The sequence below is a fragment of the Salmo trutta genome, chromosome 32 (genome assembly GCF_901001165.1).
Source record: "Salmo trutta chromosome 32, fSalTru1.1, whole genome shotgun sequence".
NCBI lineage: Eukaryota > Metazoa > Chordata > Actinopteri > Salmoniformes > Salmonidae > Salmo > Salmo trutta.
The window spans coordinates 20,253,957-20,322,810 of record NC_042988.1 but is presented as its reverse complement, the minus strand read 5'-3'; the positions used below and the strand labels follow the sequence as shown (position 1 = coordinate 20,322,810).

At 43.4% G+C, this 68,854-nt stretch overlaps 7 protein-coding genes and 2 pseudogenes across 12 annotated transcripts; 8 read left to right on the top strand and 1 right to left on the bottom strand.

Annotated features, from left to right (window-relative positions):
* LOC115170685 (uncharacterized protein C16orf45 homolog) overlaps positions 1-4,761 on the top strand; it is a 10,944-nt pseudogene extending 6,183 nt beyond the window's left edge.
* A 6,362-nt stretch (positions 4,762-11,123) lies between these two features.
* LOC115171369 (target of Myb protein 1) lies at positions 11,124-18,008 on the top strand. Of its 5 annotated transcripts, none has more exons than XR_003871176.1 (16): positions 11,124-11,280; positions 12,703-12,787; positions 12,893-12,971; positions 13,083-13,232; positions 13,348-13,482; positions 13,638-13,769; positions 14,030-14,146; positions 14,305-14,438; positions 14,522-14,549; positions 14,658-14,781; positions 14,871-14,928; positions 15,391-15,460; positions 15,807-15,869; positions 16,489-16,606; positions 16,858-16,897; positions 17,071-17,096. XR_003871176.1 is itself a non-coding variant. In XM_029728109.1 (16 exons), exons 1-16 carry the CDS (start codon positions 11,229-11,231, stop codon positions 17,166-17,168), a joined length of 1,425 nt encoding a protein of 474 aa, XP_029583969.1. In that variant the 5' UTR covers positions 11,125-11,228; the 3' UTR covers positions 17,169-18,008. The 5 variants fall into 5 exon arrangements, 3 of the variants coding, with proteins under 3 accessions (XP_029583971.1, XP_029583969.1, XP_029583970.1); XM_029728109.1 differs by having other exon boundaries at positions 11,125-11,280; positions 16,547-16,606; positions 17,071-18,008; XR_003871177.1 differs by lacking the exon at positions 15,807-15,869.
* A 3,375-nt stretch (positions 18,009-21,383) lies between these two features.
* On the top strand, positions 21,384-27,865 carry LOC115171367 (2-amino-3-ketobutyrate coenzyme A ligase, mitochondrial-like; annotated as a pseudogene).
* A 366-nt stretch (positions 27,866-28,231) lies between these two features.
* On the top strand, positions 28,232-33,094 carry LOC115171366 (DNA replication licensing factor mcm5). Its single transcript, XM_029728107.1, has 14 exons — positions 28,232-28,549; positions 28,864-28,990; positions 29,146-29,274; positions 29,416-29,588; positions 29,731-29,886; positions 30,025-30,194; positions 30,290-30,461; positions 30,564-30,675; positions 30,965-31,108; positions 31,200-31,442; positions 31,595-31,707; positions 31,868-31,996; positions 32,093-32,363; positions 32,565-33,094. The coding sequence occupies exons 1-14, from the start codon at positions 28,380-28,382 to the stop codon at positions 32,664-32,666; spliced, it is 2,211 nt and encodes a 736-aa protein (XP_029583967.1). The 5' UTR covers positions 28,232-28,379; the 3' UTR covers positions 32,667-33,094.
* Positions 33,093-36,012, bottom strand: LOC115171368 (heme oxygenase-like). The gene is made up of 7 exons (XM_029728108.1): positions 35,806-36,012; positions 35,648-35,699; positions 35,340-35,451; positions 34,952-35,167; positions 34,585-34,857; positions 33,553-33,601; positions 33,093-33,440 (listed from the first exon to the last, which is right to left on the bottom strand). Exons 2-7 carry the CDS (start codon positions 35,695-35,697, stop codon positions 33,325-33,327), a joined length of 816 nt encoding a protein of 271 aa, XP_029583968.1. The 5' UTR covers positions 35,698-35,699; positions 35,806-36,012; the 3' UTR covers positions 33,093-33,324.
* A 2,281-nt stretch (positions 36,013-38,293) lies between these two features.
* On the top strand, positions 38,294-42,804 carry foxred2 (FAD-dependent oxidoreductase domain containing 2). The gene is made up of 10 exons (XM_029728106.1): positions 38,294-38,423; positions 38,849-39,066; positions 39,271-39,582; positions 39,695-39,946; positions 40,121-40,456; positions 40,635-40,801; positions 40,987-41,152; positions 41,500-41,726; positions 41,941-42,111; positions 42,388-42,804. The coding sequence occupies exons 2-10, from the start codon at positions 38,852-38,854 to the stop codon at positions 42,618-42,620; spliced, it is 2,079 nt and encodes a 692-aa protein (XP_029583966.1). The 5' UTR covers positions 38,294-38,423; positions 38,849-38,851; the 3' UTR covers positions 42,621-42,804.
* A 1,495-nt stretch (positions 42,805-44,299) lies between these two features.
* Positions 44,300-46,852, top strand: LOC115171364 (ankyrin repeat domain-containing protein 54). Its single transcript, XM_029728105.1, has 8 exons — positions 44,300-44,952; positions 45,254-45,301; positions 45,415-45,513; positions 45,642-45,713; positions 45,892-45,939; positions 46,027-46,151; positions 46,244-46,351; positions 46,512-46,852. The coding sequence occupies exons 1-8, from the start codon at positions 44,577-44,579 to the stop codon at positions 46,584-46,586; spliced, it is 951 nt and encodes a 316-aa protein (XP_029583965.1). The 5' UTR covers positions 44,300-44,576; the 3' UTR covers positions 46,587-46,852.
* Positions 46,853-47,079: 227 nt separating this feature from the next.
* On the top strand, positions 47,080-54,623 carry LOC115171363 (HMG box-containing protein 4). The gene is made up of 13 exons (XM_029728103.1): positions 47,080-47,159; positions 47,884-47,965; positions 48,116-48,252; positions 48,340-48,415; positions 48,531-49,121; positions 49,258-49,461; positions 49,594-49,796; positions 51,580-51,661; positions 51,761-51,825; positions 51,970-52,069; positions 52,817-52,992; positions 53,169-53,291; positions 53,466-54,623. Exons 2-13 carry the CDS (start codon positions 47,929-47,931, stop codon positions 53,508-53,510), a joined length of 1,839 nt encoding a protein of 612 aa, XP_029583963.1. The 5' UTR covers positions 47,080-47,159; positions 47,884-47,928; the 3' UTR covers positions 53,511-54,623.
* A 1,498-nt stretch (positions 54,624-56,121) lies between these two features.
* Positions 56,122-58,758, top strand: LOC115171362 (GTPase IMAP family member 7-like). 2 transcript variants are annotated; one of them, XM_029728101.1, is made up of 3 exons: positions 56,122-56,289; positions 56,920-57,107; positions 57,214-58,758. In XM_029728101.1, exons 1-3 carry the CDS (start codon positions 56,265-56,267, stop codon positions 58,090-58,092), a joined length of 1,092 nt encoding a protein of 363 aa, XP_029583961.1. In that variant the 5' UTR covers positions 56,122-56,264; the 3' UTR covers positions 58,093-58,758. The 2 variants fall into 2 exon arrangements, with proteins under 2 accessions (XP_029583961.1, XP_029583962.1); XM_029728102.1 differs by having other exon boundaries at positions 56,123-56,289; positions 56,953-57,107.
* Positions 58,759-68,854: the final 10,096 nt, after the last annotated feature.

The window sequence follows — 68,854 nt, the reverse complement described above, 5'->3', positions numbered from 1 at the left end:
AAATCAGCTAATAAACCCTCAGCCAACAATCATTTCAGTCCACCTGAGAAGAGGAGAAAGCTAATTTAGTTTACCATTTCCACTGAAGTGGTTTCTGTCTGTAGGATTGGCTAATATGGTTATTATCATGTCTATGTTTACCAAGCTGAAATGGGAAATCGCTTAAATTCTATAGCGTTACATTCTACTATGTATTTGGCCATTTTAAATGGACTGTGTTCGAATCGCTTGTTGAGTCACAAAATGTTATTTTTAAATAAAAGTCATTATCTTTACACTCATGTAGAGTATCTGTCCTAGCTCTGCCTGCCTGTCAGACAATTTATTTCACTCAGCAGCAATTATTTTTTCATTGCTATAATTCGCTGTCGTTATATTGACCACGCTCTAATAGAGGAGTTATTGCAGAAGCTGAGAGCTTGAGGAAAGTTATGCCTCAGTAGACGGGACACCTGCAGGGTTGTCTGGCACATTGTGGTCCCAGGGGAAGGGTGATCACATCAGAAGGTCCTCTGTCACAACCCTTATTACTTCCCAGCAGGATCTGTCTGACTAGTGACTCTGTCCTTAAGTGTTAACCCTGGGTTGGGGTTAGACATGCAAGCCACAGTGTCTTCAGAGAGACATTTTTTTACATTACTCAACACTGGAGCCAGCATGATTGTATCTTTTAAGACTACAATCTCTCTATCCTCTATATGGAAGCATTCTGTATGGGATTCAGTTGTTCTGTCAATAAGATCAATTAGGCTTGATTCCTGAGTGTCAGACTAAGTGTGGTACAGGGAGAAGAACAGCCACTGTACTGACAGTCGATACGTGACAGGATCTGATTCTCACCTCGTCCTGGGTTCTCTTCCCCTGGGTCATACTAAACGGCTGTGAAGATAGATTGCCTTTGAAGTATATCAATGTGGTTTATGATTGAGAATGAAATAGATTCCTCAATTATTTTCCCTCAGGATGGACGACATTCAGCTTTGCAAGGAAATCACACGGCTGAAAAAAGAACTTCAGAAGCTGGTGTCTGTTTCAGGTAGGCTACCATACACTCTTAGAAAAAAAGGGTTCCAAAAGGGTTCTTCGGCAGTCCTCATAGGAGAACCCTTTTTGGTTCCATGGAGAACCCTTTTGAGTTCCATGTAGAACCCTCTGTGGAAAGGGTTCTACATGGAACCCAAAAGGGTTCTTCAAAGGGTTCTCCTATGGGGACAGCCAAAGAACCCTTTTGGTTTCTAGATGGCATCTTTTTTGTATGAGGTGACTCTCTGTGTGAGGTGTTCAATTCACATTATAGAGCACACACACTCGCTGTGCCAGAAAATGAGGGAATATCTGCATAAAAAGGGCTTATGGTCCAGGTAGTGCTCTAGGAAAGCCAATAATAAAAGATTTGCAGGACAGACAAGCAGAAGATTTGGAGCACAACGTCCTCATTATCTCAGCCCCAGCCTCTCTCTGAATTATCTCACATTTGGTAGGTTAGATCCAGTGGTAATGCTATCCACGCCACCTTCTCAGTATTATAACAGGAACACCATGCACAGTCTTCTGGTGGTTACAGATCCATCAGCCTAAGATTAATTTGCCTGGTTCTTAATCTTGAACTGGAGCTGTATGAATGCTTAATGATTCCTAACATCTATGATTACTATATGAACTTTCTGTGACTGCTGTATGACCACTCCATACTTCCCTGTGGCTCAGTTGGTAGAGCATGGTGTTTGCAACGCCAGCATGGTGTGCAACGCCAGGGTTGTGGGTTCGATTCCCACGGGGGGCCAGTACCAAAAAATAAATAAATAAATAAAAATGTATGAAATGTATGCATTCACTACTGTAAGTCGCTCTGGATAAGAGCGTCTGCTAAATGACTAAAATGTAAATGATGTAAAATGTATGACTCCAGACACAGACAAATCCGACGAGGACCGGAGGAGGAGGAGCTGCTGCAGCAGATCCACAAGCTGGTGGAGACCAGGGACTTTCTGGTGGATGACGTGGAGTTTGAGAGTCTCAGGTGAGTGCTGCCATGATCTTAAAGGCAAGGAGGGTTGGGCCATCATGTTCTTAAAGGCAAGGGCTACCGTAACTATCCATGTTGCCGAAGTAGCATCTAGTGACCATTCATTTTCGTGACTCAGTTGAGTAATACTGTATCTGAGCCAGTTGGGGAACATTCTTCCATGTCAATGTGAATTAAACCCATGCGATCAATCTGTTGAGGTGGATTTAAAAGGGTATTTTTCACTTCTGTGGTTTGAGTATTGTATTCTCTCTAGAGGCTGGGCTGAGAGTTGTGTGTTGCTCAGTGTATATTTAGTGTAAATGACAGTGAGTCACACAGAGGAAGCAAGCCCCTTCCTCATTGCATTTGTTTACAGCGCTAAATTAGCTCTCTTGCATGTCAGGCATCCCTGCTTCTCTGACTACAAGTCTGAGTGACACTTTTGACAGCTCTCAGAAAGGTGGGTGATACGTGGGAAGCAGATACTTAATAATTTACAGTAAAGTGATGTTGACAGTAGAAAATCATGAAGAGAAAATGATATATTGTTAAAGTGAATTCACACCATCCACACATATGAACAAATGTCGGAGGAGTTTGTGTATGCCTCTGTCTCTATCCGGTTGGTTGGTTATTTATTTATTTTGTGTGTGTATGACTGTTTTATGGCAACAGTGGCTGTGAAAGATATAAAGATTTTACCTTTTGTTAACTGTGCTCATACCACTAAATCTCCTTCAACAGGGAGAGAAAGGAGGACAAAGAAGGATGATTTCTTGCCGTCTAAATTCCCCAAGACCTCGAAAGAAAAAAAAAAGGTATATGCAAATGTCTTACCATAGTGCTGTTAGTCAAGGCTCTAATATGAAGCTTCCTTTTGTGCAGTTAGTCCAAGACTCATTGAATGAACCAAGTTAAAATATGATAACACCATTAACAATGCTGATGAGGATGATAATGATGTCTCTTTTTTTCCCAGATGTCACAGAGGACCGAAGGGTGACCTCCAAAGCCCAGCAGACTTCGTCCGCTCCCTTCGTCACCAAAACCGTTCTCACCCTCCTGAAGGAGTGCTGCGGCTTCACATGCTCTGTCATGTAGACTCCCTGCCCTGTGGAGAGACAGAGACACTTTGTTGGTTTCTGGATGGGGTTATTTGTGTTGAGCGGGCAGACAGCGCTCTCATACTTCAACTATAACCCTAAACATATGTACAGTGACGGTTGGGACTGTGTTCCCATCAATGAATCTATTGCTGGGTCATTGCACCAATTTAGTGCATTTTGAGAAGTGTAACTTGGTAAAAAGAAAAATGTAGATTTCAACAAATTTTTGCATTCTGTCATGAAACGAGAGTTCAGTTCACGTAACAGGGTTGACCTTAAAATGAGGTCGACTCTGGGATTCAATCTAGCAACCTTTCGGTTACTGGCCCAACGCTCTAACCACTAGGCTACCTGCCGCCCCATAAATCTTCAAAGAAGTCACAGATTGTGCACTGTGCTAAACAATGTCAAAGTGCAGATTTTTTTTTTGCACTTTACTAAGTCTTTATTTATATAACAAATCTTAATTTGGGACTTTTGTTTAGCACATGGCACTTCATTTGATATAACAGGCTTTTAAAATTCAACATTGGTGAACAATTTCTACTTATATCAAAGGGTTGCAAAAGGCACTCTTTTCATGGAACGACCCTGCTGATCATTTCCTGATAAAGTGTATATAGCCTACTTGACTCAGCCAAGTCCATAAATCAACAGTTTCTTCATCACCATGGTCAAAATAAGTATTCTGGTCTGTAGCTATATTTCAATTAACAGAGGTACTATCCTTTGGACAGAGTGAAAATGACAACAGAACATTTCCATTCTGATACATTATTTATATCTGTAGCAAATTTGGGTCAGCTCCTGGAAATGACTACCTTGCTAAAGGCCACTGCTTGCTTGGCTTCCATGCCAAGTGAAAAAAGGAGCTAAAATAGATCCTCCTCTCTCTGTCATTTGGCTCCTTTGTATCTCCCCTCTGGACTAGCTGCTTTACTGTGGTAGCTACCCTGTTATTAGCTGTGTCTGATTCCTGGAAAGTCACCAGAATTACATTCAGCTCTCTGCTTTCACAATTGTAATATTGTTTCAATTTCAGTTTCAAATGCCATGTTTTGCTTTTTTTGTTCCCCATTACCTTCAATTACGCTGATTGGTCTGACGGGAATTGCTGTTGCCAATTTGCGATACTTGTAATTCTTTGTGACAATAGAGGTAAATGTGTGATAGTGAAAACCATGTACTGTGAACGTGGCTTTGAAAAATATCTCAGAGTATCAAGGACAACTTTCCAAGAATAATGGAGATCAGAATTTCTCCCCTTTGAATGAGATAATATGCCTTGAAATCAACTGTCTGCTGCTTATTCTATTACAAAACACTCTTTAACCTGACACCTATCAATGAGCACAGTCTGCTCAATGTAACAGCTCATTCACAATGCTCTGTATGTTTAATTCTCTACAATGGTTTAATCCAAACTGACTGGTAGTAGCACATTATCTGGGTGGAAAACTGAACATGTATTTTCACATTTATGATCCTAATGGCCATGGGAGTTGATTGTGATTAGGCTACTTATTATGTTTTGTGGCTTAGAATGTCAGAACTTCTGATTGTAAATATTGTATCGGTTTAGCATGCTTGTCTAATTAAAGAGTTGTAAATGTAGGTTTATTCTCCATTATTAAACCATTATTATTAAATAACTGTTTAAATCTGGACTGTATTACCACCAAGCCAGGTAAAAGCTTGTGCAAGGATATTGTAAGCTGGTTATAAGGAGCAAAATTGATTTATTTCAAGATCATGTAATTGAATCTTGTGCTTTCTGTACTCTCATCTCTATGAATCACTACGCTAACAAATGCTTTGTGTTATCAAGTGAGTGTGATAATTAGGCTGTTTTTTTCCTTCTCTTCCACGCTCACATCTCAGAGACATGGGTGGGTGTGGAGAGCATGGGAAACAGACACAGGAGCCAGTGGAGGCTGCTGAGGGGAGAACGGCTCATAATAATGGTCAAATGGAGCAAATGGAATGGCATCAAACACTTGGAAACCATGTATTTGATATATTTGATACGATTCCACTGATTCAGCTCCAGTTATTACCACGAGCCCGTCCTCCCCAGTTAAGGTTCCACCAACCTCCTGTGACAGGAGCGTTACTGAACTGTCACCACAAAGCAAATGTAATGCGTGAGGTTTGGGCTTTAACATCTAGCCTATTACCAAGAGCATTCTACCACATGCGTGTGCAACTGTCATGACAACAGCCCATGATGGGAGCGATGGTGTTGCTCTACACTAGTGAGAACCAAGTGTTTGTATTTTCGCCCCAGAGCGCGTTCCTCCTCACCTCAGCCCCCCTGCGCTGTGCACACAGATGACTCATCCAAGGGACTCGGGGAGATGGATTGTGATCCACTGGCTTTTTCTTTCTCTGAAATCCTTCACTCCATAGCAAGTCCACCACTGGGGGACCATCTGCAAAGGAAAGCTGATCCTAACAAATAATAATACACACTGCTTCAGAATGGAAAACTGTCAATTGACAATACAGTAGCCTATACGCTGTTCAAGAGTTTGGTTTACTGGACCTAATGATATGGGTGTTTTAGATGTAATTATTGTTTTGCGAGATATTGTTGTGGATTGAAGATACTTGAAGACTCAATCAATTCTGTGGCATTTACCTGACAGCTGAGAGAGAGGCTCAGCCGGTTGCAAATTACTAGGCTCTGCGTCAGTGAAGACACCTCACTGCATTTCATTTACAGGCCAAAAAAGCATACAATCAAACAGCTGCACAGAGAGAATTCAGACACATTACTTCCAACCCACCCTAATTGGAAGCTGAAGATAACAGAAGATAATACGCCTCACCAATTAGGGACCATTTCTAGCAAACACATTTTTCTCTTTTTCTTTCTTCCTCCTGCCCTCCTCTCCCCACCTGGACTTCCCCCCTGGTTGTGAGTTGTTATGACCGAAAAGCTCAAAGCAGGTCCAGACAAATCAATTCCTTGTAAATACAACCCCATAGTCAGGGCTGTATGCTCCCCTGCTGTATGTAATTTGTTCCCTTGACAAAGGATTTTGACATTTACACCAGTGAAACTAAGTAAGAGATCTCAGTGTGCATGTCAGATATGGAGAGAGGTGGCACATTGGGAGGGATCAGGAGGCTGCCCACTGGAAGCTGTTGGTGGAGTGGAGGAATATCTCAGGCCTCTCACAAAGGGCCAGAAGAATAACCCAGCATGCCCTAATAACATGCGTCCTGCTCCAACTGAATGCAGTCACTCGTCACAGTTTTGTTCCCTAGCAACATGTCACCTTGCCTTTCAATGTAATGTTGTTGTTATTGACAAATGTAGAAATGAAAGCTGTGAGATTATTATGTTTATAATTGAAAGCATGGCGTTAGAGATAGCATGCTGAGGTGAGGTGGTTTAAGTTAACAATAGATGTGTTAGAATCTAAGTCAACATCTTATTCAATTCATATGCTTTACAACATTAATCCAGTAATAACTTAAGCACTGTGTGTTTAGTGACATTAAAGAAATTAAGTATAGGTTCATAATGGCATCTCAATTATATATGAAGGGCATTTGAATCATGTGGTTTTGCAAATTTGCCTAGGAAGCATAGGTGAACACAAGTTGCAAGAGATGGCCTTTCCAACCTTGCATGTTGCTGCCTGTCTTTCTACTGTATCTCCATTGACCTGTGCCCTGTGACTGTGACTGGTCTAATTGAATTCATTAGTGGAGGATTAGAAAACTGTTGAAGTGTGACAATGAGAGATTGAATCAATACTGGTTGATAGAGCTGTAAAAGAAAACTTCTATGGAATTGTGTTATCTGACTCAGGTTTGAGGAAGAGTTGATGAGAGTTGAGACCCTTTCCTCCATCACATTCTATGCATTTCTGCAACCTTTTCTTGATCAACTTGAACAGTATTTATATTCTGAAAAGAATCTCAACCTGGATGATCTAGTGTACAACAGCTAAATAATGATCTTCAATGTATCAAGTTACTGTCGATTATGTCTCAGTTCCCAGTTCAATATGTGATGTGCAAGATCTTATAAACCGTTGGCTCAATAACCGGAGAAAGGAGAAATTACATTGGCCAGACATTGACTTGCTTCCAAATTGCATGGAATCTGTTTATATTTTCTATTCAGCTTTATCACATTGACAGTGATGATGCGACATATTTTTATGTGACATTTCTGTCTATTGGCTCAGAGTTGGGCTCAGTATTGGTGACCACTGGCATTTTGCAGTCCCTGTATTGAACCCATGAGCTTCCTCTGAGAGAAGAAATCATGCTGTGAGAGCGACTGTCTTTCTGCTGTGGATTGGACAGGCCCATGTAGGCTGGCTATTGGTTCACTCCAGTGGTCACCAAGACTTTGCATTGGAACACACTGGTACCCTTCCTTAAAAGAAAGACCATTTCTCACACCCATTGTTCAACATAAGATAGCATGGGCCACCATGATTCAAGGGCTTATCACTCCCTAAACATTTTTATATCAACATGTCCTAATAAGAATTACCCATTGCATTATGATTATGGTATACATAGGCCATAATGGTTAATTCTCTCTGTAATCATCCAGATAGTTTTTGTTAGTGTTAATTTCATGGGTACAGTTCAGTGGAGGCTGCTGAGGGGAGGACGGCTCATAATAATGGCTGGACAGCAAATGGAATGGCATCAAACACTTGGAAACCACGTATTTAATATATGTGATACCATTCCACTCATTCCACTCAAGTCCTTACCATGAGCGTGTCTGCCTCAATTAAGGTGCCACCAACCTCCTTTGGTACAGTTGAAAAACACTTGGAATCAGATAGACAAATGAATGCCATTGAAATACACATACTGTATGTGGAGCAAAATGTCACAGTGAATGGCCAGTGTCTTTTCAGTCTCTGTGCTGTGGAACCCAGTGATGTCAGAAAGCCCCTGGGTGTGACAGGCCAGCAGCAGAGAAGAGCACAGTGATGGTTACCCTGATTCTCTCTTTACTCCCAGACTCATGAGACCATTAATAAGCAAAACAACTATTCCAGGTGCAACACACCAACTCACATCTGATGACCACAGACAGTGACCATCTCTCAAACACTATCTTCTGCATGTTCAATATTCACACTCACACATACAGTGACCATCTCTCAAACACTATCTTCTGCACGTTCAATATTCACACTCACACATGCAGTTACCATCTCTGAAACACTCTCGCAACCTCAAAGCACCTGCAACTAAATCAGTCACACACAGGAAGATACTACATTTTTATTAGTGATATTATGGCATCATATCTGTGAGGTACAGAACAGTAAAGGCAGAGACGGTGAGAGTAACACCTCTAAAGTGTTTTCATTTTTGTTTGACATGAGTCATTCTGAGTCACTCCTAGCAACTTTGCGGCATAACAAGTCAATTATTGGGCTTTTCTCCTGCATATCTCACCCTCTTTGAGGAAGAAAACAACATTTAAGTGTCATAAGCGTCGTTGTAGGGAGTGGACCAAAACACAGCGGGTATATGAATCATCTTCTTTTATTGAAGGAAAAACAAAACACTTACACAAAACAACCGACGAAAACCAGTCCTGTAAGGTGCTCAGACTATACACGGAAACAACCACCCACAAACACAAGTGAAAACACACACAACTAAATATGGCCTCTAATCAGAGAATACAAGAAACAGCTGCTTCTGATTAGAGGTCATTGACAAAACTAACATAGATATAGAAAAACTAGAAAAAACACATAGAAATAGAAAACATAGAACACAAACCAAAAACCCCGAAACACACAAAACAAACACTCCCTGCCACGCCCTGACCAAACTACAATAACAAACAACCCCTTTTACTGGTCAGGACGTGACATTAAGGAATGTAATTTGCAGGTTATTTACTTTAAATGCACAAACTATTCAATATTTTAGGAATTTTGCAATAAATACATGCTATTACAATGTCATAGCATCCACAGTACATATTATTTGTTCTTTTGTTGCACACATTGTCATTACGATCTAAAAATACTGGAATAAAATAATATAGACGTGTCTATAACTCCTTATAGTGCACAGTAAATGAAGTGAAATACCCTATGTGAAATAGAAACCATACCATAACATAACTAGTGACTGACTGACTAGTAAATCTAACATCTCTGCCATAACCCTAACATGTACATGATCTATAATGAAACAGTGCGACCCGGTGGCAGAAAGCTGAATTAGTTGAAATTGCTGTAAAGCACAGAGCCGACAATATTGTTACTTTAAAGTTTACATGACTCAATAAAACAATAACACAATTAGTGGATTCGGATATTTCAGCCACACCCGTTGCTGACAGGTGTATAAAATTGAGCACACGGCCATGCAATCTCCATACACAAACATTGGCAGTAGAATGGCCTTACTGAAGAGCTCAGTGACTTTCAACATGGCACCGTCAAAGGATGCCACCTTTCCAACAAGTCAGTTTGTTAAATTTCTGCCCTGCTAGAGCTGCCCCGGTCAACTGTAAGTGCTGTTATTGTGAAATGGAAATGTCTAGGAGCAACAACGGCTCAGCCGCGAAATGGTAGGACACACAAGCTCACAGAACAGGACCGCAGAGTGTTGAAGCGCGTAACGTGTAAAAATTGTTTGTTCTCGGTTGCAACACTCACTACATAGTTCCAAACTGCCTCTGGAAGCAATGTCAGCACAAGAACTGTTCGTCAGGAGCTTCATGAAATAGGTTTACATGGCCAAGCAGCAGCACATAAGCCTAAGATCATCATGCGCAATGCCAAGCGTTGCCGCCAATGGACTCAGGAGAAGTCGAAACGCGTTCTCTGGAGTGATGAATCACGCTTCACCATCTGGCAGTCCGACGAACGAATCTGGGTTTGGCCAGTAGAACATTACCTGCCCCAATGCATAGTGCCAATTGTAAAGTTTGGTGGAGGAGGAATAATGGTCTGATGCTGTTTTTCATGGTTCAGGCTAGGCCCCTTAGTTCCAGTGAAGGGAAATCTTAACGCTACAGGATACAATGACATCCTGGACAATTCTGTGCTTACAACTTTCACTAGCAGTTCTGGGGGGGGGGGGGGGCAGTGCTCCTGTGACAACAATTTTGGACCCCCTTGTGGCCCCCCTAAATGTGGAGTATGAAATCATTTTTACATAACTCATTTTTGCTATCGTTCTTTTTTTACATGCGTTATTAGACAGTGGCAACGCGGAACATGGTATTTTGCCTGCTAATGCCTGCAATGCAGTGAAGAAAACAATATGACAACAATAACATCTAATGTAACTGGCCCCTCTAACAGTACATCTGGCCCCAGCTTGCCCCCCCCCCAGTTGAAATGGTCTAGAACCGCCACTGCCAACTTTGTGGCAACAATTTGAGGAAGCCCTTTCCTGTTTCAGCATGACAATGCCCCCGTGCACAAAGCGAGGCCCATACAGAAATGGTTTGTCAAGGTCAATGTGGAAGAACTTGACTGGCCTGCACAGAGCCCTGACCTCAACCCCATCAAATACCTTTGGAATGAATTGCCAGGCCTAATTGCCCAACATCAGCGCCTGACCTCACTAATGCTCTTGTGCCTGAATGGAAGCAAGTCCCAGCAGCAATGTTCCAACATCTGGTGGAAAGCCAACCCAGAAGAGTGGAGGCTGTTATAGCAGCAAAGGGGGGACCAACTCCATATTAATGCCCATGATTTTGGAATGAAATGTTCGACGAGCAGGTGTCCACATACTTTTGGTCATGTGTGTAGCTTCATAGTCCACGTATTTTAATGGCTGGGGTAGAATGTGAAGATGGTTTATCGTTTAGCTAAATAGTGTTTATTTTGTTCCTCTCTGTGCAAATGTTCTGGTGGCCATATTGTAGGCTACCCTATCATTCTGCATGTATTAATATGGTCTCATTTTATGCAATGTATAAATTCCCAATTAGTAGACAATAATGTTCAGTGAATGTAACTTTCACTTTAACAGATGACGTAAACTAATTTAATTCAATCTGTGCTGCTTGAGTTTTTTGCGAGAACTCCTCTGTTGTGGAAACGACGGAAGCGCAGTTCTGGATTTTGGTTTGACTGGCAGAAAGAAGGATGGAGTTTTTGACAGGAAACCCGTTTTCTACACCGGTGGGCCAGCGAATAGGTAATTGTTACATTTTAACTAATAAAGTAGGTTTGTAGATAGTTTACATTGTTGCATCGGACATGACAGGCTACAAGACATTGGTAGGCTGTTGTTGGAAAACAGACACTATCACTCCATAAAACGACACTAGATAATCCGTAGGCTATGGAAAGGGAAATTGGCGTTATTGGTTACGTATTTAATAAGAAACTAAACTGACAATTGCTTGTTTATAGTTAGTTAATTGATCAAGATTGACAGTGCACGAAGAGATTAGATTACGCTATTACTTGACTGACACTTGCACCGCACAATAATACCCTAGAGGCGGGTTTACAGTGTTTTAATCCTCAGTTTCATTGGCCAGTTTGGGTATTGTTGCTGGTCTATAGACCAATTGTTTGGCAAGCTCTGGGTGGGGTGGTGAAAAGTTGTTCCCTTCCTTCGTGACCTAATTTTAAGAAAGGGGAATTTATTAAAGTTCCAATGCAGCCATTTTTATCTCCGATATCAAATCATTTCCGTGTAACAATGAAGTACTTTACTGTGAATGTTTTAAATTAAAATGGTCAAAAATAAACAAAATGTACTTCTTAGCAAAGAGCAATTTCTCAAGCAATAATTTTGCTAAGACTGTGAGTGGGAGAGGAAAACTGAAAACTAGCTGTTATTTGCAGAGGTTTGGAACACTTTCTTATTGATATATTAACTAATTTACCAGGTAGGCCAAAACTCCATCCCACCAAAACAGGCAACAATTTCAGGTAGACTTTTCCAACATCTCTTACACTAAAAGGACATTATCATTTTCACAATTTCACAGTATTATTTCCACCTAATAGTGTGAAAATATATATCAAACACAGGAAAATCACATTTTTGACTGCACTGGGCCTTTAAGAAATAATGGACTAACATATATACTGTAGATGTTTCAGAGTGAGTAACGTTGCTGATTAATAATTAATCTGCTTGCCAACTTGATTTTATGTAGACTACAAGTGGCCTATTTTATCTTATAAGCTTGAAAACTCCCCCTGTGACGTAATTATAGATGGAAAAACAATCTGCCTATTTTAATGTATATGACCACAATGAGACAGTAAGAGAGGTTGTTCTACTTTCTCAACTGAGCTAAATCCTGTTTCTATCCCCTCCCTTTCAGAGGAATGAAGACAGAACATTTAATTTGCTTAAATAAACGTCTGCCAAGGAACCTAATGCTGGTCACATGAACCAGTCAGTTAGATGGAGAAAGAATGAGTTTGACAAACAAATAGGGATTTAACTTGTATACATGAGTTGAGGCATCATCAAAGTTGGTTAATTAACAACTATTGAGAGTTGTGTTATGAGGCAGAGACCATTTCACATTGACTATGTCTTCCAGATAATTTTATGCAAAATAAAGTGCAATGTCTCGATTGTTTTTGTTCTCAGAATATGCAACCAGCTCCAGTCTGCAGTCGGAGGACTGGGCCCTCAACATGGACATCTGTGACATCGTCAACGAGACAGAGGAGGGGTGTGTATCCTCTGTTGACATAATGGACTGTTTTTTTTCCTTTGACAGCTTACCGTATTGTGCTCTTGTTGTTTGAAGTTGATCGTTTACCTACAATGATTACAGGCCTAGAGATGCATACAAAGCAATAAAGAAGAGGATTGTTGGAAACAAGAACTTCAGAGAGGTCATGCTGGCATTGACTGTGAGTGTCATATTTACCTCTTTCATTCACAATACTTTTTCCTTTTCTTCATGAACTTGTAAGCTAACTTTCTTTCTCTCTCCATCTCTCTTATGTCATGTTGGTTTTCAGGTACTGGAAGCGTGTGTGAAGAACTGTGGCCACAGGTTCCATGTGCTAGTCTCAACCAGGGAGTTTGTTGAGGGGGTTCTGGTCAGGTCCATCTTACCCAAAAACAATCCCCCTCTGGTCCTGCATGACAGAGTGCTCAGCCTTATACAGGTGAGAGATGGCATACGGACTCATACCTTCAGTAAGTCATAGAGCTGTGTTGGAGTTGACAGCTAGGTATTGTCGGGTGTGTGCTGTTTATGATGTGTTTTTGTCTATTGTTCAGGCATGGGCAGACGCATTCCGCAGCTTGCCAGCTCTGACGGGCGTGGTCTCTGTGTACGAGGACCTGAGACGGAAAGGACTGGAGTTTCCCATGACTGAACTGGACGGATACTCCCCCATTCACACTCCAAATAGGGTATACCTTCAAACAATGACTGGTGAAAATGCATGCATTTCCTCACTGACAAATACAGAGTACAACTTTCTGCCTAACCTCTCTAAAGCTGTTTTAACTCCCTACTCCTTAACACTATTCTCTAACTCAATTGGTCCCTGTGCTCTGCCCACCAGACTGTGCCTGATAACGGGCCTACTGTCACTGTATCTGCTGCACCCTCATCCCCCAGGCCTGTCACCCTATCACCACAGCTTCCTGCATCCCAACAGAGCGAGCAGGGACCCCTCACCTTCACACCTTATCAGGTGATTGGAATGCTCCCGTCATACAGGGGCCTCTAAAACGGCATGGCTTTTATTTTAGTAACACAACAATCTTTTGCATGCAGGCTAAATTCACTCCAGGGCATTACTGTAAAATCCAATTACCTTGTGCACTGTGGATGTTTCAGTTACTTGTTTCACAATCAGAATGTATAATAAAAGTTGATGCTTTACAGTATTTTGCCAACCCCACCCCACACAATTTAGCATATGAGTGCTGATGCCATTGACTCCTATTCCAGGTTAAAAAGTTGAAGACCGACCTCGGAGTGGTTCGAGGTAACCTGACAGTGATGTCAGATATGATGTCTCAACTGGATCCAGCAACAGCCAAGCATTCAGACACCGAGCTGCTTCAGGTTAGTTGGTTCGCTCGCTGGGCTCTCTCTATGGCTGTCCATCCATGGCTGTGACACGTCATCTGTTTGTATCCATCTCTCTTTTGTCCATGGCTGTCTTTTCGCTGACTCTCTATATCTCCTTCTCTCTCTCTCTCTCTCTCTCTCTCTGTCAGTAGGAGTTGTATGCAGCATGTAAAGACATGCAGGATAAGATAATGGAGCTGGTCCCAAGACTCAGTGAGGAGAAACTGACAGAGGAGCTGCTGGTTGCCAATGACGAAATCAATGCCACGTTTACTCGCTACCAGAGGTATTGTCCTAAATGATCAACATGAGATGCAGTCAATAATTCCTGCTATGATAGCAGTATGATTTTCATTATTTCCTTTCCAGGTTTCAGAGACAAAGAGCTACACAGCAGGTAAGTGTTTTTTCTTAAGGATCTGTGGTCCTTTACCCATATCACAAATGCATGTTTGGATGAGAAATATGTACTGTTCAACTTCTTCACATTTTCTCAATCGCCTAGAGCCCGACCTACGTCAACCTTATTGACCTCAGTGCAGCAATCAAGCCTGTTGTTACAGCTCCCACCCACAGCCATCTCAGCCGATCAACAGTGGACACAGTGTCTAGTCAGATGACAGGACTCAGTAAGTAACTACAGTGTTCCTCGATCTGATAGAGGTTCTCAATGTGTCTCTATGGTACAATTCATTCTCTTACCCTGTTTTCCACATAGGTATGAGGGAATTCGATGAATTTGCACAGAACAGGAACATCTCACAGACACGACCGAGGTAATAGACAGCTCCAACAAAAGTCCAGGTTTTGCTTTCATGGTAGAATGGATTATTCAGACTCATAGTGAGAGGGAGCTTACAAAAGGAGGTCTCAAGACTTTCTCCTGGCTTAGTACTGTATAACAAATGGACTAGTGCTGTGGTTGTCTTGTTACTCCCTGGCTTGTTTAGGTTATAACAGTCCTGCTCCAGCTAAGGTGGTGCACTAGTCTAGACCGGAAGTGAACCTGACTGGCTCAGAATGGAGTCTGACATGAACTGCAAGCTTACATGGCTAGTGAGAAAACTGTGCAAACATTTGCATTACAAATGTTGAAGGAACATTTCTCCTCTATTTGGTTTTCCAATAAAGTTGTTCATACTTAGGCCAATGGTTACTTGTGGAGATGGCTATTATTCTACTACTGTATGTACACTGTAAACTGCATAATTTTGTAAGCAGTGAAATGTGTGTTTCAGTGAGAGGAATGAAGGTGTTGTCGACAGTCTGGCTCAAGCACAGAACATCAGATTACAGAACACTGGAACGGTCAGTAACCCCAGAATGATTTAACCCGAAAGGATGTTTGTTTAGGAAGGGCATTGCTTGTGTCCATGGAGTCCTTATGCCCTGTGGAGTGTTACTAAGTGTCACTAATATGTACAATAACCCAGTGTCTTAGTTAATGTGTAGGTCTGCCCTGCCTCTATATGTGTAAACAATGTTCTCTGTCCTGACACAATTTCACGTGCAAAATTGGCAATTTTGTTAGTGCTATAAGATTGTCTGTCTGTGTCTCTGTTTTGTCTCCTTGTTCATAACCCAATGGTTTTGTGTTATTGCATACATGTCTACCGGTATCTTTGTTCGTAAATAAAAATGTATCTGTGTAAAGGGTGACAGCCCAGACTCCACCCCCCTCAGCTCCTCGACAGATTGGATGATGGAAAAGGGAATGGTGGGTCTGATTGGCTGGCACAGTGCCATTCCTTTTGCATTTCACCCCTGGGGCTTATGCAGGGATGTTTTGCATTCAAGCATGTTTAGTGTGTATTTAATGAATGATTGTTTCCTTCCGTCTTTGTACCGAGATGGTTGTATGATCTCTTTTCCGGTGTGCCTGATCTGTATATTTTTAGCTTACTTTGATTTTTGCATTCATGTGTTGAGTGTTATAACTGTTCATTTCTGAAACTGATAGATGGTGTGTATTGGCACATCTTAAATGGATACTTCTGGATTTTGGCAAGGAGGTCCTTTATCTACTTCCCCAGAGTCAGATGAACTCGTGAACACCATTTTTCTCTGTGTCCAAAATGGCCTCATTGCCAAAATCCCCAAGTATCCCTTTTTAATCATGACTCTTCTAAATCATTACAATGCTTGCTAATTTACTCCTACTCTGTTCTGTTTTCCCTGCCATAACTTTGGTGTGGTGGATGGATCTCTTGTTACCCCGTCTAAAATAAACTGGTTTCAGTTTGTTTCAATCAGAATACTAGGGGTCAGCATGCTTGAATGGTGGTTATGTGTAGATTGCCCAAGAATAATCTAAAGGTCTACTCTATCTACTCTAGATTCTGGTCATCACAAGAAAACAGTGGCTTACAGTAACCTCTTGCCTAACTCCCCCAGATCCCTGTGAGTCAGACGTCTGTGATGGATGACATTGAGAAGTGGCTGGATGTGGACGAGGTGGGTCACTGTTAGCATTCACTCAATGTCATGGTATACAAGCAGAGTCCAACTTGGTTCCATGTTATACCAGTGCCAGTCCTCTGTAATTTGGTGTTATGGACTAAACATAGTATACAGTAATTGCAAATGCCTGCACGGTGCTTTACCCCAGCAAATGTAACATTCCTGGATTCTTGAACATATTCAGTTTTGTTTGGACATGTGACTGTTGACGTGAACATAAGTCATGGCTTTCATGTGTGTTACAGGAGGATGACATGGCTGATTCAGAGGGTGTGACAAGTGAAGGTGAGCTTCTATTTCTTAGTTCCTCGTCCAGCTCTCATCCACTCCCTGGGTATCGCTATGTAGATCCAACAACAGTTTAGTTTGCTTCCTTGTACTATTACAAAGTCCTGACTGATCCTTTTTGAGACCAACAAAGCCCGCCTAAGGCAACTTCTCCTTCTCCCTCCTTTTAGAGTTTGACAGGTTTCTGGCAGAAAGAGCGAGAGCAGCGGAGCGACTCCCGTCCCTGAAAGCTTCTTCTCGTGACGACAACAACCACTCAGAGTCATAGGCCAAGCTGCAACCTGTCACATAACCAATGCCATTTTCCCAAATAGTGTGAGAGGACTGAACTGGCTGAATGTATGATTGGCACATACAGTGAGTAAATGACTGGTGGGAACAACAACTCCTGACAATAGGGTTGTGCTACTGACACTCAGGTAAACTACAGAACTACTTTATGTTCAACTCTCCTGGGTTAAGGTCTTTATCTAGTATGTTTAATGTATATTTTTATGTTAAGGCTAAATTAACTTGGACCAAGTGTTTTTAACTTACACTAAAAGAGTGCTTTTATGATAAGAACTTAAGTCGTCCCGTGCCACAATGTATACAGATATCCAGCAGAGGAGGCTGGTGGGAGGAGCTATAGGAGGATTGGCTTATTATAATGGCTGGAATGGAATTGAATGGAATGGAGTCAAACATGTGGTTTCCTTATGTTTGGTACTGTTCCATTATTCCATTCTAGACATTATAATGAGCCTGTACTCCTATAGCTCCTCCCAACAGCCTCCTCTGGTATGGCTGCAGATACAATGATTGAGTTTAATTCCTCTTACATTTCTTAGAAGAGAATGGAATATGCCCAATATTTTCAGATGAACATTGAATGGTGCGCATTCCAGAAAATGCAGGCATGATAAACACAATGTTAGTAGATTGCAATAAGCTATAATTAGGGGAAATTAATTATGTGATGCTCATGATGAATCCCATTTGTAATACAGAACACTTTTTTAGGAAGAGCAATACAAACCTAATTGTTTCTGGAGTACTTGAAGTTTATGAAATATTACACAATGTCATGATGAAATACTGTAACATTAAACACAGATGAAGTCTTAAAGATAGTTTGTTTTTATTCACTCTGGGAGATGGGTGCTGAGCGTGTGGGCTGATTTCATGGTTCTGCAAATATGACTGATTTCTGTGTTTGTAAAATTGGTATACCATAATTCCACTAGTCTGTGATTGAATAACACACAGGTTTTGCAATTTCCAATGTCATTTAAAAAAGCATGTTGAATCTGTCAAGTACTTACAGGAGTGATAATGCTTTTGTCATATCAACTTTAAAAGGTGTCTGAAGAAACTGGGATGCCATAACTTTTACACGGAACAGCGACGGGCTGAGAGGAGTTCCAAACAGCTGGGGCAAGGGGAAGTTGAACTATGTATTTTTTCCTGATACAAGGAATTGATATCCCAAGTTCAACGTTTTAAAAACCAACGTGCCCAAAACCAAAGTATGGAAGAGGCAATTTAGAAATGCGTTGTGAAGCATAAACTAGGCCAATATTTGGTTCTCTGAAATACTGAATTTTGATCTGTAAATCTCTATTCTGCATGGTATCTAAACTATACTGAACGAAAACATAAATGACAATTTCAACAATTTTACTGAGTTACAATTCATTAAATAAATGTAACCAGGTAGGCTAGTTGAGAACAAGTTCTCATTTGCAACTGCGACCTGGCCAAGATAAAGCATAACAATTTGACACACAACACAGAGTTACACATGGAATAAACAAAACGTACAGTCAATAATACAGTAGAAAAAAGAAAAAAAAGTCTATATACAGTGAGTGCAAATGAGTTAAGATAAGGGAGTTAAGGCAATAAATAGGCCATGGTGGTGAAGTAATTACAATATAGCAATTAAACACTGGAATGGTAGATGTGCAGAAGATGAATGTGCAAGTAGAGATACTGGGGTTGAAAGGATCAAGATAAATAAATAAATACAGTATGGGGATGAGGTAGATAGATGGGCTGTTTACAGATGGGCTATGTACAGGTGCAGTGATCTGTGAGCTGCTCTGACAGCTGGTGCTTAAAGCGAGTGAGGGCGATATGAGTCTCCAGTTATCAAATGAATAGCATGCATTTAGTTTTACTTGCGTTTAAGAGCAGTTGGAGGCCATGGAAGGAGAGTTGTATGGCATTGAAGCTCCTCTGGAGGTTAGTTAACACAGTGTCCAAAGAGGGGCCAGAAGTATACAGAATGGTGTCGTCTGCGTAGTGGTGGATCAGAGAATCACCAGCAGCAAGAGCAACATCATTGATGTATACAGAGAACAGAGTCGGCCCGAGAATTAACCCTGTGGCACCCCCATAGAGACTGCCAGAGGTCCGAACAACAGGCCCTCCGATTTGACACACTGAACTCTATCAGAGAAATAGTTGGTAAACCAGGCGAGGCAATCATTTGAGAAATCAAGGCTGTCGAGTGGGTGGACATATGCCCTCCCAGGCCCACCCATGGTTGCACCTCTGCCCAGTCATGTGATATCCATAGATTAGGGCCTAATTACATAAAGGTAAAATAAAACTTAGGAGCCCAGCCAATCAGCATGATTTTTTTCCCCTCAAAAGGGCTTTATTACAGACAGAAATACTCCTCAGCTTCATCAGCTGTCCAGGTGGCTGGTGTCAGATGATCCTGCAGTTGAAGACACCAGATGTGGAGATCCTGGGCTGGCGTGGTTACACGTTGTCTGCAGTTGTGAGGCCGGTTCGATGTACTGCCAAATTCTCTAAAATTATGTTGGAAGTGTCTTATGGTAGAGAAATTAACATTCAATTATCTGGCAAGAGCTCTGGTGGACATGTCACAGTATCTAACGAAGGTGGCGCCCCTCCTCGGTCGGGCGGCGCTCGCCGGTCGTCGTCGCCGGCCTATTAGCTGCCACCGATCGTTGTTTCTGTGTCTTTTGGTTTTGTCTGTCTATGCCGCACCTGTTTTGTGTTTGTCATTAGTGGGGGGTTATTTAGTGTGTATTTTCAGTTGGGGTTCTCGTGCGGGATTGTTTATTTGTTCACTCAGGACATTTGTGATTGTATCCTATTAGTATACATTATATTGCCGGGCTGCGCCCCGCGCGCTGTTTGTTTTCCAGTGCGCTTATTTTTGGGAAAAGTGTTTTCTCCTGGCGGACTTCGCCACGCGCCCTGTGCCCTACGGCTATTGCATTTGTTATTTATTATTAAAACTCAGTTGCTCCGGCCCTCTGTCTCCTGCTCCTGATTCCACATCTCCACTGGTCCTAGACAACCGTGACAGGACATTCCTGCAGTCAGCATGCTGATTGCATGTTCCCCCAAATGGAGACCTCTTTGGCAATGTGTTTTGTGACAAAACTGCACATGTTTGTGTCCTTTTGTCCCCAGCAAATGAGTAATGCTCACTAATAGGGATGTGAACCAATTTGTGCACAAAATTTGAGAGAATTTCTGGGATCTTTTATTTCAGCTCATGAAACATGGGACTAACATGTTACATGTTGTTTATATTTTTGTTCAGTATAAATAAAGATTGCTGTCTTTGTCTTTTTCAGAATAAGCTGTTTACCTCCATTTCTGTAGAACGGCCAAAGGAGGCGGTGTTGCAATCTACTGCAGATATAGCCTGCCTTTGGCCGTTCTATCTTGTCTGAAAATGTTGTAGTTAGGGATGGAGATTTCAGAGGTTTTGGTGGTCTTCCTAAGCCAGGATTCAGACACGGCTAGGACATCCGGGTTGGCAGAGTGTGCTAAAGCAGTGAATAAAACAAACTTAGGGAGGAGGCTTCTAATGTTAACATGCATGAAACCAAGGCTATTACGGTTACAGAAGTCATCAAAAGAGAGCGCCTGTGGAATAGGAGTGGAGCTAGGCACTGCAGGGCCTGGATTCACCTCTACATCGCCAGAGGAGGAGTAGGATAAGGGTACGGCTAAAAGCTATGAGAATTGGTCGTCTAGGACGTCCGGAACAGAGAGTAAAAGGAGCAGGTTTCTGGGGGCAATAAAATAGCTTCAAGGTTTAATGTACAGACAAAGGTATGGTAGGATGTGAATACAGTGGAGGTAAACCTAGGCATTGCGTGATGATGAGAGAGATATTGTCTCTAGAAACATAATTGAAACCAGGTGATGTCATCGCATGTGTGGGTGGTGGAACTGAAAGGTTGGATAAGGTATAATGAGCAGGGCTAGAGGCTCTACAGTGAAATAAGCCAATAAACACTAACCAGAACAGCAATGGACAAGGCATATTGACATTAAGGAGAGGCACGTGTGCTTAGTGTTATCGTGATTTGTGGTGGCTGCTGGTGTTGTTAAACCCATATTTCTGCCACCAATATAACTACTAAATTGTTACTGTTCACTTTTGTGTACCTGATAAAGACTGACACCTAGTGCTGATTTATGAATGGCTTATTGACTGCACGTCCTCTCGTGTACAGCTGGCACTCTTCTGTATTTGTCAGTAAGTACACAATGGCAGAAATCCCTCACTCATACTCTCTCCAGCAGTCATGCAAGGTCACTGTGGTAATTGTTACTGGTAAATCAAGCTTTCTCTGGCAGTTGGGTCAGTATTTTTATGGTATGCATGTCCTCTGGAGAACCGGCTTATATATGCTTACCTATTGTTTCTCTCTCTCCCCATACAGACATATTGAATTTCTGTGCAAACAACTATCTGGGCCTCTCCAGCCATCCCCAGGTAGTGGAGGCAGGGATAGAGGCCTTGAAGAAGTATGGTGCTGGGCTGAGCTCAGTGAGATTCATCTGTGGCACACAGGTAACCTAAAGACTGCTTGCTCAAGTGTTTCTGGTGGTTCTGTGTGAGTTCACATTACTCTGTGATTGTGTCTCCTCTCATTCTCGTATTACCATATGATCCACAAGACATTCACAAAGATCTGGAGCAGAAGCTCTCTCAAATCTATGAGCGTGAGGACTGCATCCTATATGCCAGCTGTTTTGACGCCAACGCAGGGCCATTTGAGGTTTGTGATTCTTGAATACATTAACATGTGATTAACTGTTTTATAACATTCTGTTGCATGGTCTGTCTTTACCGTTTCTGTGCCACTGTATTAAACATGCCTAAAGTAGTAATGCACTCTTTTTCTACATCAGGTTCTGTTGGGCCCTGACGATGCAGTTCTTTCTGATGAGCTGAATCATGCCTCTATTATTGATGGGATCAGATTGTGTCGGGCCAAGAGGTTCAGATACAAATACATGGACCTGAATGACTTGGAGACCCAGCTGAAAGAGTCCCAGGTAAAGAGGGTGCTATACACACATTGAAATAATAATCTCCTTGAGGTGATTATGTGGGATAATGACAGCAGGGTAAGGAGTAAGACAGTCATCATCTGCTGTCCATCTTCCAGCTAGAGGATTTCTAAACCCTGTCCTCCCCATCCTAATACCTGCACTACCTTCAGCCATTACACATATTTCTTAGAATATGATTGCACAGTATCTTTTTTTAATTAAGGGCTCCACCTTTCATGAAGCTTATTATGCAGAATCCTCTTGAAATCCATGAAGCTTGAAACCATAGTGATGGTAAATAAATAAAGGTTGCTGAATTGATTTTAGTGTTAATGGGCTGTGTTTGCATCACAGGTCATCATGGCTCCCTGTCCTCCTCAGTCATCTCGTCTACGCCTCGTTGTCACGGATGGTGTGTTCTCCATGGATGGTGACATGGCTCCATTGAAGAGGATCTGTGACCTGGCAGAGGAGTATGGAGCCATGGTCTTCATTGACGAATGCCATGCTACAGGCTTCATGGGCCCACGAGGCAGGTGAGTGATGGTCCGGGTGGAGAGAAAAATGGACAGATGGAGAAATTATGATAGAACTTTAATGATGTAACTATGATAGAACTTTAATGATGTAATTATGATAGAACTTTAATGATGTAATTATGCCTAGGAAAACTAAAAAGGATGATGGTTTCGTAGCCAATTATGTCGACCAATAGTGTTATTACATTTTGTTTGCAAAGGCACAGATGAGCTCCTGGGAGTGATGGACAGGGTTCACATTGTCAAGTCTACTTTGGGAAAAGCACTGGGAGGTGCAGCTGGTAGGTTTCCCTCTGTTTTGACTCAATAATGGAGTTGCATAACGGTACTGTATGTTCTCAATTCTTATGAAATGTCACTATTGACAATGTAGGCTGTGTAATTGAACTCCATAAATGGATGACAAAACTAACTTGAAAATATAGATTGATATAGGGCATTTAGAAAGTATTCAGACCCCTTGACTTTTTCCACATTTTGTTGTGTTACAGCCTTATTCTAAAATGGTTTAAAAAAACTAATCAGTCTACACACAATACCCCATAATGACAAGGCAAAAACAGATGTTTCTACAACTTGATTGGAGACTACCTATAGTAAATTAATTTGATTGGACATGATTTTGAAAGACACACACCTGTCCATTTAAGGTCCAACAGTTGACATTGAATGCCAGAGCAAAAACTAAACCATGCGGTCGAAGGAACTGTCTGTAGAGCTCGAGACAGGATTGTGTCGAAGCACAGATCTGGGGAAGGCTACCAAAAAATGTCTGCAGTATTGAAGGTCCCCATGAACTCAGTGGCCTCCATCATTCTTAAATAGAAGAAGTTTAGAACCACCAAGACTCTTCCTAGAGCTGGTCTCCCGGCCAAACTGAGCAATCAGGAGAGAAGGGCCTTGGTCAGGGAGGTGACCAAGAACCTGATGGTCACTCTGACAGAGCTCCAGAGTTCCTCTGTGGAGATGGGAGAACCTTCCAGAAGGACAACCATCTCTGCAGCACTCCACCAATCAGGTCTTTATGGTAGAGTGGCCAGACGGAAGCCACTCCTCAGTAAAAGACGCATGACAGCCCGCTTGGAGTTTGCCAAAAGGCACCTAAGGACTATCAGACCACGAGAAACAAGATTCTCTGGTCTGATGACACCAAGCTTGAACTCTTTGGCCTGAATGCCAAGCGTCACGTCTGGAGGAAACCTGCCACCATCCCTACAGGGAAGCATTATGGTGGCAGCATCATGCTGTGGGGATGTTTTTCAGCGGCAGAGACTTGTCAGGATCAAGGGAAAGATGAACGGTGCAAAGTACAGTGAGATCCTTGATGAAAACCTGCTCCAGAGCGCTCAGGACCTCCGACTGGGGTGAAGGTTCACCTTCCAACAGGACAACGACCCTAAGCACACAGCCAAGACAAAGCAGGAGTGGCTTTGAGTGGCCCAGCCAGAGCCCGGACTTGAACCCGATCTAACATTTCTGGAGAGACCTGAAAATAGCTGTGCAGCGACGCTCCCCTTCCAACCTGACAGAACTTGAGAGAATCTGCAGAGAAGAATGGGAGAAACTCCCCAAATACAGGTGTGCTTAGCTTGTAGCGTCGTACCCAAGAAGACTCAATGCTGTAATCGCTGCCAAATATGCTTCAACAGAGTACTGAGTAAAGGGTCTGAATACTTATGTAAATGTGATATTTCATATTATATTTTTTTGGGGGGGGGGCTGTAATGTAACAAAATGTGGAAAAAGTCAAGGGATCTGAATACTTTCCGCACTGTATAAGGTGGATATGGGTTTTCTATCTGTTTTCTCTCAGGTGGGTACACAGTGGGTCCTAAACCTCTGGTTGACCTGCTGAGGCAGCGCTCTCATCCGTACCTCTTCTCCAACTCCCTACCCCCTCCTGTCGTGGGCTGCGCTACCTGGGCTGTCGAGCTGCTCGCTTCCAATGAGATTGCTCAGTGTCTGGAACAAAACCATGAGGTGGGAATCGGGGGAGGGGACTGGGGCCTCTGTTTTGGTGAATGTGGTAGACACCATCTATGCTTATGGAACAGTTAACATAGGAGCACAGACAAAAACAGATAAGCCTTTTTGTGTTGGTCTTTGTGAAAAATACGTATGAGCAAAATCATGAATAGGACATGTTTGAAAAGAGCAATTGAATCAATCAAATGTATTTATAAAGCCCTTCTTACATCAGCTGATGTCACAAAGTGCTGTACAGAAACCCAGCCTAAAACCCCAAACAGCAAGCACGGTGGCTAGGAAAAACTCGCTAGAAAGGCCAGAACCTAGGAAGAAACCTAGAGAGGAACCAGGCTATGAGGGCTGGCCAGTCCTCTTTTGGCTGTGCCGGGTGGAGATTACAACAGAACATGGCCAAGATGTTCAAATGTTCATAGATGACCAGTAGGGTCAAATAATAATAATCACAGTGGTTGTCGAGGGTGCAACAGGTCAGCACCTCAGGAGTAAATGTCAGTTGGCTTTTCATAGCCAATCATTCAGAGTATCTCTACTGCTCCTGCTGTCTCTAGTGAGTTGAAAACAGCAGGTCTGGGATAGGTAGAACGTCCAGTGGACAGGTCAGGGTTCCATAGCCGCAGGCAGAACAGTTGAAACTTGAGCAGCAGCACAGCCAGGTGGACTGGGGACAGCAAGGAGTCATCAGGCCAGGTAGTCCTGAGGTATGGTCCCAGGGCTCAGGTCCTAAGAGAGAGAATACTTAAATTCACACAGGACACCGGATAAGACAGGAGAAATACTCCAGATATAACAGACTGACCCTAGCCCCCTGACACATAAACTACTGCAGCTTAAATACTGGAGGCTGAGACAGGAGGGGTCGGGAGACACTGTGGCCCCATCCGACGATACCCCCAGACAGGGCCAAACAGGCAGGATATAATCCCACCCACTTTGCCAAAGCACAGCCCCCACACCACTAGAGGGATATCTTCAACCACCAACTTACCATCCTGAGACGAGGCCGAGTATAGCCCACAAAGATCTCCGCCACGGCACAACCCAAGGGGGGTCGCCAACCCGGACAGGAAGATCACATCAATGACCCAACCCACTCAAGTGACGCAACCCTCCTAGGGACGGCATGGAAGAGCACCAGTAAGCCAGTGACTCAGCCCCTGCAATAGGGTTTAGAGGCAGAGAATCCCAGTGGAGAGAGGGGAACCGGCCAGGCAGAGACAGCAAGGGCGGTTCGTTGCTCCAGTGCCTTTCCATTCACCTTCACACTCCTGGGCCAGACTACACTCAATCATAGGACCTACTGAAGAGATGAGTCTTCAATAAAGACTTAAAGGTTGAGATCCAAGTCTGCGTCTCACATGGGTAGGCAGACCATTCTATAAAAATTGAGCTCTATAGGAGAAAGCCCTGCCTCCAGCTGTTTGCTTAGAAATTCTAGGGACAGTAAGGAGGCCTGCATCTTGTGACCGTAGCGTACGTGTAGGTATGTACGGCAAGACCAAATCGGAAAGATGGGTAGGAGCAAGCCCATGTAATGCTTTGTAGGTTAGCAGTAAAACCTTGAAATCAGCCCTTGCCTTAACAGGAAGCCAGTGTAAAGAGGCTAGCACTGGAGTAATATGATAAACATTTTTGGTTGTAGTCAAGATTCTAGCAGCCGTGTTTAGCACTAACTGAAGTTTATTTAGTGCTTTATCCGGGTAGCCGGAAAGTAGAGCATTGCAGTAGTCTAACCTAGAAGTGACAAAAGCATGGATACATTTTTCTGCATAATTTTTGGACAGAAAGAATGACCTTGAGATTGACTAATCCCTTGTGCTGAAAAAGTGACAATCTGTGTTTATTCTGCATTAAACACTTTTGCTTGTTTCATCTCTTATCTGTACTGTGACCTTCACAGGAGGTTGGTGGCACCTTAATTGGGGAGGATGGGCTTGTGGTAATGGCTGGAGCTGTATTAGTGGAATGGTATCAACCATTCCATTTGCTCCGTTCCAGACATTATTATGAGCTGTCCTCTGCTCAGCAGCCTCCACTGGTGTCCTTCCACACATGTTTACAGTTTCAAGAGCACTACATGTTTCCCAGAGAACCCAGTTAGCAATAATGAAAGTTGAAGGCAGTGATACTGTATAAGGAACGAGTGCTATTTCTGTAATGTCTTTATTCTCTCCCCCTCTCGTAGGTTCAGAAACAAAATGACCGAGGCTGGGTTCACCATCTCAGGCTCTGACCACCCTATCTGTCCTGTGATGCTGGGGGATGCCAGACTAGCCTCTCTGATGGCTGATGACATGCTGAAACTAGGTGAGGCAACAGTTCAGGCTGAATATGAATGGAGCACAAGCACATTTCAAACATTACAATACAATCTGTATATTGGTTTGAAATACTCTATGGATTTTTTGTCCACTCATTGTCCACTCATTTTTATTTTTGAAAAGCTTGATCAAAAAGATTTCTGTGGAATTACAAATGAATGGACACATCAACCTGTAGAGGGAGACAGAGATATACTCATTGATATTTTGTATTCAACAATGTTGTCTCACAAAATGGGAGCTGACAACAATCAGAAACCTAATAGGTTATTAGCTGCAAACTACACTGCTTGAATACAAGGGCTGGAAAAAAATATTAATTTTAATCAGGCCTCCAATCTGCCCTTTCTTGAAGAACCGTAGTCTTCAGTGTTATGTCTATCTACTACAAGTACCCATTATTCTGTCTCCCACAGGAGTGTATGTGATTGGGTTCTCCTACCCAGTGGTACCAAGGGCAAAGCCAGAATCCGGGTCCAGATCTCAGCGGCCCACACTGACCAGGACATTGACCGCGCTGTGGATGTTTTCATACAGACAGGCAGGAAGCATGGAGTTCTGTCTTAAATAGAAGAACTCGTGGATCATTTTGCTGCCAATAAGCAAGTTAAAAAGACAAGCAGCTTGCAGTGTGGACTGTGGTTACAGGTTACACAGGCCTATGAATGACAGTGCGACAAAGATAATTTATTACATACAATACACGGTAATGTATTACAGATGAAGCTCAATTGTGGTCAATACTATTTGTGTTGCATTTGTGTTGCAGTTGAATGAATAAAATACTTTTGTTAATAAAACGTTGGTATTTTCTAATGGAGCTAGCTAGATATGGTTTTAATACTGGGTAAGCTAGAAGATATTTTAAAGTCTTGTTTTTATTTAGAGCAATAAACGTGTGCTTGAATCAACCGTAACTTTGTAAACACAACGAACAGAGTTGACGTTTCAGTTTGTTGTAGCGCCACGACGACGCCTTGGTCGTATGTTTAAAAAAAAAAAAGTTTATCCCAGTTCTTTTCCCGCCACAAACTCTTGCAAGTCCCACCCTTCTACAATCAGGATACGCCTCCTGCAATGCAATTCAGCCAATCAATATCACTAGTCGATCATATCTCCCAATTGCAAAGCGTCACTGTTCGGTCTCGCGGGAAAGTGACGCAATTTTTTTTGCCGCGAAAGAGTCAGCGTGGAATTCATTGTCCACAGAAGACCATTGGCGTCAATCACCAGAAACTGTTTTGCTTTTAGGATTATTGCACTTTGCGCACGCAAACTTAATTTTCAGCACTTTGTAGATATAATCGGTGCATTATGTCTGGTTTCGACGACCCGGGAGTTTATTACAGTGACAGCTTCGGGGGTGGAGATGGACCCGGGGATGAATGTGGAGTGAAACGGAGCCAGATCAAGAAACGATTCCGTGAATTTCTTCGGCAGTTCAGAATTGGGACCGATCGCACCGGTTTCACCTATAAATACAGGTAAGATCGAGATTGTATGAAGTGCCACGAAGTCATTGTCGATGGCTACCGCCGGTTGGTGTGATGTTCCACAGATACCCACGTTAAGTTAGCTAGCCAGTTAGCTGACAGTTAGCCAGTTACTGTAACGTTAGTTAGCTAACTACCACTGATCACCACAATGGTCTTGAAGGAATAAAGTTTGACTCTTCAAGGTCCTGTGATTGAGTTTGTAGGTCGTTTTTATTTGCCTTATGATTATATTCGCATTCTGTTTTTAAGATAATCTATATCTTATTGTTCATGTTGTATTGTTGACCTGTTCTGCTGTGTAGAGATGACCTTAAGAGACACTACACCCTGGGGGAGTACTGGGTGGAGGTGGAGATGGAAGACCTGGCCAGCTTTGATGAGGACCTGTCAGACTGCCTGTACAAGCTGCCCTCTGAGAACTTGCCGCTGGTGAGAAAATTGAATAGGCTGAATAATTCATGGATTAGATGGATTCCGATATTTTCTGTTGCTGATCGTATCATACTGATCTTATATTCTATTTGGCAAATAATTATATCTGAAAATGATCCCTTTAAACTGAGCCCTGACATTATGATTGACAGCTGGAGGAGGCTGCCCAGGAGGTGGCTGACGAGGTGACCAGTCCCAGGCCCCTGGGAGAGGAGACAGTGCAGGAAATCCAGGTCATGCTGAAGAGTGACGCCCATCCTGCCTCCATCCGCAACCTCAAGGTAAGAAACTCTGAGGATGCAATGCTGGGCCTTTCACCTTTCAGTTGGTTCATGTAGAAGGTGGCGTGAAAGATGTCCCTCAATTTCCCATCCATTTAACATGCCATGACTCTGAACTCTCCATTTCTCTCGCTCTGGTAGTCGGAGCAGGTGTCCAGGCTGGTGAAGGTCCCTGGAATCGTCATCTCTGCCACGGCTGTGAGGGCCAAGGCCACCAGGGTGTGTTTGCAGTGTCGTGGCTGTCGCTCTGTCATCAGTAACATCTCCCTGCCCCCAGGCCTGCAGGGCTACGCTCTTCCCCGAAAGTGCAACACGTGAGTGCAACCCTCTGAGTTGTTGAGTGTTTGTGTGCACACTCCAGGGCATGGAGAAAATGCATAAAGTCATTGTGTGTGTGTAAAATCATCTGCTTTATCATTGTGTGTGTGATTTCATTCTTAAACATGTCTCTCTCAGTGAGCAGGCAGGCAGGGTGAGGTGTCCTATAGATCCCTACTTCATCATTCCAGACCGTTGTGTCTGTGTGGACTTCCAGACCCTCCGTCTGCAGGAGTCTCCAGATGCTGTGCCACACGGAGAGATGCCCCGCCACCTGCAGCTGTACTGTGACAGGTAACACACACAGCATCATCTGTGTGCCTCAATATTCTCAATGAAATGCAATTAACACATGCCCGATATATACACACAGTGCAAAGTGAGACCAACGAGTACATGCCACATTACAGCTCATGTTCTGCCTCCCCTCAGGTACCTGTGTGACCGTGTGGTCCCTGGGAACAGAGTGACCATCATGGGGATCTACTCCATCAAGAAGGTGGCCCAAACTAAGGGCAAGGGCAGAGATAAAAGTGCAGGCGTGGGCATCCGCTCCTCCTACCTCCGTGTGGTGGGCATTCAGCAGGACACAGAGGGAGCAGGTAGGCACCATAAGGCTACTAGAGGTTAGATTACTTATCCAACATTATGTCCTATGTGGGATAGTGTTAGATATAATGCCATCTTTGTCTCTCAGGTCGCGGGGCCACAGGGTCAGTCTCCCCTCAGGAAGAGGAGGAGCTGAGAGCGTTGGCCTCCTCCCCCGACGTCTACGGCTCCCTCGCCCGTTCCCTCGCTCCTTCCATCTACGGCAGTGATGACCTGAAAAAGGCCATCGCCTGCCTGCTGTTCGGCGGCTCCAGGAAGAGGTGAGTCATAAACATTGGAAATGGCATGTAGAATTTTTATAGATTTTTGATGTGCGTACATTTCTCTCCAGTGTGTATGTATAATGACCTTTCCTGTCTCAGGCTGCCTGACGGGCTGACCCGTAGAGGAGACATCAACTTGCTAATGCTGGGAGACCCCGGTACTGCTAAGTCTCAGCTGCTCAAGTTTGTGGAGAGGTGCTCTCCCATTGGGGTAAGGATGGGCTTGATGAATGAATATATTAATTTGTGTGTGTGTGTGTGTGTGTGATATATATATATATATATATATATATATATATATATATATATATATATATATATATATATATATTTTTTTTTTAAATTTATTTCAGAGCAATCATGACACTCCCTCAACATAGATTTAAACCAGAATTACAAAGATGGATTCCAGAAGTTTTGTTTGCTGACAATTAATTTCAGTGTGCTAGTGACCCCTATCGAAAGCGCTAACCCATATCTCCCCTCTCTCCCTCTGTCAGGTGTATACCTCAGGTAAAGGCAGCAGTGCTGCTGGTCTGACGGCCTCTGTCCTGAGGGACCCCGTCACCCGTGGCTTCATCATGGAGGGAGGAGCCATGGTGCTGGCTGATGGTGGGGTGGTGTGCATTGATGAGTTTGACAAAGTAAGGAAACATGGACAAGACAGTACATCAATTGCTGAATACTTGACTAGTTTGTTTGCAGACTCTTAACTGTGTCTCTCTTTCCTCTCAGATGAGAGAGGATGACCGAGTAGCCATCCATGAAGCCATGGAGCAACAGACCATCTCCATTGCCAAGGCTGGCATCACCACCACCCTGAACTCCCGCTGCTCGGTGCTGGCCGCTGCTAACTCTGTGTTTGGCCGTTGGGACGACACCAAGGGAGAGGACAACATCGACTTCATGCCTACCATCTTGTCCCGATTTGACATGATCTTTATCATCAAGGACATCCACGACCATCAGAGAGACATGGTGAGGGAACACACTTTAGTCTGTTCTGGGTTTGTGTGTGTGTGTGTGTGTGTGTGTGTGTGTGTGTGTGTGGGAAGGTTAATGCACAGGGATACTGAACACGGCCCAGGCTAGCGCAGTGTTAACACTATTGACCATCTTTTCTCTGTCAGACTCTGGCCCGCCACGTGATGAACGTCCATCTCAGTGCTCATACTCAGACTGAGGGTGTGGAGGGAGAGATCACACTGGCCACACTGAAGAAGTTCATTGCATATGCCAGAACGTGAGTCTTGAGAAATCCTTTATTTCTGCAGATTTCTTCTGTGTATGTTAGATTCTGTTTAGATTGAGTTCATCAACTCTACTTGCAGAGAAACAATACTACACACTAGTATGTACACGTGAAGGGATTTGGTTTGTAACGGTCAAATGTGCCCTGACAGGAAATGCGGCCCACGTCTCTCTGCGGCGGCAGCTGAAAAGCTAAAGAACAGATACGTGGTGATGAGGAGTGGAGCGAGGGAACATGAGAGGGAGAGCGACAGGAGAGCCTCCATCCCCATCACTGTCAGGTACCTATATGATACTTCACCTGCCAACATCATTACCAGTCAGGATACCGTCCATCTGCAGTGTCATAACACTTGGTTCTCCGTGGTCCCCTGCAGGCAGCTGGAGGCAGTGGTGCGCATCTCTGAGTCCTTGGCCAAGATGAAGCTGCAGGCCGTGGCTGGAGAGGAGGAGGTGGACGAGGCCTTGCGGCTCTTCCAGGTGTCCACACTGGACGCTGCGCTGTCCGGCAGCCTCTCTGGTGTGGAGGGCTTCACCACTCAGGAGGACCAGGAGATGATTTCCCGTGTTGAGAAGCAGCTGAAGAGACGCTTTGCCATTGGCTCCCAGGTGTCCGAGCACAGCATCGTCCAGGACTTCACCAAGCAGGTCAGTTACACTAGTCTATTTTGAACATATACTGTGTTGAACAGAGACGGGACCACTTGGTCAATTACATGAAAGTACTTTGGGCATTGGAATGTTTGGCATTTGTCTATGATTCAGTGCTGTCCTCAGTTGGCCTCCGTGTTGCCCTGTATCCTTTACCTGTCCACTGACCAGAATCTCTCTACCCTCTCCCATATACAGAAGTATCCAGAGCAGGCCATCTACAAGGTCCTTCACCTGATGATGAGGAGGGGAGAGCTGCAGCACCGCATGCAGAGGAAGGTGCTCTACAGAGTCAAGTAGTCTCACAGAAAGATGCATATGCACAAAGATTAAGTCACGATGGGCTTTGTAAATATTAGAAGGGACAGGCGTCTCCTCAATTCACTCTTCCTCACAAGCCAGTGGACATCTTCATGAAGTCACGTCGATACGTCTTCTCCATCCTAGACCGTGGTCCGCCTACAGAGCCACTGATGTCTACCTTTTCATGTGTTGCTTTGCCAAGTTCAGCCAACAGTTATTTACTGTTCTATTGCTCTCATAAGTATTTTGGTGTCTATTCTTTTTAGTCTAAACAAATTATGGTATGGAGGCAATTTGGATGAACTGTGTTGTTGAGTTGTTTGGGGTAAGAAAATTGGCATGAGAATGCCCTAAAGATTGTTAAAGTTAAATCGTTAATTGTGTAAGGTATTTTGTATTGACAATAAATAGCAAACTTCTTTATTTAGACATTTCTTATGTTGAAATGGTGTGCATAATCTTTAATGAAACATACTATTTACAAAGATATTGCAATTAATACATGTCAATTTTCATTTTAAGATTGCCTTAGGTGTTTAAAAAAGTACAGTCATGACAAAGTGCTGTAAGTGCACACACCCTTAGCTTGTCATGATTAGTGAAGTGATTCTGCCAACTACATAAAAATACATATTTAAGGACTTATTTCAAGGCTTTAGAATACATAGATACCCATTCCGACTGTTGCTAAAGCAACACAAATACCCAGTGACAACTGCACGATGGACAAAGAGGGGATGATAGCTGGCGTCTTGGCCTTTTCTTGGTCCCCTGCAAAAGCAAAGTAATACCTTTATATAACACACAAGTAAGCTGAAAGATCACTTATTTCCAATCAGCATATGAGTGATGTGCTGTATCCTAAGGTATATCCTATCCTTACCGTAAGCTTCCTTTGTGACATTTAACATTTTCTGTAGATCATCGAAGACCTGTACGAGAAATAACACTGGATGTCTTCATTGAACAAGATATACACAATCATCAGCAATATGCGATGGCACCCAGTAACAGGTTTACAATGCATCGTTCACTAGACCTTCCCAGTTTCACTTCCTCTGCAGTTATGTTTAGCTAGTTTTAATGTCACATGCACAAGTACAGTAAAATGCCTTGTAAGCTCTAAACCCAACAATGCAGTAATAAATAATAATGTAATTCTAAAAAATAAAGTACAACAGAAACACGAGAAAAAGAAAGAACAGGAGAAAGCATACTATATACAGGGACAGTCAGTTCCAGAACCATATTTAAAATGGGCATGGATACTGGAGTGATATCGGTAGATATGTATAGGGATATATGATAAACAGAGTAGCAGCAGTGTATATGATGATTGTATGTGAGTGTGTCTGTGTAGTCAGTATAAATGTATGCATATTATTTGTGTGTGAGCAAATTATGGAGTGAGTGTTTGTGTCTGTGTTGGAGTGTCAGTGTGTGAGTGCATAGAGACAGTGCAAAAATAAAATACAAGTGTCAACTCAGTCTGTGTAGCCATTTAGTTAGCTATTTAGCAGTCATGGCTTGGGGATAGAAGCTGTTCAGGAGCCTGTTACTTGATGCACCGGTACCGCTTGCAGTGCAGAAGCAGAGAGAACTGTATATGACTTGGGTGGCTGTAGTCTTTAACGATTTTCCAGGCCCTCCTTTCAAACCGCCTGATATAGAGGTCCTGAATGGCAGGGAACTCGGCCTCAGTGACGTACTGGGCTGTCCGCACCAACTTCTGTAGCGCCATGCGATCGAGGGCGGTGCTATTGGCATACCAAGCAGTGATGCAGCCAGTAAAGATGCTCTCAATGGTACAGCTATATAACTTTTCATACTGACTTTTCATTACAGTATTAGTTCCCATAACCTATATTCTTACCCAGTTTGCTTCCACCTTTCCTCCCTCTTTCCTTTCACTCACCTGGATGTTGAGTTCGAAGGCCATGATAGCCTCCTCCAGCACCCCCTCCCTCTCCTCCTTGGTCAGCTCGATGCTGTTCATTCTGCTCCTGTACAGCTGCTTGAAGCGGTTAGGGCTTGACACTCCGGGGAAGGAGAAAAACGACAGTCCCTCTCCACTGCTTAACCCAATTGACTTCTGGGTAATCTTCCCTAAAACTTGTCCTCCTGACAGGTCACCTAGGTAACGGGTATAGGCGTGGGCCACCAGCAATTTAGGATTGCCTTCACCAATCTGAAGAGGGAAATAAATAAATGGTTATTACTAAGCAGGCACACAATTAAGATAGTGTGCCTACCCTGCATGTTGGTATATCTATAGCCTGTACCTTGCGAAGTCTCTGTGTATATCTGTGTGTTGCAGCAGGAATGATGACTCTCTTTCGCCACTCCTGTCCAAAGAAGTGTTCCAGATCTCTCTCTAGTGTCTCCAGTCGGGCCAGTTCCTGGGGGAAGTATATCGGTGCGACACCTGGGTGGGAAGCATTTCTGTCCATCTCCTCTTCCAGTGCTTTGTAGATCTCGTAGAGGGAACACAGAAGAAGCTGCCATGGAAAAGAGGGGTTGCAGATTAATACTTAGTACACAGTGAGTGCTCATTTTCCATGACTATGTAGAAAGTTAAACAAAATACATTCTAGGTAGTTCATATTATGAAAACCACTCAATTATTTTGGGATGTGGTTTTTAATTTACTCTCAGATTGCCTTTTCTCACCTTGTACTGCGGAAGAGTTATCTGTCCCTTCTGATAGCTCAGCATCAGTTGGGTGTTTTCTGCCCTCACATGGATCTCTTTAGTCGCTGCTTTTATCTGTTCTGACAAATCACTGAGGAGAGATGGAGAACATTAGAAGGAGGACATCCTGATTTACCCGAGTACAGTAAATGTGAGCCCAGAGTTTGCAGTTAGTAATTGTGTTCTGTATGTTCAATACCTTTACTTTACCATATATCAGCCCTGACCTGGTCTGAAATACAATAATCTAGTCAACATATCGACCGTTCATTACAAAATGACTGTACCTGCCAGGGTTCTGCATATCAACTTTCCGTGCTGAGTTGACTGTCTCCATGTCTGTAATCCAGAATGTTTTATATGGTGGTTATAACATTATTATCCAAATGTCACCAAATGTTACAGTTTATTAAAAAACAAGTCAGTGGAAAAGTTGATAATTTACCTGTGGGGTATTTCCTTGTTGATGTCTTGTTATACAGCTGGTAAACAAAAGCTGCCTCCTTCTCAAACGTGTTTAGAGTTGCTGTGTCCTCTTTGACCTGTGTCCCTTTCTTTATATTTGACTCCCTCGCCTTCTCTCCTAATGTTTGTCAGCTAAATCAAATGGGAAGTGAGAGTGTTCACTCATTTCCCTTATGCTGAAGCTTAACATGACAGAGCAGATTTACCAGTGAGGGGAGAGCATGAGTGAGCAGATGGAATGGTAGAAATCATTAAACACAGAGTCACATGAACCACAGGAAGTGAGTGTGTTCCTTCTGCTATTGAGGGAGAGTATGTTGACTACAGGTGAGAACAAAGTTATAAGCACTGAGTGTTCAAAATATTAGGAACACCTTCCTAATATTGAGTTGCACCCACTTTTGCCCTCAGGACAGCCTCAATTCTACAAGGTGTTGAAAGCGTTCCACAGGGATGCTGGCCCATGTTGATTCCAATGCTTTCCACATTTGTGTCAAGTCGGCTGGATGTCATTTGGGTGGAGGACCATTCTTGATACACACAGGAAACTGTTGAGTGTGAAAAACCCAGCAGCGTTGCAGTTCTTGACACACTCAAACCGGTGCGCCTGGCACTTACTACCATACCCCGTTCAAAGGCATTTAAAACTTTTATCTTGCCCATTCACTCTCTGAATGGCATACAAAAACAATCCATGTCTCAATTGTCTCAAGGCTTGAAAATCCTTTAACCTGTCTCCTCCCCTTCATTTACATGGATTGAAGTGGATTTAACAGGTAATATCAATAAGCGATCATAGCTTTCACCTGGAATGTCATGTTTCTAATGTTTTGTGCTCTCAGTGTTTTGTACCTTTTAGTTTTCTGAAGATGAATCAAATCAAATCAAAGTTTATTTGTCACGTGCGCCGAATACCACAGGTGTAGTAGACCTTACAGTGAAATGCTTACTTACAGGCTCTAACCAACAGTGCAATTTCTAAAAAAAATAAAGGTATTAGGTGAACAATAGGTAAGTAAAGAAATAAAAACAACAGTAAAAAGTCAGTGAAAAATAACAGTAGCGAGGCTATATACAGTAGCGAGGCTATAACAGTAGCGAGGCTACATACAGACACCGGTTAATCGAGCTGATTGAGGTAGTATGTACGTGTGGATATGGTTAAAGTGACTATGCATATATGATGAACAGAGAGTAGCAGTAGCGTAAAAGAGGGGTTGGCGGGACACAATGCAGATAGCCCTGTTAGCCAATGTGCTGGGGCACTGGTTGGTCGGGCTAATTGAGGTAGTATGTACATGAATGTATAGTTAAAGTGGCTATGCATATATCTGATGAACAGAGAGTAGCAGCAATGTGAAAGAGGAGTTGGGTTGGGCACACAGTGCAAATAGTCCGGGTAGCCATTTGATTACCTGTTCAGGAGTCTTATGGCTTGGGTGTAAAAACTGTTGAGAAGCCTTTTTGTCCTAGACTTGGGGTGGCTGGGGTCTTTGACAATTTTTAGGGCCTTCCTCTGACACCGCCTGGTGTAGAGGTCCTGGATGGCAGGCAGCTTGGCCCCAGTGATGTACTGGGCCGTACGCACTACCCTCTGTAGGAGGCCGAGCAGTTGCCGTACCAGGCAGTGATGCAACCAGTCAGGATGCTCTCGGTGTTGCAGCTGTAGAACATTTTGAGGATCTCAGGACCCATGCCAAATCTTTTTAGTTTCCTGAGGGGGAATGGGCTTTGTCGTGCCCTCTTCACGACTGAATAACAAGAGTGATTCAATATGCTGATTTAACTGCAGGCAGGACTCAATGGTTAAATTAATCCAATTTAATCCAATTCTCTCGCCCATTGTGTTCATTGAACTTTGTGTTGGTACAAAGTTTCAGCCACAAATGACTAACTGCAGGTCAAAATTCATTTCAGGGGATTGCATTGTAAACTCTTGTGCTCAAAAGTCAATTTGTATGATTTCCCCTACATTTGTCTATTATCCATATATTGATCTATTCCCAGTCTATAGATAACCTGATTCAACAGGTTTCAACAAAATATAGAAGGGGGATACCATGACTCAACAGAAATGTATGTTGCAGTTGCAGAAGGCAAAAATAAGAGCAATTTCTAGGCATGAGAATTTTATGAATAGTTCATTGTGTTTATGATATTATAATAATATGCATGCTATGTTTCACTTAATTAACATTTGATAATTATTAGTATGTCTTTCACCAAAAAATTATCAAACTACTACAATTATCTCAATCTCAAAAATTGCAACATTACAAAGTTTATAACATTGTAATAAAGAATGTAATAAAGAAGGTCAAATGTGTTACTTTTGCTACTTGATATTTTTGTATCAAAAGTATGGAACATTTCTTGTCCATCACTTTAAATTTTATCACGCCCTCTATTTTACACACAAGCTCATTGGCCAGAATAGAGCAGCGTTTATTGGTCAGAGTACTGTGGTATGCTGGAGTGTCGTATCAAGGGATGGGGCTCCGTTATGAAATTCCGACCATAGGTTGTTGGAGAGTTTTATTTACAGACCAAATGCAAAATGATATGGGGTTAGATGAGACGGAACCACTGCAGTGAAAGGTAAAACATCCTACTTTAATAGATATGCTGTGTATTTTGTGCTCGTGGAGCGCTTCTCAACCAGCGGTCTAGTGCAGCTGCATCCCCTCATGTCGAGTTATGATGTCGGGCCAGAGTTTCAAGGCGAGCACGGGGATACACCCCATGAAGGCCCGCTATTGTCGTACTTTATCTGTTCTTCCACTCACTTGAATAATGCTATCTGATATTTCATTTCAATTTACCTTCTTATGTTGGTAAAGCCATTGAAAAGAGTTGCATGACTTTGGCAATAATATGGTTGCTGCTCTCAGTGGATATTTTCAGATTGCAGCTTTCAAAACTTAAATTTGCCGTTGATTATTGTCACCAGGGTATTGCAATGACCTTCACTAAACCCACTCTCCCACCAATAAATGCCTTCATTACCTTTTACTCATTCATAGGTCATGGATTCCCCCATCCTTCTTCTACTAGCCCTCCTGGTCGCCCTGGTCCATTGTTTTCCTGATGACTACCACAGTCACAACAGCACCCGTCACCATGACTACTGTGTGCTTGGAGCCGGCCCCGCTGGCCTTCAGATGGGTCACTTTCTCTCCAAGAGTCAGAGAGATTACATCATCTTGGAGAGGAACTCAGGGCCAGGGAGCTTCTTCAATATGTGAGTGCATCTGTAGTTATGGGTGTGGACTATATCGGGTATTGCACTTGCTGAATCAATTTTCCAACTCAGCAAAGTATTTTGTGACAGTGCAACAATGATGCAACTTTCTCTATTGCCCTGCTCATAGAAACATGTTCTGACCTACACCATGTACATGAACATGTGTTGTATCTCATGGATGTTTTTTGCCTCCCTTTAAAGATACCCTCGACACAGGAAACTCATCAGCATCAACAAGATCTACACAGGAAGGCGGAACCGCGAGTTCAACCTTCGTCACGATTGGAACTCCCTCCTGAGTGACAGGCCCGACCTGCTGCTTCAGCGAGTCAGCCGGGAGCTCTACCCAGACGCAGACTCATTCCCCCGCTACCTCTCCATGTATGTGAAGGAGCTGGGGCTGAAGGTCCAGTATGGGGTGGACATCGGGAAGATCAGGGCCTCAGAGTCTGAATCACCTAGAGGCAGGGGATACATACTGACTGACCAGCGTGGACTGGACTATACATGCAGGTACTGTGTTATATCTATACACATATCTAATATAAAAGGATGGAAATATGGAACAATTCTCCACTATGCATACCATTAAAGAGATGATTCTCTCTCTCTCTCTGACCCACAGAGTCCTCCTGGTGTCCACAGGACTGTGGGATCCTCAGAAGGTCCAGTTTGAGGGCTCAGACCTGGTGGAGGGCTATGAGTCCATCCCTGTGGACCCAGAGGAGTATAAGGACCAGGCCGTGCTGATCCTGGGTAAGGGGAACTCAGCATTTGAAACAGCTCAGAGCATCCTGGGTCGGGCCAGCCGGATCCATCTCTACAGCCCGAGCCCGGTCCGCCTAGCCTGGCAGACACACTACGTCGGAGACCTCAGGTACTGAGAGGCATCATCAGGTTTTGACTCCCATATTGTCCACTCCTACCAATTGTTCATTCTTTTGTTTCACTGATTTAGTACTCCTGCAGCAGTGTTTTAGATCGGAGTATGTTGCTAACGCCTTAGCATAATCTGTTCATATCAAAGTGACCTATTTCCTCTCTTCCACAGAGCTGTGAACAATGAGCTGCTAGACACGTACCAGCTAAAGTCCCTTGATGGGCTGGTGGAGGGAGGCCTTGAGGATATTGCTATCGTCAGAAATGGAGAGGATGAAAAGAAGCGCTCAGGCAGAAAGAAGAAGTGCAGATCCAGTGGGAAGGAAAAGCGTGGCAAGTTGTTCCTTACTCTAGCTGAGCTACTGGACAGTTCGGATGGGAAGAACAGTTCAAAGGTCACAGCGACAAACCTGCCTGTGTACCACAATGACAACTTTTCTCTCCGCCAGCCATATGATCGTGTGATCCGCTGCCTGGGGTTCCGGTTCAACTTCAGCATCTTTGATGGGTATGTAAATTAATACTTTACAGTGGCATATCTTTGCATAATGCGAAAAGAGTTCTGTTAAAGTTATTGTTTTCTATGGAAGTGGTGGATCTTCTGTTTTATCATTTTCATTGGAAAAGCCATGCTGTTTCAGTCAGATAATGTCAGTCTGTCCTAATGATGCCATTAATCTCTCCAGCTCGGCCCGCCCACCAAGCAGTGAGGGTGCCAGGGGGCGGTTGCCAGGGGTGACAGCCTGGTACGAGGGGCGGGGAACCCCAGACCTTTTTGTTCTGGGGACGGCTGCCCACTCAAGAGACTATCGCTCTTCTGCAGGGGGGTTCATCCATGGCTTCCGATACACAGGTAACCATTTAAACTGCTGGTATTACAACGTAGACAGAGTAAATCTGACTTAGTTAGTAACTGCCTGTAAAGGGGGGGAAAACTTTGAAATTACAAATTTGTCAATAAAGTAATGTTTTTATAGACAAAATGTGTTTGTTATTTGACTATTTATTGTTGTAACTTTGTTATGTGTTCCACCCTAGTGCGTGCTGTACATAGAGTCCTTGAGCTGCGTTACCATAGCAACTCCTGGCCAGCAATCAAACTGTCAATCAGTCAGCTGCAGTCCTGGCTGTTGAGGAGGGTCAATGAGGCCTCCGGACCGTACCAAATGTTTGGGGTACTTGGAGACATCATTTTACTAAGAGGGTAAGTAGTGCTGAACCACTGCACATTTTTCTTCATGATTATTGTCCCTCATGGACATTTACCTATCTCTACCAATGCATCTCACATTGATTGATTGCCTGTAGATATCCCGATTTATGTTCACTAGGCTGTGTTTACACAGGCAGACAAATTCTGATATTTTTATATCTGTATTTTGACCAATCTGAGCAGCCCTGAAAACGATCTGATGTGAAAAGATCTAATGTGATTGGTAAAAATACCAATTAGTGTAAAAAAGGTCAGAATTGGGATGCCTGTGTAAACGCAGCCTAAATTCATCCATTTGTGAACCAGTAATTTTGAATAATCTTCTCCTTTCCTGTCAGCTCTCACTGTGAGTATCTGGAGGAGTTTCCCCTCCAGGCCCTGCCCCAGTTCTCTTCTCTGTCTGGCCACCAGCTCTCTAAGCATGGGCTGCTGGTTCTGGTTCTACAGTACGGGCTGAACCGCACAGACTCACTGGGCCCTGGGAGGGCAGAGTCAGAGTGGACCCGTGCCTGGAGGTCCAACTTCCTCCACCCTGTTCTATATTACTACGACAAACTTCCCACTAGTGAGTGTGAGAATGTTAGAAACCTTATTAAGAGTACAAAACAGTTTGGCCTTATGGTTGTGTTGAAGACTAAGTTAAGTAATGACATTGAAATGAAGAGTATGCCTGTGTATAGTACAAGGCATCTTTGTGGTATGACGTCAGCACTCAAACCTACACATGTATGTAAAAACAAATACATGTTATTCTTTCATTTGTCTGCCATCCTTAACAGAGAGGGACATGAGACACCGTCCTGTTGGCTGGCCACTGCCACGGCCCAAGGCAGTGCATCACATGATCGAGGACTTCTTGACTGAGTGGGATGGGCCCATCTCTCACAGCCAGCCACTGCGGCGCTTCCTGGAACACTGTCTCCACACTGACCTCAGGGCCTTCTATGCAGGTAGAGCATGTCCTCAACTGATCCCTCATTACAACACCTTATTATACTAGGGTAGATATGCCCTTAGGATATGTTCTTTATATTTCCATATACATTACCTCCTACTCATCTATTTATATCACACACGATTTGTTTGTTCACTTGCGACATACTTTCATACAGGATCTGTGTTATTACTGTTTTATTACGGTTCTGCCAACTCAGTTAATGAGACATTTTATTACTTGATTACTGTTTTACAATGTGTAAAACTGAACCTGTTTCTTTTCCCCACAGAGTCATGTTTCCGCTTTTCCCTTACCAATCGAAAGCCACCCCTGTTTTGTCGTCAGGGATACCTGAGGAAGCATGGGGTTGTTAGGAATAGTCAGCTGTGGCAGCATGCCCATGAAGCTGGGCTAATGCTTGGAGGACAGGACTCTGCATCCCCAGAAACAGACCCATCGTTCCCTGATTACCTTACACGAGCTGGAGCCTCAGTGTCCTCTGCAATAAACCTTGACTTCTGATTGTTTACCCAAGGATCCCAAAACTAAGCCTATGACAGTTTTGATGTCCCAAGACATTCTCTACCTCTCATTATAATGTCCATGAATATATACAGTATATACAGAGTCTACAAAACATTAAGAACACCTTCCTAATATTGAATTGCACCCCCCTCCCTCTTTTGCCCCCAGAACAGCCTCAATTTTTCGGGGCATGGACTCTACAAGGTGTCAAAAGTGTTCCACAGGGATGCTGGCCCATGTTGACTCCAATGCTTCCCCCAGTTGTGTCAAGTTGGCTAGATATCTTTTGGGTGGTGGACCATTCTTGATACACACAGGAAACTGTTGAGTGTGAAAAACCCAGCAGTGTTGCAGTTATTGACACAAACCAGTGTGTCTGGCACCTACTACCATACCCTGTTCAAAGGCACTTAAATCTTTTGTCTTGCCCATTCACCCTCTCAATGGCACACACACACAATCCATGTCTCAATGCTTAAAAATCCTCCTCCCCTTCATCTACACCGATTAAAGTGGGTTTAACAAGTGACACCAATAAGTGTGTCATGGAAAGAGCAGGTGTTCTTAAAGTTGTGTACACTCAGTTTGTATATACAGCACCAGTCAAAAGTTTGGACACACCTACTCATTCCAGGTTTTTTCTTTATTTTTACTATTTTCTAAATTGTAGAATAATAGTGAAGACATCAAAACTATGAAATAACACATATGGAATCATGTAATAACCAAAAAAGTGTTAAACAAATCTAAATATATTTTAAATTTGAGATTCTTCAAAGTAGCCACCCTTTGCCTTGATGACAGCTTTGCACACTCTTGGCATTCTCTCAACCAGCTTCATGAGGTAGTCACCGGAATGCATTATTCTGCAATGTAGAAAATAGTAAAATAAAGAAAAACCCTTCAATGAGTAGGTGTGTCCAAATTTTGACAGTATATTCCAAATATTTTGATTGAACAACCATCCTGATTCCTCTGAGAGTTGATTGCTTATCCCATTTTATTCCTTAAATCATATTTATATATTACACTAAATTGTGGAATGTTTTAGATTTAGATTTGAATGTGTGTACAAACAGTATGGGTGATGTTGGGTTTTCATTACATGGTGATCTATGAATTATGCATTATTTATTTTTTATACTATTTGTGTAGGCCTACTACTGTTATTTATCTGCTTACTTTATTTTCTGTTGCAACAGATATAAGACATTAAAGAGAGAGAACATAAAGCTCAGATGTTTCAATTTTTTTTGTATTATACAGCTTACAGGGTTATGGGCAAATAATATAGCTTGAATTTCTTCACTTTAAATCATATCTGCTTTCAAGATATCTTGAGTGTAAAATCATCCACGATTTTATTCATAATATCAAATTGTATAAAATAAATGCAATGTTCTTTGCAATCCGGGATCCTTGGGACGCCCCAGTGGTTAAGGTAAAGGTTAATGCATAATGGTTAAGGTTATGGTCCCAAAGAGCTCACGTAGAACTAACCTGAAATTGAATACTGCAGCACACGTTCCGCTTGCTCATTGGCTTCTTTTGCACGGGGGTGGGTGCTTTGTTTCGAGAGAACGAACAACGTAGACTCTGATTGGTAATAGTCCTTGTCAACGTTCCTCTTTACAATAGGAGCGCCTTTTACTGCTTGTTCTCGTGAGAATTTAAATAATGAAACAGGAGACATTTTGGTTCTTGTAACAGGGACGCATCTTGAATTCAAAGCATGAACATATGAGCCACAATGGTAAATATGCGTAGAATAGATTCTGTATTGATGTTCTAGAGCCAGCGATGTCAACGGAGTAAATAAACGACGTATTCAAAGTTGCAAGTCAGTTCATCAACATAAATGACTCTTTTCGTAGCTCCTAGTACTGGCTTGCGAACGAGGATCATTTTGAAGAGAGAAACGCCAAAATAAATATTCCACATGAGTCGGTGAACATGGACGGGTGGAGTCCAATTGTTGCAACAGCTTCTGACGATGAACGTTCAAGCTCCGAGGGTGAATGCACAGTGGGGTCTGGACCAAAAGAAGCGGAGAAAGAGGGTGAACTAAAGATAAATGATGAGAGGATGGATGGAGGTGCTGCTGAGGGATTTGGGATAACTGGCTTTGGAGAGGGCACCGTGAGATTGAGTCGTACGGGACAGACCGCTGAACAAGAACTTCGGTACCTCCACTTGCTATGGGAACCCAGTCGAGTTGGATCAGGGGCAGGTGTGGCGAGCAGCAAACCCGGGAAGGTGACAGGGTGTAGAGCGAGGCGACAAGGGAGAGCACGGCGAAATGTGGGGCCCATTGGAAAAGATATTTATGGTACAGAAATTCCACACGTTCAAAATTGTAGAAAAAAATGGTGTTGATGGAGAGAGCTGTGAATTCCACATCCAATCATGAGGTGTGAATAGTGTAAAGCTGTGTGAATGTTGCAGAGCGACTGGGCTGTCATGCAAGGCATCTACCTATGGCTCCTGAACTTTGACAAAAGTATCATCAGTATGCATTATACTAACCTAATACATCACACGGTGATAGGCATGTCAACACTCAAAGCACAGAGTTTAGCATTCTACCTGATGTTTACCTAACCTTTGGCTTGTTTGTTCATTCTCTCTAGCGGTGAAGAGGTTTCGAGAGGCTGCCAATGGCAACGACATTGATACAGGTAGGCACTGAAGAGAACTATTGGAACATCAACTATTGCGAGACTCAACAAGACTAAGTAATATATGGTATCCCTTTCAGGTGTTTAACGTTTCTGTCTCTTTTTTAATCCAGTGCGCAGGCTTCTTCTAGAAGACATCGACCCTTGTGCAGCAGATGACAAAGGAAGAACAGCCCTCCACTTCTCCTCCTGTAATGGCAACGAGAGCATCGGTAAGTCAAAGTGTGAAGTGCAAGGGGCTCATGATTCATTACTCAACAGTAATGACATTGTTATGAACTGATAATAATCACAGCAGCATTACTGTGAACAAATGATTAACTTGTCCCCTTCCTTCCAGTGCAACTTCTTCTGAGCTACGGCGCTGACCCTAACCAGCGGGATGGCCTTGGGAACACTCCTCTCCATCTGGGTAAGAACAACACATGGCACCGAAAGTATAGCATTTAGTTCAGGGCTGTACAACATTGCTACTTTAGGTCCCAATGGCAGAAAAGTAAAAGATTAACAATTTATTTTGATTTAACTTTTCCATATCTGAAAAATGTATATTTTCCACAATCTTTCCACTTCTGCACCTGTCTCTGCAGCGGCCTGTACCAACCACGTTCCTGTAATCACCACATTGCTGAGAGGAGGTGAGAAGCCATACTGTATGAAGACACATGGACATACATACTGCACACCTGCTAATGATAACTTGTTAATGTTGTGTTTCTGTTCAGGAGCGCGTGTGGATGCCCTAGACCGAGCAGGAAGGACCCCCCTGCACCTAGCACGCTCCAAACTCAACATCCTGCAGGAAGGAGACTCGAGGAGTATAGAAACTCTTAGAGGGGAGGTCACACAGGTAATAAGGGATTATTACAACAGCACTATGTAAACATTAGTATACCAACATTTATTTGTGCAGTCTGAAATTCTCTCTCCATGGCTCTGTAGATCATTCAGATGCTGAGGGAGTACCTGAATGTGATGGGACAGAGTGAGGCCAGAGAGAGACTGGATCATATCTCAACACAGCTGCAGCACACACGCACCAAAGAACAGGTAAGACACATTTGTGTTTAACTCACTCTCTCTCACACACACACCTGTTTTTTGGCAATGAACAAAATGGTAACACAACCAACTGGTATCATTCTTATTACTTGTTACAAGAATGAATGAGCCTTCATAGGTGACAATTATGGCTTCTCTTCTGTTTCAGGTTGATGAGGTAACCGACTTGCTGGCCAGCTTCACGTCACTTAGTCTACAGAAGCAGGATTTGGGGGATAGGTAGAGGGGACTCTCTTTGTGGATACATTCTTCTGTTTACGGCGGGGTAATGGGAATACTACTGTGATAAAGTAAATAAAAAAAATCTTTATGAACTCATTACCCTTGACTGTTGTGTTGGTCTTCCTCTCTGCATCTTTGTGTACCTGCCTTTTTTCTGTTGCCTTGCATGTGTTGTACATGAATGTTTACTGTAAAAATGAATCATGGTCATTGTTGTAAATGGTTGTAACAATCTGAGTTAATGGATTAATAAAATGTTTGGAAATATTTGTTGCCTCTGCTTTATAAGAAAAAGACGGTGTAACATGCGTTGTCAGTTAATGCAGTTATCATTATCCATTCATAGAATTAGTAAATGAAAAGTAATTGTTACATATTGGTTACAATATCTTGAAATTAATAGACGCAATGTATATTTCCAGCCAATTGACATTGTGCACTACAATAACTTACACGATTTCATTGTTCTGATTCGCTACATCCCAGTCAAGTCCCTCCCCCTGCCGAAGCGCATCGTTGTAGACTGATATCAAAGATGGCGACTGGAACCGCGTAAATTGGTGAATCCGGAGAGGTAGTAAAATTACATATAATTGTACATTTCTTCTCTCTTTGCGACAGTAAAATTCACATATTCTCACCTGAGCATGCTAAAACAGAATGTATGAACCAAATGCATGAAAATGTATTTATTTGTCTGTTTAGATTGACATAGGCCTAGCTGCACCAGAAGCCACGGACTGCTATTGCAGTGCCTTCCGGATAACCCAGCACATAATCAGCAATACGAGTTAGAAGAGGTTGCAAATGTTGGGAGTTAGGGACTCTCAGCTAATGAAAGGGGGTGTGTTTGTGTATTTTTTCGAAAGTAGGCGGGAATTTATCCTTCAATTGCCTAAACACACTTCAGTTTTGTAATGTATCTATTATTACTATAGGCGCAAGCATGCCATTTATCAGTGTAGACGGTTATCCAAAGTTTAAGGAGAGACAGCAATTACAGAAATTGAATGTCCTCTCTCATCACCCATATGTGGTGGCGAGTTGTAACAAGGCAGTTCTTGCTATTTTGAAGAGGCTTGCTCAGTTTGATCAATTTGGTGTAAAAAGACTTCTTTATTGTTGTCTGTCTCTTGTTTTTGACAACCTTCCATTCACAGTGAAATGTAAATATCCTGTATTTTGCAGTAAAACTGCTCCAAGTCACAAGTTGCATGTCTGTGTTATATTGGCTGAGTCAGTGGCTGATGTTTCCTCCATATCCTTATGACTGTGTTCTAATATCTTGCTATTGTTAGTGACACAGCGAGACGCGCAAGCCTGTTGAGGAGAAAAGAGAGATCATGGCTTTTGAGGAGATCAAAAAGAAGGGAGTAGTTGGTAATTTGTGCCGGTTCTTTCCTCTTGTGCCTAATATGTTATTTTGAAGAAATCTGTCAATAATTTAGTTATTAAAAGTCATCATCATCATTCCAATTGTCATGCAATGCCTGAAGTTCCCAATGTGCATTACAACTCTCTCTTTTTCAGAGGTAGGGATGGAAGGGGAAGTGGGCCTTGTAGCTGGTCGCAGTCAGAGAGAGAAGAGGAGATCATACAAGGACCTGCTTAGAGAGGAGGAGGAGATTGCTGCACAGGTCCGCAAGTCCTCCAAGAAACGGCCCAAGGTAACAGCAGAACACTGGTTTCAAAATGTAGTGCCATGTAGTTTCTGTTGGTTGTAAATTTAGTCAAATCCTGACTTTTTCATTTAGGACTCAGAAATGTTCTTATTGGGAGGGGACTCCCACAAGAAGAAGAAAAAGCACAGTGAAGACTACTATTACAGAGGTAAGAGAGGAAGGAATTCTGCTCTGTCAATAAAAAATATTGAATTATTTGCGTGAATTTTATGCTGAACCGATTCATTATGTTCTCACTCTCCCTTCACTATGTTCTTTACCAGACCAGCAAGGCTCAGGCCCACCGCCCCACAAGAAGAAGCGAAAGTCATCAGACCACTCCCCTTCCCTGTCCTCCTCGTCTTCCTCCCATCCCACAGACACAGCCATGGGGCTCCTACAGGCCATCACCTCCCCTATGGCCACCGGCTCAGACCCGAGCCCACACCTGCACAAGAAGCCCTCCTACCCCTCCTTCTCTTCCTCCCACTCCTCCAAAGACCGCAAACGTGATGGGAGCACTGGAGGAAGCAAAGGCAGCCACTCCTCTCATTCCCGCCCTATGTCCTCATCCTCCTCTTCCAAAAAGCACTCCTCCAAGTCGTCGTCTCTGTTCCATGGTGGTACCGGTACCCCTAAAGGAGATCTCCTGAACATACGTGAGCCGGATGGGCTGAGGATGAAGCTCATGGTCTCGCCTAAGGAGAAGGCAGAAGGAGAGGGCTTTCCCTTCCCTCCCCACTCCTCCTCATCCTCAAAAGGGGGAATAAAAAAGGAGAAGGACAGAGACCGGAAGCAGCTCTCTAAAGTCCCAAAGAAGATGCAGCAGAGCCGAGATCCACTGCCTGTTGTGGGGAAAGAAGTGGAGGTGGAGGGTAAGAGGGCCTTTGGCTAGATTTATCGCTATGAGAGACATTATTAGAAACACATTTGTATGTGCCCTTAACCACTTTTCCTGTATTTGTGTTGATTCCTGCATGAACCCTATGTCCTCTCTCTCTTGTGTGTCAGGGCACTATGGTGGGGGTATGGGGGGAGACAGCTCCTCCTCAGGGGGTGAACTGGAGGCAGGAGAGCTGGTGATAGACGACTCGTACAAGCATCTTTCAAAGAAAAAGAAGAAGAGCAAGAAAAGCAAGAAGAAAAAGGAGAAAGAGAAGGACAGGGAGAAAGACAAAGGCGGGAGAGAGAAGAAGCACAGCAAAGGATCAGGAGGTGATTAGAAACTTTTGGAACGCTGCCTCTAGTCTGCCTTAGTCCTATTGCAGAAAGATGTTTAACATTGGTTACTTCAACAGTTACTTTTATTATGCATTCTAATATGTGCTCCTTGTATGCTTTCTCCAGGGGACCCATCGAGAGGCCACACGCATACCCATGGCCCAGCCAATCACTCTGCAGCTGGTGGAATGTATGCCATGGGGGCCACGATCCCTACTCCCATCCTTACTCACCATCATCAAAGTAATGAAGTAGCAATGATGGAGAAGAAGAAAAAGAAGGAGGAGAGGGAGAGGGAAAGGGAAAAGCACGAGAAGGAGAAAGATAAGGTAAGAGCCAAAACAGATGGGTAGTTTAGGCTTTTAAACAGTGTTTACTGCATTTTGTACAGTATATATATGTACAGTAAATATCAAATTTGATTGGTCAAATACACAGATTTAGCAGATGTTATTGCGGGTGTAGTGAAATGCTTTATTTATATATATATATACACTGCTCAAAAAAATAAAGGGAACACTTAAACAACACAATGTAACTCCAAGTCAATCACACTTCTGTGAAATCAAACTGTCCACTTAGGTAGCAACACTGATTGACAATACATTTCATATGCTGTTGTGCAAATGGAATAGAAAACAGGTGGAAATTATAGGCAATTAGCAAGACACCCCCAATAAAGGAGTGGTTCTGCAGGTGGGACCACAGACCACTTCTCAGTTCCTATGCTTCCTGGCTGATGTTTTGGTCACTTTTGAATGCTGGCGGTGCTTTCACTCTAGTGGTAGCATGAGACGGAGTCTACAACCCACACAAGTGGCTCAGGTAGTGCAGCTCATCCAGGATGGCACATCAATGCGAGCTGTGGCAAGAAGGTTTGCTGTGTCTGTCAGCGTAGTGTCCAGAGCATGGAGGCGCTACCAGGAGACAGGCCAGTACATCAGGAGACGTGGAGGAGGCCGTAGGAGGGCAACAACCTAGCAGCAGGACCGCTACCTCCGCCTTTGTGCAAGGAGGAGCAGGAGAAGCACTGCCAGAGCCCTGCAAAATGACCTCCAGCAGGCCACAAATGTGCATGTGTCTGCTCAAACGGTCAGAGACAGACTCCATGAGGGTGGTATGAGGGCCTGACGTCCACAGGTGGGGGTTGTGCTTACAGCCCAACACCGTGCAGGACGTTTGGCATTTGCCAGAGAACACCAAGATTGTCAAATTTGCCACTGGCGCCCTGTGCTCTTCACAGATGAAAGCAGGTTCACACTGAGCACGTGACAGACGTGACAGAGTCTGGAGACGCCGTGGAGAACGTTCTGCTGCCTGCAACATCCTCCAGCATGACCGGTTTGGCGGTGGGTCAGTCATGGTGTAGGGTGGCATTTTTTTGGGGGGCCGCACAGCCCTCCATGTGCTCGCCAGAGGTAGCCTGACTGCCATTAGGTACCGAGATGAGATCCTCAGACCCCTTGTGAGACCATATGCTGGTGCGGTTGGCCCTGGGTTCCTCCTAATGCAAGACAATGCTAGACCTCATGTGGCTGGAGTGTGTCAGCAGTTCCTGCAAGAGGAAGGCATTGATGCTATGGACTGGCCCGCCCGTTCCCCAGACCTGAATCCAATTGAGCACATCTGGGACATCATGTCTCGCTCCATCCACCAACGCCATGTTGCACCACAGACTGTCCAGGAGTTGGTGGATGCTTTAGTCCAGGTCTGGGAGGAGATCCCTCAGGAGACCATCCGCCACCTCATCAGGAGCATGCCCAGGCGTTGTAGGGAGGTCATACAGGCACGTGGAGGCCACACACACTACTGAGCCTCATTTTGACTTGTTTTAAGGACATTACATCAAAGTTGGATCAGCCTGTAGTGTGGTTTTCCACTTTAATTTTGAGTGTGACTCCAAATCCAGACCTCCATGGGTTGATAAATTGGATTTCCATTGATTATTTTATGTGTGATTTTGTTGTCAGCACATTCAACTATGTAAAGAAAAAAGTATTTAATAAGATTATTTCTTTCATTCAGATCTAGGATGTGTTGTTTAAGTGTTCCCTTTATTTTTTTGAGCAGTATATATTACTGCTCATCTCCTGCTTCTCCTTTCTCTCTCAGCCCAAGAAGAAGAACACAACAGCGTACCAGGTGTTCTGTAAAGAGTACAGGGTCAACATCAATGCAGAGCAGCCGGGACTAGGTGGGCAGAGTTATCCCTTTTTTATAATTACATTGTAACTATTAATGATTGTGGTACATATGCTATACAAAACCTAAAGAAAGACTTTACTGTTTGCAGTGTTTGGGGAGCTGAGCAAAAAGTTGGCAGAGGTGTGGAAACAGCTCCCAGAAAAAGATAAACTGGTAAGTTTCACTTGAAATGACCAATTTAAGAAGAGATTTGATTGATAATTCTGATTAAACATTTGAAATCAATTTAAGAATGGCGTGCCAGCACTATGCTATGAGTCATGGTCCATAGCCTAAATTGCTTCTATATACACATAGGTGTGGAAGCAGAAAGCTCAGTACCTGCAGCACAAGCAGAACAAAGCTGAGGCCACCACAGTCAAACGCAAGAGCTCCACAGATGGAGTCAAAAGCAAAGGTAAGAGCTAGGGATGCACGATAAATCGGTGAGCATATCGGAATCTAACGCTATTAGCTAAAAATGGCAACATCGGCATCGGCCCAATGTCTCGTTTAACGCCGACGTGCAAAACCGATGTCAAAGTTGAAACGCCTGCTCATCAAAACTGCCCACACCGACCGTGGGGTTATAACTTAGGCTGTGAACAAGCGATTCGGTGGCATTCTCTCTGAGCCTCTTTACTGTGTCACCACCATGCTCAATGCTAGGTACAAGGACTGCTACTTCGATGCAGACAAACAGGGTTTACGTGAAATGTAACGACGTTGGGCCAATTGTGCGCTGTCCTATGGGACTCCCAATCACGTCCGGATGTGATACAGCCTGGGACTATAGTGATGCCTCTTGCACTGAGATGCAGTGCCTTAGACCGCTGCATCCGTGTGTGTGTGTGTGTGTGTTAACTATTTAACTGTACTGGAATGCTTAAAAGGCCGCTAAAATGTAAAATATCGGTATTGTTTTTTTTTTTTTGACAAAGAAAATATCAGATATCGTATCGGCCAAAAATGTGATTTCGGTGCATCCCTAGTAAGAGCCCATCAGCAGCCACGTTGGCCTTGCAGCTCTATCAGCTTTGACAGTGATACTAAGTCAATCAGTAGTCCTGTCCCTTCTCTATGCTGCTTTATCTCTCTCTCAGTCGCCCACAGGACACTCAGGGTCAGTTGGTCACTGCGTATGTTGTATTTGTGTGTGTCTCAGGCTCTATGAAGGGCATGGGGCTGGGAGCAGGGCTGGTGTCCCCCAACCGGGCGTCTGTGGGTGTGTCCCTGTCACCAGCACGGGTCCCTGATGTCGACCCCATCGATGCGGCCGCCCACCTTCAGCTACTGGGAGAGTCCCTGTCCCTCATCGGCCACCGATTACAGGAGACAGAGGTACACACACACACCAACCACCTATTCCTTGCATCTTTTAACTTAGCTGTTGTGTCCAAACGTACTCTCTTCACCTACAACAGAAATGTCTCATTATCACGTTCATATGAGTAAAGACTGAACAAATATTTGTGTGTGACCACTAGACTAACTGCCTCTGCTCTCACCTCACTCAGGGGATGGTGGCGGTGTCAGGCAGTCTCTCTGTACTGCTGGACTCCATCTTGTGTGCCCTGGGACCCCTGACCTGCCTCACAGCACAGATCCCCCAGCTCAACGGATGTCCCCGCCAAGTCTTGGTAAATCACTCACACCTTGCTGTCTATTTGAAATGTTGTTCTGAAAGGTTTCATCTCACACTTGGGCTGTAAAGTAAAAATATGTGGCTGTAGTGACAGCACTTTGTGTGACAGCAAGTGTGTTGCATAAGGCCAGCCTGAAACATTTCTCTCCTTCTTGTATGTCTCTTTCAGTCCAACACCTTGGACAACATTGCCTACATCATGCCAGGGCTGTGAAACCAACAAAAACATTTCCTTTCCCGTCTACTGAGTGTCCTTGCCATGAAGTAAAACGTTTGGAGTGAGAGTGCCAATTATAGAAGCGTGGCTTGGGATGCAGACTATTATTTATGCAGCAACGCATTGGAAAACGTGGATATTAATAGTTTCAACATGTTTTTAAAATGTATTTTAAAATGTGTTAATAATTTCTTTTCTTTTTTACTGAAACCTATTTTAATGAACACTTTTCTTTCCCTCTGGCATGTCTGTTAGCATCTTCAGATTTAACTGTATGTTCTTGTGCGTGTGGGAATGTGTGTTTTCTGTGTGTGTGTACAGTATCTCCAGAGGATAGTTTTTACTCAAAAGGACAAGCCAGGGCCCAAGTCCACCATCGTTCCTCTTCCATCAACATACCATGAAAATAATATATTTTGACAACTATTCATGTTTGTTTTACCAGTTAATTACATAATGACTTGCTCTTTTGTATATATGCTATTTTACTGAGTATTAAGGTTTAGATTTTGATTGTAGAATGAAATTTGTATACGATAGAAACATTTTGAGGCAACTGCAATCAAACCTCTGTTCTGGTATTTGTAGCTTTTGAAGCACAAAGCTGTAAGCCACATTTTCATTAATACATTTCTTCCTCTGAGTATACAGTATGGAAATGTTGAAAATAAAAATGACAGTGTCAACATGCAGACTGAGCATAGCAGACTTATATGACTGGTATGTACCACCACCACCTTTTTTCAACTACAGCTGTTGTTCTGACTCCTACACAAACCAATGAATGAATAAGGCTTATATTTATTGTAACAAACCATTGTAGTGTATCAAGATAATTTACATTTTAAGGCCAGTTATACCGACAACTGAAATTGCTATGTTTAAGTGAGTAAAGTGAATTGTACATGAACTGCAGCAGCTGCTTGTGAATCCTCAGGATCCTTGTCAGATTGAGGATATGTCTTTTCTACAGACAGAGTAGAACTAGAACACTATGTCTTTGCTTCCACATGCCTCTATGCCTCAGCCAGGGAGGAATGCAAAACCTTCCCTAATGAAGTGCTTTGGAGTCTCTGTTAAAACCAAGAAGTAAAATATTGCATAATTTGGTCAACAGCGTGATTAACTTTGTTCATACGTTTTAGAAATTGAGAGAACGTTTGGTGATACTGATGATTTGTCGCCACATATGGTTTGTTTACATAGCAAGTTAAGCGAACTAACATAGATGGTTAGGATAATTAACGTGTCAGGTTAGGAGAACCAACGCAGCAGGTTGGGTGAAATGATGTGGCAGTTTAGGAGAACGAGGTCAAGGTTACGCCACGATCACTCTGACAGTGCTTTGAATGTTGGTACATCAGAAGGACATGTCCGATGGAACGCTGCGTTTTACTTGCAACATTGCGTTGTAGTGCATTCTGTTTGGTGCATACGTTGGATTTATCGAATGTATGAGTCAAACTATAGGCATAGACGACTTGACAGAAATGGTAGCAGAAGATGAATGTTGAACCTTTGTTGCGCACATATCCAGATGATGCCGCGTACCATTTTGCGTCCAACTGTTGGTATGATCGAGGCGTTCGGAAAAGGGCTCAGTTCCAACGCTACGTTGTCAACAACTGTTGTCCCCGACGTGACCACTAGATGGCGCTGTAGGTCTACTTCATCTAGCCACAACGGTAGAAATGTAAACAAACCATTTGTGGCGACCAATCACTGTATGTGTATAATCAGTATCGACATAGCACAAGGGTCTTCAACATGTTCTTGCCCAGGGACCCCCTCCCAGGCAAACCGGTTTTCCAGGGACCCCCATTCTAGCCCCCGAAAAATATCACGCTGTCTTATCATTAGGTGAATTAATTCATCAACATTTTAAAATTAATAGATTTGATAATTCGTTTTTCATTATTTTGACCTCTCCACATAAACTCTAGCATAGCCTATCATGTAGAAAGGTAACACCTTTTCTCTAAGAGCAGCTGTTTAACTGGTTAAACAAAGGTTAGTCATATGTTGTCAAACATGTATGTCCAAATAAAAAAAAGCGTACAAATAGCCAGTGGCACTGGTAGCCTATTTGCAGGTGCTTTTCAAAGCCTATGTCAGACACTCCAGTGAGTGTAATACCAAAGACAGTGTAATTTTGTATATTTTTGACCTGCACTGTTGGAGCTTGAAGCTTAAGAATTTCACTGTACCCTGCAATTACATCTGCGACCCTGTCATTGTGATTAATAAACTAATCTAATCTAATTTGCTAAATATTAGGAGTTGAGAAATAAAGTGTTCTCTTTTCTACTGCTGTTGTTGCTAGCAATATTCATAAAAACATTGAAGTACAAATATTTATATTTTCTTGGACCCCTGCAGTACCCCTGACATAATATATTGTACATCCCTTTCAATTCTGGCAGATTATCGGCCTACACAGATTCGATTTTTGGAAGTTTGAGCAAGTTTGCCTTGAACATATTGATTCTAATGATGTTGCATAATTGGTATTTGAAGAAGTCAGCCTACTTGACTTTTTTTGTCACTGCGTCAAAATACCCTACAAAAACGTAGCATGCTAAAACAGGCTGTTCTTGAAGAGCAATGACAACGGCTACGCCCTGAAGACTACAGAAGCACACGGCACAGACCGATCCCTCTTCTAGTGAGTCAGGACGTAAGAACGAGGAAGTTGACTAGAGTGCATACTAAATACGGCAAGAATATCTGGCAATATCGCACAAGCAAGAGATGGCATCAGGTCCCCCACAAACAGGTAAGTGTTGCCTGCCAATTATTCACGCAGGTTTCAGGAAGTGTTGACTTCGCGTTTGTTTATGACTGCTTCATACTCGCTTGTGCACTGTTAACTCGCCACAAACGCACTTCACGGCCTGTCAGTTTTTAGAATATGAGGGAGGCTACTGCGATTGAGCTGATGTCTGTATTTTGGAATTCGATGAAACGTGTTTATCGTATTCTACATTTTAAAGCCCAGGGTTTCCCAAACTCGGTCCTGGGGCACGTTTTGGGGGTTTTCACTAACACTATACAGACGATTCAAATAATCAAAGCTTGATGATGAGTTGGTTATTTGAATCAGCTGTGTAGTGCCAGGGCCAAAAAACCTGCACCCAGGGTTGGGGCAGGACAGAGTGTGGGAAACCCTGGTATATCCTATGAGATGTTTTGTGATTTGAGTTCGTTCTATTCATATAATTTTTTTTGTCTCACAGGAAAAATATGTACAATGTCTCCATTGTTACAATACTTATTTTGGCAGAACTTTCAGAGATACAAAAGTGTTTTCTTATTGAACAGTGCTAATGTAAACGGAAAATGAAAGCAGAGATCAGATGACCGAAGCTTGTGATGTGTGCGGGCTACTGAATCCTCCCTTTCTAAGAACACTCCATCTCCTCGCCTTGTCCCAATGCAGAGCTGAGGCTGGTCCTGCTCGGCCGGGCAAGAGCAGGACAGAGTGCAGCTGGAAACGCCATACTGGGCCGCCAGGCTTTCCTTACCCAGACTGCCAGTGAGCCAGCTGTCACTCAGGACTGTGAGAAGCACAGAGGAACCATTGCAGGGAGATGTGTAAGATACTTTGTTGAGTCTTTAAAAGGACAGTAGCCTACACACTGATCAGATGACTGAAATGTCAACCAGAGGATCTAACAGTACACACTGTTTTTGCCTGCAGGTATCAGTGGTAGTCGCCCAAGACTGGTTCTGCTCAGAGCGCCCCCCGGAGGAGGTGAGGCACCATGTCTCCTCTTGCGTGGCCCTGTCCGCCCCGGGGCCTCATGCCTTCCTGCTGTGTGTCCCTGTGGACCGGCCGGCTGACATGGAGCTGCGGGCCCTGGAGGCCCTGGAGAAGGTTTTTGGCCCCACTGCAGTCAGTGGACACACCCTGGTCCTCTTCACCCACACAGACCAGATGGTTCTGGGACAACAGCTGGATGAGTACATCGCCACCAGACGTAAAGACCTACTGGAGCTGGTGGTGATGTGTGGAGACCGCTATCACTCTCTGGAGAGGAGGAGTAGAGGAGAGAAGGATGAGAGGGAGAGTGTGGAAGAGCTGCTGGAGAAGGTTGAACAGACTGTAAAAGAGAGCGGGGTGGAGTTCTACAGCTGCCCCCTCTACCAGGAGGCTGAGGCCAGGGTGAGAGAGAAGCAGGCAGAGATCGTGCGGCAGAGAAGAGAGGGAGGGGGAGAGGAGCTAAATGAAGAGGTGCCCTCCTCAGCCTCACCTCCAGAGGAAGAGCTAGATGATGAAGAGATGGCAAGAGTTAGGGAGGAGGCAGAGAGGAGTGTGCACAACCTGAACATAGACACCGAGGGTATTACCTCTCTTTCTCCTGCCTCCTCCTCTCCCTCATTTCTCTCGTCCTTGTGGCAGGGGTTGACAGGGTGGCTGAGGAGGCTGCCCAAGATGCTGAGGATAGAGTCTCTGCTGGGGGCTTTCGTTGGCCTGTTTGTAGGTGGGCCCGTTGGGCGGATGCTGGGGGCCACTGTGGGCTCAGTAGCCACTGAAGTGGGGAGAAGGAAGACCCCGAAGACAGAGAAAAACAAATAATGGCAATGGGATCCGTATCTCCAGTTATTAACCTTAAAGGGACATTTCACAATTTTTCTACATCATATTCATCATCTCCAGCACCACATCAACATATGTGAAAATGGTGAATTTCTATGTTTTGTAGTAAAAAATATTGAGAAAGGTAAGCATTTCCAATGTTGACATCAACCATTTGCTATTTTTAATAATGCCTACTCACAATTAGTCATAATCATCTTCCTCTTTCTTTTTTACTACAAAATAAAGGAACGCACCATTTTCACATATGTTGATGCTGGGTGGTGCTGGAAATGGTGAATATTAAGTAGAACAATTTTAGTTTCCCTTTGTCATTTCACTGCACTTATTTTATTGAGCATTAACACAATTGGCTTGTATTTGACCAATGTACAGTCCTCACAATACTTGTTATAATATTTGTTAATTCACTGCTGGCATGCCTATTTTGACTGGTCATATTTTCAAAACCAATTATTATAGAAGGTATGGTAGGGTCTACTAAAGACTTCAAATAAAGGGAAGTTGCATACATGATCCACTTGGTGGAGACGTTGACCAAAACATTGAAGTTAAACATGAAATATTTGAGCTCAACTGAAAATGAATACCTTACTGCTAACTAAAAGAAATAAAGATACAATTTGTTTTGTCCTGTATATGTCACACAGTTGATACTTTTAAATCATACAATTACACATTTCCCTCAGACTGAATTTGGTCATTTTTGGGCCAAATGTTCAAGCACTATATTTAGGAGTGGAGTATAGGCTACTTTTCAAAAATAAGATTTTCACATGATGCATGATAGATAACGGAGACCTCCGCTATAGACGGACCATCTGCAGCAGTGTGTGTTAGCTGAGGACAATTGCTGGAGCGTGTAGAGGGCGTTAATAATAGTGGTGATGAGTGTGGAGTCCTAAGTGAAAGTGCCTCTGACTTTGGAAAACACTGAAGCACTGCTCTCAAAGCTTCCTCTTTTCTCTTTATGCAAAAGGGTAGGTTATGAGTTTGACATTGATGTAATTGATACTCTGTTAAAACCATCAGTCAAACCCATCTTTACATCTCTCTCTAAGTTTCTCTCCCTCTCTCTCTAAGCTGACAGAGACCCTGCCTGTGGAACAGCTAGGCGTTTCCGAATGTGGGTGGTCCGCCAAGGGTGGGAGGGAGGGAGAGAGAGAGAATTAGTCCAGCTCTCATGTTTCCCGAAAAGAGAGGGAGGAAAGGAACGAGAAAGAGAGAGTGAATATGTGTGCGCAAGCGAGAGAAAGAGAGAGAGAGAACATGCTCAGGGATTACATCTGTCTTCCAGATGTGGCCTCCACAGTTGTCTGAAACAGGAAAAAGAAGAAAGTTTAAAAGTAAAGGAAAATTGGTGCTAAACAGTTTTTTATTGTTAAGGATTACGCATACAGTATAGTGCGGACTACAGTATAGCGGTCTACAGTGAACCAGGGTATGATGCCAGTTCATTCCTTATGAAACTGCAATCAAATGACGTGGTGCACCCGTCCAGTAGACCCCTTGATGATAATGCATATAAAAAAGAACACCTGTCCAAATATTGTTCTGTCTTATTGGGTATGCATCAGCGAGAGGACAGTGAGTAATGATAGAGGGAGATAAGAAGAAAGAATAAGAAGGGATGAGAGAGGGGTGGAAAGTAGGGAGATGGATTTCCATAGGCAGATAATGTGAGTTGAGGCAACCATGCCGTTAGGCCTAAATCAGAGGGAGGCTGTATCTCGTCTGTGTAGACAGTTGTGGCCCAGGGTTGATCCTCAGAGGCTGAAGCCTCATCAGGACGGCAAAGGATGCGGAGTTGATTTGTGCCTTTATGCATGACCAAAGCCCAAAATCTGAACAAACAGCTCATGGAATCACTAGTGACCCATCATTAACACAGCGGCTGTAACTTCTGAAGCTCTCCCTCAGAGCAAAAATGTTGTTCTAAAGACCTTGTGGTCCCCCATTGAAGTGGGGGCAGCTCGCTGTGATTCGTGGACACCGCAATATTTTTGTTGTTATCATTGCGCAAACCAAAGGAAAATAAACAGGATGACACACTTTTTCCTCCACCGCAGACAAGGCCTCTCCCTTTGCTAGCTTACACAGCACTCACCGTAAACTACTCAAAATATCAACAGGACAGGACTGATTACAACCACAGTATACCCTCTAATACACATCAAATACTGTCTGGTCTCTGTGGTTTGTTGAGAAGAACATCTGAATAAAAATACAGCAGGCTACAAAAGCACTGGCTAAATGAATCTGGACCATATAAAAGGAGACTGTTTTATCCCTGGAGGTAATCACAGAGGAAATAACAAATACTACATGTGCCAACCAGAATTTACAAAAATACGTTTTGAGAAAGGTAGACAGAAACTTTTATGAAAAATGTGGGCTAGTAATGTGGTGATATGGTGTGTCTAGATATTAGAAAGGCCTTTTGATGGTGGCTAGCCTGCTGGGTGGGTAGCAAGTGATATGCCAACTTGGAAATTCAAGGTTGATTGTTACTTTGCGTCATAGATTTTTTTGCTTTGCATATAGTGAGGCATACTGTAATAATTATATCACAGCCCATGCTGTTCCCCTTCCAACAGAGCAAGGCCTAAAAAGTTAGGTCCAGCGGGCCTGCCTGCCTGCTCTCCTCTCTCCTCACCAAGTGTTCTCCACGGCACAGGCTCTAAGTCCACTCATCTTTTCTCTATTAGTGCTGTTTTCATGTTCCTCCCTGTAGCGTGAGCGTGTGTGTGTCTGCAATTGTTTACGAAGCACGGTGAGGAGCTAACATTTGCCCTGTCCGTGAGTGGGTTGGTGCGACAACTCATAAAGCCAAGATGAAAGCTTCGGCCAAGTTAGCAAATAATAATGCAAGGAAGATGTGTCCATTGTAACGGCGCATTGAAGGGTTTGAAGATGTTTATAGCTGGCTGGCAATATTAAAGTAGTTGACGTTGAATGGTAGTGTCAGTTTATTGCTTCATGAGGTGATATGTCATGCCAAACACATGATTTACTATTATGGCTTTTGACATTTTTTACCTTAGAAGGGGTAAGCCTACCTCTGTCAATAATCACATGGAACAGTTAACATAGAACTTCCAAATGAATCCGTTTATTTCAGTCTCTAGACCATTTGACACTGCTATGATTGGTAAAGCATGCAATACATATTCTGTAGCTTTTAACAACATTTATTATAATGCACAATTGAAAGCAAGGACAGCACTAATTTAGTGCATGCTTTCACGCAAATCAATGTAAGTGTCAGGACAAAGAAGAGACCACGGCCAACATGACTGTAGGCCTACAATCACGCACATCTGCCGAGGTTAGGGGAGCTAGCACGATCCAGTGGGACACACACGCACGCACGCACCAACAGCTGGACTGATGTTTAGGATGGGAGAAGCACGACTGGGTGGAAGTGGACTGGTGCAGCCAGCCAATATGAGAGTCACCTTTCATCCCCTCACACATTGTTGGCCTGCCTTGGACCCGAGCCAAATGTGGAGAGAGATGGAGATGGAGACAGAAGATGGGGAGAGTAGAGAAAGAGAAATAAAGAAAGAGAATTAGAAAGTTATTTTGGAACTTTTGTGAGTCTAATGTTTACTGTTTTTTATTGTTTATTTCACTTTTGTTTATTATCTATTTCACTTGCTTCGGCAATGTAAACGTTTCCCATGCCAATAAATCCCCTTGAATTGAGAGAGATAGAAAGAGAGAGAGAGAGAGAGAGAGAGAGAGAAAGAGAGAGAGAGAGAGAGAGCGAGAGAGAGAGAGCGAGAGAGAGAGAGAGAGATGGTCTGCATCTCTGTCAGGAGGAGTGTACAGTATGTGGTCCTACTGTGAGATGTTTTATGTGTGTGAGAGCGGCACCACGGGAGGGAAGAGGGGTGTGGATGGACAAGAGGCAATTACATAAGGAGGAGGAGCAGGAGGCAAAACTGAGCCATCTTAAAAAGACACACATCCAGGCCAAATTTCCCAACAGCTTTGGAAAGAGTTTTAAAAAGAGCTATCTGTGTTGCGGTGAAAGTTTTAGAACTTGGGATAAAGGGCTGGGAGGGCTGGGTTGTTGTTTGTGTGACAGTTCTTAAGGGTTTGTGGTTTTACACCACACCTACAAAAGCCAGTGCTTGAGAATTTACCGGAGGGGAGGGGCCTGACTCCGGACTAATGACGACTCACTATGGGTGCTGGATGGCCCCAGAGCTGGCCATAACTGATGAATAGTGTGGTCCACACTAACTGACATGCGCCGTTGGCTATAAGTGGGTGCGGTGAGCAGAGCCTTTTGAAGCTGGGGCTGTGGGCTGTGTTTGAACCATCAGCAGAGACCCTGCTCTCTGTAATGGACACCGACCTGTGGTTTGATCAGGGGCTCCGGCAGGCCAACACAAGCACACACTTTCCTCCAATTGTATTACTGGGCTTGGGGGAGGTGATGGTATTATTTCTGCTACAACACTGGTTTAATTCAAGGCAGATCTGACCCCAGCCTCACTTCTCCAGTTCAACTCATTGGATCAAGTCATAATCCTGCCTCGACCACATGAATAAGACACAGAGGGGCGATGCACTCGTTCTTACCGCATACGTCAAATGTCACTCTGGTCCACATTCAAGTCATGTGGCTCATGATGATACCATTTCATCTGAAAGTTGAGGGAGCTTAACTGAGATCTACAGAGACGAGAGGAGAAGACAGACAAGTAGGACGAATGGTGCCACGCCACATTGACACAGAATCAACTTGGAGCTCTGTGGCTCTGCTGTTTGCACAGATCCACAACCCAGCCCAAGATTCAGTGGATTACACGCTGTCCATGCCTTTTTACAATGCTGAAGTTACTTGGTGGCAAGTTGATGTATTAACATGGCAAGTACTTGTCCACCAGAGGCAATGTGAGAGCCTGTTAACATCTAGTAAACCATGAGCTACAGTTTGACATGTCGTACTTGGTTCGACATGGGTATTCATATTTGACTGTTTAGAAACGGGGGACCATTATTCTGGAGAAATTCTGAAGGTTGCGTTGCCACAACCACACATAGGCCTACTGTAGGCCTACACTGCACCAGATAAACTAGTGGCTGACCAATCACACCTCTTCACAGGAATAATGCACCAAACCGTCCCTAAACAGCAGAGCCTTATGAGGCGTTTACTGTGAGCTATGACTAAACTAAGGCATCTCCGAGCACTCTGCGAAACATCCAAATTCCACCCCAGAAATACAGGCCTTTCTCCAAAACACATAATAACTCCTGTTCAAAGGCCCTATCTTGTACTATCATTTCAAAGGGGCCAAACACAAAACATACTCACACTCAACCTTGAGCTAGCTAACGAGGACGGGGCCCGGGCGAGGCAGGCTTTTCCAGTGACTGCGCAGCAGGCAGCGGATAGCAGCGGTTGTGGTTGCGGTTGGTTGCCGTTTGGTGTGTGACTCGGTCCGGCTCCCATGCAGTTGAAACCAGGGGTCCCGGAGCGGCGGGTGCTACTGAGGCCCCTGATCCTCGTGGAGGGGGGGAGGGGGCTTTAATCTGAGTTTGAAATGAGAGACAGACCGTCGGCACTCAGGGACGGCCCTCTGATTTGTTCTGTGGTTCCTTTGATAGCATGCATCCTACAGAAGAGAGGGAAACATTAAAATATGACAGAGACAGGTCTTGGGGAAAACAGGTTTTAATCCATGGAGCTTCAATTGCTGCACTTCGGTCACAGCCTCCCCAGAGAGCGCAGGGGAGTCAAGCTGAGAGTGATAAGCTTATATAACATACAGTTAAAACACAATAACGTACAGTTTCTGATAGCAATTAGAATAGTATTCTCTTATAAGAGATAGAATGGGATCTTAAGCACTTATAAATTTGTAACATATTGTACGAATTGGAATTCGTAATACAAATTGCATTTATTTATTTATTTAATTGCAGGACACAACCCAGTAAGCAAAATGACGTTAGATGTCTTTTCCAGACGAAGTAAGCATTATATCACAATAATAATTTTTTATATAGGAAGAGGAGCCAGCTGAAGAACGCAACAGAATAATTAGTATTGCTCCAATTTGCCACACATACACTTACAGTATGTTAGCTTTATCAGAATCCTTCAAACTGACAGTCCAACCTTCAAAATAAACCAACAGACCACTTATTGTTTAGTTCAATGCACTGACTGTACGTCGCTCAGGATAATAGCGTCTGCTGAATGACCAAAATTGAAATGCAAAAACAAACAGTTGCAAAGAATGCTTGGTATTATTCTAATGAGCTCCACCCCCAAAAAAGTACACATTTGGTTGGTCCGGTCCAGACCTGCCTTTACTCTAATGTCAGCTACTCTACGTTGAGAGTGATAAGCTAATATCACTCTCTCAATGTACAGTACGGTACTGTTTGGTACCGTACTGTACAGTACAGTACGGTACCAAACAGTACAGTTTAATTCAGTAGAGTACAGTACAGTACGGTACCAAACAGTACAGTTTAATTCAGTAGAGTACAGTACAGTACCAAACAGTACAGTTTAATTCAGTAGAGTACAGTACAGTACGGTACCAAACAGTACAGTTTAATTCAGTAGAGTACAGTACAGTACGGTACCAAACAATACAGTTTAATTCAGTAGAGTACAGTACAGTACGGTACCAAACAGTACAGTTTAATTCAGTAGAGTACAGTACAGTACGGTACCAAACAATACAGTTTAATTCAGTAGAGTACAGTACAGTACGGTACCAAGATTACAGTAAAGTATAGTTTAATTCAGTAGAGTACAGTACAGTTTAGTTCAGTAGAGTAGAGTAGCTGACATTAGAGTAAAGTACAGTAGGGTACAACACAGTACTCTAGTGTGCTCTACTGTATTGTACTCTACTATACTCTACAATACTCCACTTTTATTTAATGTACTATGTACTGCAATGTACTGTAGGTACTCTGCTGTGCTCTAATGTATTGTATTGTGCTATGCTGTCCTAACTTGTGGAACATAGATGTCTTCAGATTTGGACCGGACCAAATCTGAAAAAATTATAGACGTCTATGTTTGGGCCAAATAAAGGCAGGTCTGGACCGGATCAAAAATCAATGTCCTTGGACGTTGAAATCAAAGTCGATCGGGACTGCACCAAAAAAAGTGCTTAGTGGGAACATATCATACGAAATGGATGAAGTTGTACACAAAATGTACAGTTTTTATTGGTAGTACTGGGCTCCTAACTTCTAAAAGATAGTAGCAAAACACAAAATGAAGGAATACCAGAAAATATTTTGACATCAATTGAGATATAGCCTATATTGGGCCTAGTGCTTTTTACACAATGTAGAAACCAAATATTCCACAAATGACATTCAATGACAGGTACAACATTATAGCTGTTTATAATAACCATATTAGCCCATCACTGTCTATAGTGAATGATAATTCTTCACATTTTACAGATTAAACATCCAAGCTGCAACTGCATGTCAGCCATTTTATCTCAATCAGTTTCATGGGAATATGCATTTAGATATTCTCTAATGATGAATGAATTTTGAGGAGCATCTGCGACCAAAATGGCTGACTTTAGAGTCCTGGTTGTACATCAATTTTGCACAATTTTCGGGGACCCGTTTTGGCTCGTGACTGCTACTTTCAAATCTACTGGCTGAAATTATACAAACCTCTGTAGCATCACTTTAAGGCAACATTCTAAAGACATTATTGGTGATAGTCAATAATCAATATGGTAGTAATCTGTCCTTCCTGATTTTGTCAAATAGAATTTTACCCTGATGTCCATGCTTTGGCATGTTCATTTTGAGATAAAGCGTTTGCAAGACTGCCATGAAAATATGAAAATATAATCAAAACATGATCTAAAGAAAATGTTTAATGCCTCACATAGCATACTCTTACACAAATGTGTTTCAGTTGGTGCATGTTTTGTTTAAAGGCGTGGGCTTGAGAGAGAAATCAGAGTGTGAGAGACAAACCGTGAGAGAAACAGACAGATCGGGGCTACTTTGATGTGCTTCGGTGCTGGGTGCTGCTAGGAATAGATGCTAGATAGAAAAAAGCACACATCGCAGATTCAATGGACAAATGTCTGTCTACAGACCACTACAGTAGAACTGTGTGTGTGTCGCACAATAACTCACAAGAGACTCACACTCATCCATGTGTGCAGACTCAAGTTGTCAATCACGTGAACTGAAAAAAAAGAAAAGAAGAAAAAACGTTTTCTCCCAAATATCCTCAAGCGAGGCAGACAACCGACACGCCTTTAAAGGGAATCAAAACAGCCTCCACCACATTTCAATCTTTGTTGTATTATGTTCCCTCCAGAAGGAGAAGGAAAAGTAGTATTTGTGTGATCAGAAATCTGCGACCAATATGCTCCCCATATGTCTGACTTCAGCGTTGTGTCTTTCAACTCCGGTCTTGTTTTTGTTTTGGAGGAATTTGGCTTTTCTGCACATATCTATTTATCTATTCTTTGATCTTATATACCCAGTGTATTAAGTGAAGCCTGTCTTTGTGTGGATGCTGACAGCCCATCACTTAGCAGTGACTGCATGGTTTGCTTTATCAATAGCACATACAGCAGTATTAGGAAAAAGGGCCTAAATGGGGCCATAGGCCTACATTAGACACAGACAGAGCCCTGTAAACAGATCATGTAGAACTGCAGTTCAGATATGAAGCACATCAAGAAACGTCAATGTTTTTTCAATCTACATTCCAAGATTACTTCATTTCCATCACACCGCCAGACTAGAGTTGCAGCCAACATCTGAACACTTCATCATTCATTGAAATATTACAGACACTAAGCTCAGTAACTCACAGCCATAGTTTGAAATATTAATCTGTGTATTCACGTCTATTGCCATGACTCTAGTCAACGTGGTTCAACATGCTCTCTGTACAACAGTAATTATCTATGAGGCTGTCATATTTATTTGCCCAGTAATTTTAGACTGCTGAAGTCGGTTGGTCAGTGCTTTCACTGCGTCTTGTAGATTGTTAGATCGTGTCAGATTGAAGAAGTAACAGATCGTGTCAACTTTTCCTTATTTGAGGCAGGGTGGTCCCGTTACAGCCTAGTGTCTGGGACTGTCACAACAACGTGACCCCTGAACATTTCCAACACACACTCACCCCTGTCCCATCTGTAGGGCGAGGGAGCAATCCTCCCCAATAACAAAGCCGCCATTGACACTGACCCCAATCTCCTTCCTCCACCCCTCCATCCCCCTGGTCCTCATCACCCTCCCACATTGCCCGCCCGGGCCCAGTGCTGGGCTGGCCATAGGGCCTCAGAATGCGGTTCAGGTGGAGAGCTGTGCTGTTTCCAATTAGCAGGGTATAAATTAGCATTGCTCTCTCCTGTCTCCTCTCCAAACATTGCTGTCTCCCCATTCTTTTTGACCCCTCCACACTTCACTCTTGCTCTGACCTCCCCTCTGCTACACCGCCACATAACTTTCCTCTCTTTATGGCTCTTGTCTGCAGCCCCTGCACTAACTACTCTCATGCTGTGTGGTTAACGTGCAGTGCATTTGGTATAAAGTTCTTTGTCGTCGGTCACTGAGTGTATAAATCCAGTGTTTTATATTTGAGTCTGAAAGGATATATACCTCCCAGGTTTACTGTAACTCTGCTCAAATCCTGTACAGAGGACAAGGACAAAGACGGACTCATATATAGTTTCTGTCTGCAATCCAGAATACTGTATGTTGGGTCATATTAATATTCAATTACAAAAGTAGAATGTGCAAAATGTGAAACTGAGTGAGTGTAATATTTTATTTCTGGACTTGTTACAACATATTTGCGAGCTCTTTTTCCACAGGTCAGTCTGTTAAATGGAGTGTTATTTTTCCAGGGCAAATAGATCAGGCTCAGTGTAGCCAAGTAGGACCTGAGGTCAACCTGGCACTGAGGGTTCACATCTGTTGAAATAAATCCTCCACGGTGCCATCAGCAGTATAAACACACACGCACACACACACGCACACACACACACACACGCACACACACACACGCACGCACACACGCACGCACACACACACACACACACACACACGCACACACACACGCACACACACACACGCACACGCACACGCACACGCACACGCACACGCACACACACACGCACACACACACGCACGCACACACACACGCACACACACACGCACACACACGCACACACACACGCACACACACGCACACACACACACACACACACACACACGCACACACACACACACGCACAAAAAACACACACAGAGAGAAACACACACAGTGATAGTTTTTCATCATTAACTTTTTTCACATTCCCGCTTTTGGCACCTGTCATCCCTATATTTTTTTGTTTCGTTTTTTTTACGAGCACGGGCTGCCGTTACTGAGAACACAGCACATGGGAGGGAAATTTACAGAGCGTGTCCTCCCCAGACCGCGCATGTTCGCAGGGATCAAATGCTCCCAAGGTGTCCTACGTATAACTCTATATTTTCCATCTTCCAGAACCCCCCCCACTACCACTGCACTCTTTTACAGAGCCCGAGACCTCCGCTTGCCCTCTGAGCTCTCACTTTATGAGCCCCAGCTCATCCCTTGACTTGTAGAGAAAACAAGACTGGGGCAGCCTTTTATAGGGCTGCTGGGGAAAAGACAGGAGAAAGGCCCCAAAAAAATGTAAAAGTATGGTTTAGTCTCCTGCTCCCTGAGCATCAG

Coding starts and splice junctions, on each gene's coding strand:
- LOC115171362 (XM_029728101.1), top strand. CDS start 56,265: ATGGCATCAGGTCCCCCACAAACAG. Junction 56,290..56,919: donor ATCAGGTCCCCCACAAACAG/GTAAGTGTTGCC, acceptor TCCCTTTCTAAG/AACACTCCATCTCCTCGCCT. Junction 57,108..57,213: donor GAACCATTGCAGGGAGATGT/GTAAGATACTTT, acceptor TTTTGCCTGCAG/GTATCAGTGGTAGTCGCCCA.
- foxred2 (XM_029728106.1), top strand. CDS start 38,852: ATGGATTCCCCCATCCTTCTTCTACTAGCCCTCCTGGTCGCCCTGGTC. Junction 39,067..39,270: donor CCAGGGAGCTTCTTCAATAT/GTGAGTGCATCT, acceptor CTCCCTTTAAAG/ATACCCTCGACACAGGAAAC. Junction 40,802..40,986: donor CCATGGCTTCCGATACACAG/GTAACCATTTAA, acceptor GTTCCACCCTAG/TGCGTGCTGTACATAGAGTC.
- LOC115171369 (XM_029728109.1), top strand. CDS start 11,229: ATGGAGTTTTTGACAGGAAACCCGTTTTCTACACCGGTGGGCCAGCGA. Junction 11,281..12,702: donor ACCGGTGGGCCAGCGAATAG/GTAATTGTTACA, acceptor TTTTGTTCTCAG/AATATGCAACCAGCTCCAGT. Junction 14,439..14,521: donor ACGTTTACTCGCTACCAGAG/GTATTGTCCTAA, acceptor TTTCCTTTCCAG/GTTTCAGAGACAAAGAGCTA.
- LOC115171363 (XM_029728103.1), top strand. CDS start 47,929: ATGGCTTTTGAGGAGATCAAAAAGAAGGGAGTAGTTG. Junction 48,253..48,339: donor CCTCCAAGAAACGGCCCAAG/GTAACAGCAGAA, acceptor TTTTTCATTTAG/GACTCAGAAATGTTCTTATT. Junction 52,993..53,168: donor ACCGATTACAGGAGACAGAG/GTACACACACAC, acceptor CACCTCACTCAG/GGGATGGTGGCGGTGTCAGG.
- LOC115171364 (XM_029728105.1), top strand. CDS start 44,577: ATGGACGGGTGGAGTCCAATTGTTGCAACAGCTTCTGACGATGAACGT. Junction 45,302..45,414: donor TGGCAACGACATTGATACAG/GTAGGCACTGAA, acceptor TTTTTAATCCAG/TGCGCAGGCTTCTTCTAGAA. Junction 45,514..45,641: donor TAATGGCAACGAGAGCATCG/GTAAGTCAAAGT, acceptor CCTTCCTTCCAG/TGCAACTTCTTCTGAGCTAC.
- LOC115171366 (XM_029728107.1), top strand. CDS start 28,380: ATGTCTGGTTTCGACGACCCGGGAGTTTATTACAGTGACAGCTTCGGG. Junction 29,887..30,024: donor CTGCAGCTGTACTGTGACAG/GTAACACACACA, acceptor GCCTCCCCTCAG/GTACCTGTGTGACCGTGTGG. Junction 32,364..32,564: donor TCCAGGACTTCACCAAGCAG/GTCAGTTACACT, acceptor TCCCATATACAG/AAGTATCCAGAGCAGGCCAT.
- LOC115171368 (XM_029728108.1), bottom strand. CDS start 35,697: ATGGAGACAGTCAACTCAGCACGGAAAGTTGATATGCAGAACCCTGGC. Junction 35,452..35,647: donor GATATGCAGAACCCTGGCAG/GTACAGTCATTT, acceptor ATCTCTCCTCAG/TGATTTGTCAGAACAGATAA. Junction 33,441..33,552: donor TGTCACAAAGGAAGCTTACG/GTAAGGATAGGA, acceptor TTGCTTTTGCAG/GGGACCAAGAAAAGGCCAAG.